The sequence below is a fragment of the Mus musculus genome, chromosome Y (assembly GCF_000001635.26).
Source record: "Mus musculus strain C57BL/6J chromosome Y, GRCm38.p6 C57BL/6J".
Taxonomy (NCBI): Eukaryota; Metazoa; Chordata; class Mammalia; order Rodentia; family Muridae; genus Mus; species Mus musculus.
The window spans coordinates 37,226,235-37,298,323 of record NC_000087.7 but is presented as its reverse complement, the minus strand read 5'-3'; the positions used below and the strand labels follow the sequence as shown (position 1 = coordinate 37,298,323).

The following is a 72,089-nucleotide window of genomic DNA, read 5'->3' as shown; positions in this document are numbered from 1 at the left end:
TGGAGAGCAGGTACGTACTGCAAGCAATCTCGTGCATGCCACCAGTAATCTCTGAGGAGAGCTGTGTGTGCCGCGAGCATATAAGATGGCGCAGGCCTCCGCTGTGGCTAACTAGTAAAGAAGCCTTGTACGAAGGTGCGAGAGTGAATTCACTCCTAGTCACTCCCATTCTCGGGGTGAAATATTCAGGTGATGGGCAAGCAATGAATCAGGAGCTGTCATGCCATATCAGGTGCTGAAATGTCACGCTGCAGGTTATAAAAGCAGCGCCATTTTCCCGGTTCGGGATCTTCCTGATAAGCAAGCAATAAAGCTCTTACTGTGGAAGATTCTAGTTTGTTGTATCTTTCTTGCCGGTCGAGCGGGACGCAATAGTGAATAGCTTTTACCTCCCTGCTGTTGCTCTCCTAGTACTGACCAGAAACTGAGGTGCCATTTCCAGCAGACTGTGCTAGGACATAGTCATAGAACACATCTTCCTTCGAAAGCAGCTTCTAGGCTTCATTGGAAAACCTTAAATCTGTGAATATTGGGAACAGAGTCTGTACATAGCTCAGTTGACAGAGTGACTGCCTAGCATTTAGGATGCCTAGGACTCAGTGATTAGTGCTGTCTTTACTTTATTGCCTTTTTGGGTCTACTTATTATATTGTAATACACTTGGGATCATAGAAAGGGATATCATGATGACCTAAGACCAAGACTGTCAATGATGTTGGTTAGAGTCTTCTCTTGTATCCTCAGGCTAAAGAGACCTGATACCAGAGTGACTCACATTACTGAGAAACTCAAGTTTCTATTTCATTTCTTTTTAAGGCCTCTTAATTCAAAGAGTCATTGCCATTACAAGGTGTAACCATCACACACTTTATCTCTTTTATCTAGGTGATTTCCCAGTGTTCTTTACTTGGTTCATCAGCTCTAGGATTCAATGCAAAATAGCAACCAATAGTATTAAAATCTTGGATAGAACAGATATATAACAGTAATTACTTTGCCTGAATATATTAGTACAAAATCTGACATAACTGAACAAATGGAAACTAGGCTTGTGTCATGGATTAGAGGGCCTAGATATTTTTCACAGCAGGTTATGCACCCTTTAGGATCCTCTGTAGAAACAATGAGGTACAATGGTCACTTATCATTCTTAACAGAGAGGCCCTTCTCTACAGGTAACAGATTCCTAGATCCACATTAAGTTGATTCCTGCTAAGACGGTCTATAGTGTATGACCATGTTAAATTCATGCAGGAAGCTACTGAAAAACAAAGCATTGTTCCAATCAGCAACAGACAGGACACAGAGCTCTGATTATACAGCCAAGGGGAAATTTAAGTCATAGGGCTTAGGCTAATATCCTCTGATCTAAATTGTTCTGATCATGTCTTAATAGCTATGTATCTTAGTACCTGAAAACTATTTCCCTACATTCATTTGCTTATTCATGATTGGAATATATATTGTACGCTTTCTCATTTCGTGGTATGTTAAATTTGGAACTTGGTATAAAACTGTTAATAATCCGAATGTGCAGTATTCAATTGCATTATATATGCCTTAAACACCATGAGAAGGAAGGAAATGAATATAATAAATCTTTTTTTTTTTTTGCCATGTAATACAAACTTATTCAGAAAACCTACTGAAAGACCCCCATGGGGAGTCCCTTCTCGGCAAGCGCGCACCCAGTAGGACACTGAGACCGAACTCACTGTAATTATACAAGGCTTTAATGGCATACAAACACACAAACAACAAAGGTTCACTCAAGCCAGAATGCTGAGGACGAAACTCATGCACCGCGCAGGGGGCAGGGGAGTTCAACCCCAGCCCAAACTTTTTACAGGCTTATAAAGGCAAAAACCACAAACCAAAAACAGGGGAGCCAAAAGAATTTGCGCCATTACACATAATTGGCTTATTTAAATGGCGGCAGGATGATTACAAATTAGCAGGGTAATATGTACCTGCTAAAATGGAGAAAGACACAAGGGCTTGGGACTTCTCGAGGTCAGCAGGACACCTGGTCAATGTATGATTTATGGGGTCTATAGGGAGGTGCCATCCTGCCAGATGGCCATTTGGTCCGCCCTGATAGCAGTGGCTAGTTCCTGCATTCTCTTTTTAATCTTTTATGGCCGGAAATTCTTAGCTACAGGGTGAGTATGGCTGTGCCTGGACCCGCCTGGGTCTATTCTTCAGCCCTGAATTTCTTGAACTTACATACCACAATGCTATAAGACCCAAAATTATAAGTTTTTGCTGTTCATTACCCACTTCTTTTAGTGGATAGCTCTAATCTTAGAACGACCTTTCTTCTTGTTGATATTGCTGTCTGAGGACCATGACTTGTATGGTGTTTATTTTATCTTTAACAAAAGCAACCAGCTTATTTAAAATACATGGCCCAAAAGAAAGCAGGAGGAAAAAAATAATCAGAGGGCCTGCCAGGGTGGAATCAGTGTCGTAAAACAGGGAGACCTGTTAAACCAATTTTCATACCATCCTTAATACGCTTCTCTTTCTTTGCTTCATTTTTCTAACCTTTCTCTGAGCTTAGCCATGGAGTCCCTGATAAGACCAGAATGGTCTACATAAAAACAACACTCTTCTTTTAGTGCGGCACAAAGTCCACCTTCTTTGAGAAAAAGTAGATCTAGCCCCCTCCTGTTCTGTAGCGAGGTCAATGATTCTTCAAGTTTGGTGATGGACTGCTCTAGTGCTCCTAGGTCTGCATCCATAGCGGTTGTGCAATTCATGAAAATAGTGGGGGGTCTGTATCAAGGCAGTTGTGCCTGTGCCGACCCCAGCTGCTGTTCCTAGACCCAAAAGCACTGCTAAGGTCATGGTAATGGGTTCCCTTTTATACCGGGTCCAGTGGTTGAATCCATTGACAAAAAACTGTCATCATGATACAGAAGCCTAGGAACCCTCTGAACTAAACGACAATAATCTTTAGAAGTATTAAAAACAGAAGTAAATACACATGGAGTGAGTCCAGTGTTGCAAGCCCATACTGTGACTAAGGGAGGGACTAAGTACTGACCTCTATTACTGGAAGACTGGAGATGATGAGTCTGATTACAGAGTTACCGTTTGTCATGAGGGACTTGTTCCAGGCAAAGTCCATTTCCCGAGACAGCTGCTAATGTTAGTTTTCTGTTTTCTCCCCAAGGACACTGAGAATTGTCCTCAGCCTTATTGTATGTCTTGACTTGAGCAACTCCCTCATAATATGGGGGATTGGAGGCATAACACAGCCAACAAGACTTAGTGATGTTGGGATTGGTACAATTGCGTACCAAAAAGCCCCCTGTACCATACTAAACAGACGGTTTTCAGTATCTGGGGGAGTAGGGGCAATGTAAGTTTCAGGTCTGAGGAAGGGGTATAGACTTCTGTTGGAATAGCTGGACCAACTAGGGTATGTCCGGGAAAAGTAGGTCTGGGAAGGGGCATTGGAGGTTTTTTAACAAGAACGGGGGTAGGTCCTACTGCCTGGGTTGGGGGACACTTCATCTTTAGCCGTATCTTAAATGTGAATCCAGGGCCCGTCCCTGTCACATAAAATGTTAGGCCCCACAGTCTTCCCTTTATCCAATCTTTTTTGTCTCTTTTGCTTTTTGAGTAAAAGTGATGTTTAAGGAATCATGGCCCTTATTTCATCTGGATACTATAATAATATCAAGCTAGAGGAAGGGTCCCAATGAGTGGTACCAGTGGTTTCACATCTCCACTGACTACAGAAGTTGCCCTCTATTCCCCCACACCAGCGAGCCTCTTTTTTATTTGCCCTATCCCTGGGACAGACATAAAAGGGCTCCTGACAAAGTCTCCTCTGTTGAGACCTGCTACTACAGCCTGGTATATCTGCAATGTACTTTCCTTGGGAACTTAACCCCTGGTGATATGGCTGCTTGTGATAGATTACCTCATCTTGGGGCACCGTTTCATGTGACTCTTCAGGGATATCCCAGGCATCTAATCCATCTATCAGGGCACAGATTTCAGGAAACAGAGGGGGACACCATGTATAAGGGGGGGGGGCTTTGAAGTACTCCATACAGTATCTCCAGCTTGAGAGATGGCCTCCCATGTCAGGGTCATAAGAGTGTGAGGATTATTACCCAAGGTTGGTGTACAGCGAAGGCACAGTTTAAGAGAATTATCAGTAGCGGCCACTGTCCAATTTTCTCTGAGGTCGTCTTCATCCTGGTTGGATGCCTTTTTTTTATGTGGGATGCGTGGATCCAGGCAGCGATCCTGTCTACCTTTGCTACCTTGGCGCTGGTCAGCAGCACTAGATAAGGTCCCTTCCACCATGGCTCAAGCATGCCAGCTCGATGTTGTCAGACCAGAACTGAGTCCCCGACCTGGAACCTGTGGGGCACTGCACTGCTCCCTGGTGTGTAGGCTTCTTTAATCTGGTCCCAGATCTGTGTTCTGACAACTTCTACGGCCTTTAAATGGGTAAACAGAGAAGAGGGTGAGGAAGAGTCAACACTGGAATTCAATATCCCATCAGACTCGGTCAAGGGGGGTGGTCCCCCATGTAGAATTTCATAAGGAGTAATGCCGAAACACCCAGGTGTGTTTCGGGCCCTAAGGAGCACAAAGGGAAGGAGGGTCACCCAGTCTTTACCACTGGTCTCAAAAGCTAATTTAGTTAGGGTTTCTTTTAGAGTCCTGTTCATTCCTTCTACCTCTACTGATCTCTGGGGTTTATAAGCACAATATAACTTCCAATTGTTCCCCAAATGTGTGGCTAATTCCTGACTTACCTGGGCAACAAATGCAGGCCCATTATCCAAGCATATTACACTGGGGATCCCAAACCAGGGTAGGATCTCTTCAACGATCTTCTTGGTCACCACCTGAGCAGTTTCAGACTTGGTGGGGAAGGCTTCTACCCATCCTGAGAAAGTGTCTATGAAAACTAGTAACTATTTATTACCATATTTTCCTGGTTTGATCTCAGTGAAGTCTACTTCCCAGTAAACTCCAGGTCTATCCCCCAGTTGTCGTTTTCCTTGTTCATTAAAGGGGCGTGCAGCATTAATTAGGGAACACACTTGCAGGATTTAGTTACTTGTTCGTCTAGTAGCCTGAGCACATAATAGTTTGAGGACTGGATTTAATCACACAATTTCTTTGCTCCCAGATGTGTCAGGGGATGGATGAGTTTTACATATGCCTTTCCTTCTCTATAGGGCAAAATAATTTTTCCTTCTTTTGTTCTTGCTATCCCATGGTAGCTAAATCCTTTGGACTTCCCTTGTTCTTCAAGATCTTCATTCATCTCATAATCTTTGGAGGTGTATTCAAAACTGATCTCTGGGGTCCCTTTTGGTTCTTCTATACTCTCTACAGGCAGCGCAGGGATGCCTTGTACCACCTGTTTGGCCACCCAACCTGCCATCTGATTTCCCTGGGCTACAGCACCTTGCCCCTTTTGATGGCCAAGGCAGAGGATGATGGCCACTTTCTTGGGCATGTGTATAGCCTCTAGGAGGGCCAAGATTTCTTCTTTATTTTTAATTTCCTTGCCTGCCGAAGTAAGTAGCCCCCTTTGTCTATAGATGGCCCCATGAATGTGGGCTGTGGCAAAAGCATAGTGGCTGTCAGTGTAAATATTGATTGCCTTACCTTCTGCCAGCCGCAGAGCTTTAGTTAGCGTCAGGAGCTCAGCCTTCTGAGCCGAAGTTCCTTCTGGAAGTTAACTTGCCCAAATTACATATTTTCTGTCAACCACTGCCTCTCCTGCTCTTTATTTTCCCTCCACCACAAAGCTTCTACCATCTGTGTACCAGTCAGGCACACCTGGCCAAGTTCGGTCAGTCAGATCCTTTCTCGATCCAGTTTCTTCAGCCAGGATATCAGCACATTGGTGTACCCAGGTAGAGGCATCCGTCTTGGGGAGGAGGGTGGTAGGATTGTGGATGGCAGGTAGGGCAAAAGTCACTCGGTCATTTAGCAACAGGCTCTGGTAGTGGGTCATCCGGGCATTTGTCATCCAATGGTCAGGGGGCTGTCATACAATACTCTTTAACGCATGGGGAGTGATTACACTCACATGCTGACCCAGAGTAAGCTTGCCAGTATCTTTAACAAGTAGGGCTACTGCAGCGATGGCTTTTAGGCAGGAGGGCCATTCACTGGCAACTGGGTCCAATTTTTTAGACAGGTAGGCCACTGGCCTCTTCCAGGGCCCCAGAGTCTGAGTCAGGACTCTGCGGGCTACTCCAGCTGGCTCATCAACGTATATGGTGAAAGGCTTAGTCAAATCTGGCAGGGCCAAAGCCTGGGCTGCAAGCAGAGCAGCCTTTGTGCTGTTAAAGGCTTTTTGGTGTTCCTCTGTCCAGGTGAACGGGACTTTTTCTTTAGTGAGTGGGTACAGAGGTGCCGCCAACATTGTGGACCCTGGTATTCAGAGTCTACAAAAGCCTGCCGTTCCCAGAAACTCACGTACTTGTCAAAGAGTGGTGGGGGTTGGGATCTGCATCACAGTCTTCTTTCGAGCTTCGGAGAACCACTGCTTTCCTTCTCGGAGGGAGTATCCTAGGTAGGTCAAGTCCATATGGCATAGCTGAGCTTTCTTAGGAGTACACCAATTCACTTTTTTCATTTAGAAGCTTCTTGATCCTGTCAAGGCACAGTTCCTGGGTTGAAGCTGCAAGGATTAAATCATCTCCATACTCCAGGAGAGAAATTTGGAGGTTCTGTTCCCTAAAGGGCATAAGGTTGTGGTGGACCACTTCATCAAAAAAAGTGGGTGAATTTTTGAACCTCTGTCGCAGCCTAGTCAAAATTAGCTGACCCGTATATCCTCCTTCAGGGACTCGCCACTCAAAAGCACACAGAAGTTGACTGTTCAGGTGTAATCTGAGACAGAAAAAGGCATCTTTCAAATCCAGGACAGTGTACCAGGACCGTTCAGGTGGTAAGGAACTCAGCAAGTTGTGAGGGTTGGGCACAGTTGAGTGAATGTCCTGTACCCGCTTATTGACTTTTCTTAAGTCCTGGACAGGCACATAGTCATTTGTCCCAGGTTTACACACTGGCAGGAAGGGGGTATTCCAATGGGACTGTCACGGCACCAATATACCCTGTTATAGCAGTCTCTGGATATGTGGTCGAATGCTGTTTTTAGCCCCTTGACTCATGGGGTATTGCCTGACTGAAATGGGTTTGGCAACCATTTTTAGCTCGACTATGTTGGGTGGCACTTGCCTAGCTAATTCCATCCCAGCCTGCTCTGCCCAAACCTCTGGAAAACCTGTCAATCGTTCTTTAAAGGGTAAAGTCTCAGACTTCTGTTCGTGGAGGTGATATTCTTCTTCTAAATTTAAAACTAAGCATGCCACTGGATTCTTCTTCCATGATACCTCAGGTCCATCAGAAGTAAACTGGACTTGTGCTTTCAATTTTTTACAAAGGTCCCAGCCTAGCAGGGGTGCTGGGCACTCAGGTATCACAAGAAAAGAATGCGTCACTTTATTTTTTCCTATGTCTAAAATCCTTTTGGTTGTCCAGGGATAAAGCTTGCTACCAGTGTCTCCCATAACTAAAATCTTCTTTGATCCTAATTGTCCTAAAGGTTCAGTCAAGACTGAATATTCAGCTCCTGTGTCTATTAGAAAATTAACGGGGGTCCCCTCCACAGAGTGAGTTACCCTAGGCTTGGGGAGGGGGACCGAGCCCCGACTTCCCTTGTCTTCTTCAAGGGCAGATACTTTGGGGCCCCTCTGCTTCTTTTTTGGGCAGTCTCTGGCCCAATATTCTTTTTTCTTGCAGTATGTGCAGTGGTCTTTCTCAAGTAGAGGTCTCTGTTCTCCTGGGGGTCTTCTTGCCCTGTTGCGCAGGTACCCTGACTGACCCTTCTCTGAACTTTCTCCACCTACCACTGCGGCCAAAATCTTAGTCAAGTTTCTATCCTGCTGGCGTTCATGCCGGTTTTCTCTTTCCTCTACCTCTTTCTCTTCTCTCTCTTGCTTTTCTTCCTCAGTCTCTCTCTTGTGGTACACTTTCTCAGCTTCTTTTACTAAATCTTGCAGAGTATAATCTTGGAGACCCTCTAACCTCTGTAACTTTCTCATAATATCAGAGTCAGACTGACCAATGACATCTATGGCTACAGCTGCATGCTGTCCCTCCTAAGAGGGATCAAATGGGGCTATCTCCTATAAGACTCCATTAGTTGTGCTAAGAAAACGGAGGGCAGCTCCATTGAACCCTGAAGGACTTCTCTTACCTTGGCCAAATTGGTGGGTCACCATGCACCTGCTCTATCCCTGCCACTAGAGTCCATCAGTAGACTGTGAGACGCTCCCTATCTTTCACAGTATTGAACTCTAAGGCAGAACGGGCCAAGGGGAAAGCTGCATTTATAAGGTTGGGGAGATTAGTGGGGGTCCCATCTGGTCCTGGGACGTTTTTTTCTGGCTTCTAGCAGGATCCTCTCTCTCTCTTCAGTTCCAAAGGGGACCTGCAAAAGTTGCTGGCAGTCATCCCAAGTGGGCTGGTAGGAGAACATTAGGAACTCAAGGAGTCCTGTTAAGCCTGAGGGATTCTATGAGAAAGAGGAGTGATTAGTTATACATATCTGTTATACATATCTGCCAACATATCTATCAATGAAAATGGCCAGTACTGCAATGGGACTAACTGCCCCGGGGCATGGGCAGGTCCTCCTACATAAGCTCTTAAAGGCAAAGCAACAGTGGAATCTGGTTTAGATTCACTTCCCTCTGAACTATGGACTTCCCAGCTAGGAGTCCCTCCCAACGGTCCTGTCACAGAGGCCACCCTGGGGTCTGCTGGGGTGGGCAGCTGTGAGGGATCAGGATTAGAAGTTCTTTGGGGGTAAGGGGGTGGGAAGGAGTCAATGAAAAAGGCATCATCAATTTCAGGATAGATCCTCAGGGGGGCCGATGGAACGTGCTCTGGCAGACCCGCATGCATCATTTTCGGTTTCATGGCTACTGCCACCATCGCTGCCTCAGCTCCGGAAGTCCAGGAACCCAGTCAGTGTGGCAGATTTTGTACCAGATCCTGCTACACAATTATATAAGGTACCGGATCAGGATGCCCTCCTGCAGTCTGAAAAATAACTTGACACCTAGAATAACAGGCAGGCTAAAATTTCCCTGCGAAGGCCAGCCCACACAAAAAGCTGGCCATTTAGAGGAGCAAAAAGTTTGCCAAGGTCCCTTCTTGACATCAAAGAAAAGATTGTTGGCCCTAGTCATAACGTCTGTTCAATGGTTCTGAGTAAGTGTTAGTGGGGTCGTCACAGTCTTTCCCATGTTAAGCTCTGTCACACACATGTTAAAAACGATTACAAAGGCTACAAGACTCAAAAGCAAAACCAGTCGCCTACTCTGTGTCAACCAGAGTTCCTGAAAAGAATCAGACGGCCTAGGAACAGGTCTCAGAAACAGATCGTCAAGGAGAAAATTTATCCCTGACTTTTCCCGAGGAGGTTCACTAGGCATCCCTGGCCCTCCCCCTGACTTCCCTGAAAGTCTCCCAGGGCGAACAAATGGTGGACACCTAGACACATCTGTCCTTATCCACTTTGCTCTCCCTTCGAAGCACTGTCTCATAAGAGAGTTTGCAAAACTGAAACTGTGATCTCACAAGATTTCAGACAGAATATAGAGACAAAACCAAGACAAGATAGAGGGCCTTACGTCCAAGTGGGTCTAGGACCCCTGGGTGGTCACACATCTCCCAGCCGATCCACCACATGAAAGAACCCTTCAGTGTGTCCCTCTTCAGGGAGGTGCGCACCCAGTAGGACACTGAGGCGGAACTCGCTGTAACTATACAAGCTTTAATCTCACACAAACACACAAACAAAAAAGGAGCGCCCAAGCCAGCATGCTGGGGTCGAATCTCATGCACTGCGCAGGGGGCAGGAAAGTTCAACCCCGGCCCAAACTTTTTACAGGCATATAAAGGCAAAAACCACAAACCAAAAACAGGAAAGCCAAAAGAATTTGGGCCATTACACATGATAAGCTTATTTAAATGTTGGCGGGATGATTACAAATTAACAGGGTAATATGTGCATGCTAAGGTGTAGGGAGGCACAAGGGCTTGGGACTTCTCGAGGTCAGCAGGACACCTGGTCAATGTATGATTTATGGGGATCTATAGGGAGGTGCCATCCTGCCAGATGGCCATTTGGTCCGCCCTGATAGCAGTGGCTAGTTCCTGCATTCTCTTTTTTATCTTTTATGGCTGGACATTCTTAGCTACAGGGTGGGTTTGGCTGTGCCTGGACCCACCTTGGTCTATTCTTCAGCCCTGAATTTCTTGAACTTACATACCACAATGCTATGAGGCGCAAAATTATAAGTTTTTGCTCTTCACTACAACATCCAAGATTTTACCTCTTAATCAGATCTCTAACTTTTTAGCTCCAAGTTACTTTGGGTTTTGCAATTTTCACAGGGTGTCTGACAATGTCAAACACTACAGCCTGCTGCTGTTCTTCAACAATTTTCTGACTGGCAACCAAGCTCCTGCTGTTTCTATCAAAGTATGTCCCACCCATTCCTCTTGTTCAAAAGTGCGGCTGGACAGGCACTCTCAGGCCAAGGAGACCTCAGTAAACTTTATCTGAACATTCAGGTGCTCTCAGGCACTCCTTTGTTGAAGCATGCCCAGGCTTTGAAAAAAAAACAGCCCAGTGGATAAAATCATTTCATTTGTACCTGGCTGTCCACTTTGAACAAATGAGCAATAATTATGTTTTTGTGAAATATAACAGGTAATGAATATTTTAGTTTCAGTCAGTGGAAACTAACGGCTGTTCCCATTAACTCTTTCACACCAATTAACATTTTTCTTCACGGTTCCTTTAACATTTTCGATTTCCACAGTATTCACACCAGGATGAATACTGAGACATTAAGACCAGGGACATCATTAGAACAAAGGTAAACAAATCTCTCTCAACATATGTCCTTTCACAATGGAAACAGACCAGAGACCATGGGGATGCACAACTCTGAATAGTTTATAAAGGGCCCTGTAGATATCTGATATTGTATATTGAGGGGTGTGTTTAAGTGGAAAAAACTTACAGCTGTCATTTGAGAATAACACATATAAACCTCAAGTGTTTTTTTTTTTTTTTTAATGAGAAATGTTGACAATTACGGTTCTTATACATAGGGAATATCTGGATTAAGAACTAGTCCTTACCCAGACTTCACACTTCCTCTGACCCTGACTCTGTACCTTCCAGGCTAAGAATAATCTTGATGGCCTGATTTCCCCAGTAACAGGCTATCCAGCAGAAAAGAACAACAAACTTCTCAAGATTCAACCAGTATACTAAGACATGGTTCATGTCTAATTGTTTACACAGACAGGCAGAATACAGTACCACTACCAAGATTTGGGAATAAGAAGCCAGTGTCTATGATAATCAAAGAAACCTTCTGCAGCATCATGATCAGGAGCAGTGGAAACTGCAAGCTTTGTGGCTGCAGTGGTGAATAATTCCTCACCTGACAGCTCATCCCAGATTTATCACACTAACCTCACAGGCCACTGTGAAGAATACAAACACTTTGGATGTGGACAGCTTAAGGCAGAATGCTACCCAACAGGATGCCTTACATAGGCTCTATATGGTAAGGTTGCTACAGAAAGTTAGAAGTGTCTGAAGGCATTACTTGGGAACTGTGATGAGGACATCTTCTAAAGAAGTATTGTGAGACAGAAAATTAAAAAAAATGTTGATGTCTGCTTAGAAAGGGGTTTAATCTCAGGATTTGGTGATAAAATCCAGTAGATTTGAATTCAGGACTGAACTGCACAAGAAGGCCCAGAATTGCTAGGACTATACAGAAAAATCCATTTCCGGATAAGTTAAACAGAAAAAAAGGAGAGGAATGAAATGAAAAAGAAGAATGTCAGTGTCCTGATGTTAAATCCTGTATTCGTTAGCAATAATCAACAAACTTTGAAAGGAATAATGCAACAATGTGAAAAAAAATGGACACACCATTTGAAATATCTTACATAAATCAGTAAAAAAAACATTAAAAATATCTCACTAAAAATGGCAATATTTGCAGGGTGTTGGTGGTGCACAGCTTTAATCCCAGCACTTGGGAGGCAGACTTAGGCAGATTTCTGAGTACAAGGCCAGCATGGTCTACAGAGTGAGTTCCAGGACAGCCAGGGGCATATAGAGAATTCCTGTCTCGAAAAAATCCAAAAATCAGACCATACACACAAATAAGAAAACAAACAAACAAACAAACAAAAACAAAAAACAAAACACACACACAACACACACAAAACAGAAATACAACAACATAAGGCAATATTCCCTTTCCGTTTTGTCTTGTGGTTTTCTTTTTTAAATGTGTTATTGCATCTCAGAGATGCCTCCTCCTTTATAAATACTGACATCACAAACACATCATAGATATGAACTTGCATCATCGCCACAGGTGTTTTACAACTCCTACTTCAGTGACACAAGGGACTCCACACACATACTCCTTCCATAGAGTAAATGTATCCAATATCATACAGATTATTCAAAACAATGGAAATATCTTCAAATTATCTCAACACTTATGCCCAGTGATCGGGTGTCTCAGCTTGAGGCTCCCAATGATCAATTGTTTATAAGTACTAGCTAGTAAAACTGTAAATGAGTTGTCTATCTGGAACCCTTTATAAGATCCTGTCCTCAGCAAGGATCCTGTTCAAAGCCATTAGCCACTTTTTTTTTAATGTGCACATTTAATGGGATAAAGTAATGAGACTTTTCCTAATTGTAGAAACGACCTCGTCTCTTTATTTTCCCACACATTTTTTATTACATATGTTCTTCTTTTACCTTTCAAATGCTATCCCAAAAGTCCCCTATACCTCCTGCCCCCTGCTCACCTACCCACTCACTCCCACTTCTTGGCCTTGGCATTCCCCTGAACTGTGGAATATAAATTTTGCTAGACCAAGGGCCTCTCTTCCCAATGATAGCCGACTAGGCAATCTTCTGCTACATATGCAGCTAGAGGAACAAGTTCTGTGGGTACTGGTTAGTTCATATTGTTGTTCAGCCTATAGGGTTGCAGACCCCTTCAGTTTTTGGGTACTTTCTTTAGCTCCTATATTGGGGGCCCTGTATTCCATCCTATAGATGACTGTGAGCACTCACTTCAGTATTTGCAAGGCACACTATTTCATACACCAGCAAGATTTTACTTAAGGGACGCTGATATAGTTGTCTCCTGTGGTGTTTTGCCCTCAGTCACTTCTATGCTTCATAAGAAAGAAAGCTCTAGTTGTGTGCCATGCAGATCGTGTAGAGGGCTGTCAATATCCCCTCTCCTCCAGCAAAGCCTCACAAACAGTCACAACGATTGTCTTCCAGGACAACTTTGAGTGCCTAAGATAAGGATCAAAGCACCTCTGCTTGCTCCAATGTCTAAATGTCACTGTAGATTAAGAAATTCCCTAGCAAGACCCTAAGATTCACAGTCCAGGACCATTTCAGCAACCCATTACTTTTCTAGGGTCCAAACTTGTTGCAATTCTACAGACCTATACATTGTAGCCTTAGAGCCCTTCTCAAGAGCAGGCAGCAACTGCTCCAACTGCTTTCTCCAAATGCAGCTAAACAGAAACAACCTGCAGAGGCAGGTGATTTGCTCCTGGTTCGACCAAGGTGACTTTGCCTTTGTGTGGGGTGGTGGTGGGAGTTTACCTGCTGTGAGACCCTTTTCCTATAATTGTGCTCATCCACCAAAGCACTTGGAAAGACAAGGAAAGTGTTCCTCATTCAAAATCCCTCCTCCTGACTGTGGTGTTTGTGTTTCTAAGGAGTGGTAAATTGGATCTATTTGGGGGGTTCTTTGTGTCTTTGTGAGTCCACACACAGTGATTCCTCTCTCCTATACTACCTTTCCCAGAAAAAATTATTATCATAGTCTACACATCATTTCTTTTATTTTATAAACTTTGATGCTGGGTATGGTTGTTTGTGTACATGCCATTTTGCTTGGACACTTCATGTGTAAAATACCTGCAGAGGCAAGAAGACTGCTGCTGGAAATGGAGGAAGTGAGAAAGAGAAAGGAAGAGGGGGACTATTAATACATTTTAAAGCTTTCTAGTTAAATCCGCTCTTCAAGATAAACAATTGAAAGTGTAATTAGTCGCTGGCCTTGTTATATTAATACTGACTATAACAGTAAAGCATTTGAAATGTTTTGTAAACAATTTATTAATTTATCTAATACAGGGTAATGTGGAACTTTAAAAAACTCTTCTTTTTAAAAAAACAAAGGACAAGATAAATTATATCCCCATGCACATTATTTAAATCACACTTTAAGAACTTTGAAATTTGGATGTCAAAGAACTTAAAAATGCCTGATAATATCTTAAATAGGAGACATAATCATGTCTAGGTCAAATGAAAAAAATCTACTTATTGGTATATGGCTTGATCCTAAGTAGCTACTTTATTGGGAAAGGGACAAGAATAGGTTCTCTTCACAGAATGCTGCAGATATATGAAGGCTAATTTTTGTGACACACTAACAGGTGTGTTTGCTTAGTGCCCTAACTGTAGTGACAAGAAAGCTGAATTGGGTATATGTTTTTGACCTACCTTTGTTTATCATTTTCCCAGTTTGGACAAGCTAAGATGCTTTACTTCAAGGTTTTTAAGAATTATGGGATATAGAACAGTAGAGACTGTGTAATCTGATTTAGAAAGATTAGTCTCAAGATAGAGTTATAGTGATTCATCTTCTAACTTCACTGTGACCAGGTATCCTAATTCAATATTGGACTGGTCTATTAATAATTCCAGTATTAGAAGAATTAGGGAAGATAGCTAAAATCTTAATTAGCTAGCAAATTTAATTTGGAGCACAGCCTCCACTCCCAGAGAGGCTGCAGCCTTTCTGCAATTCTCAAAGCCACCTCCCCACACCAGAATCTCTAAGACTAAGCTTGATCATTGCTAATTTGCAACTGAATGGGGTACCTGGACTTCTCCAAAGAAACCTTCATACTCTTGCTTATCACTGTCCCAACTTTGTTTCTCAAGCAGGTCATCCAAGTCCTTCAGCCTGACTGTAGCAGATGTACAGCCTTGCCTCCAACAGTGAAGGTGGCAGTTATTGATCTTCATTCTAGTACATATTATGACTTTGGTCTGAATTGGGAATAAGGTGTGATAATGAGGACTGGACATTCAATGACAGACATCCAGATCTCAGAACCATACCAATCTAAAACAGAGGTACATGCCAAAATCCATGACTGTTGATAACACAACACAGAGCCATGTTTTGTGTGATATATAACACAAACTAGTTGCACGTAGCATCCATAATGGAATTTGATGCTTCAGGAAGATCTAAGATTTCCTAAGGGAGGTGTGGACTGCAGTCACCATAACTCCCAGGCAAGACTATAGAGCATAAATACATTTTATACCTCAGTTTAGCACTTTTTAAAATATTATTAACGGGGGGGAGTATAACCTCCTCCAACCTATGCAGGTTCAGACCTTATGCCATTGAGGCAGGGCCACCTGCAGTGCAGCTCCTCAGCTAGTTTCCTTTGATGTGAAACTACCTGCCATCTGCCATGAGGCCAAATTGGTTCTCCAAGATTTTCTGTAGTTAACTGCAATCTGTGAATTTGGTGACTTAGTGCTAAAAGGCTGTGCTGACAACTTGGTATCAGGAAAGCAAGAAACTTGGCATGGCAGAGAATGGGTTTCCCCCTTTATAAGTGAAAACTTTTATTAAATATTTGAGCCTAGATCAGAAAATTATCTTGGCTCCATTTTTCTCTCACCTATATAGTTCCCCTCTCTTTTCAGCCTCTGTTTGCCTCCCAGGTGAAACACAGTTCAAGTTAGGTAAGGCCTGGTTTCTAACAGTTTTGGTCCTGATCTTTATCACATTGAACACAAGACAGAATTTTACACTAACACTAAAGATATCTGCCTGTGCTTAAAATTCTGATTACAAAACACTTCCTTTAGAAGAGTGGAGTGGTTGATGAACACCAGACACTTACTTAGCAATAGTTGGCCTATGAATTTTGAATAAATTTCTTATTATGTGGAAGATTCAAATTGAATTAAATAGCTTTACAACAATCTAGGAAGGAAGTAGACATGAAGGAAAAAAAAATTCTAGAGTAGATCAGTACTAAAACTGAACTAATCTGAGGGTTATCTGTGTGCTAGTGGGGAGGCTAGAGGGAGAGGGAGCTGGAGAGGGAGAGGGACAGGGACAGGGAGAGGGAGAGGGAGAGGGAGAGGGAGAGGGACAGGGAGAGGGACAGGGACAGGGACAGGGACAGGGAGAGAGACAGGGACATGGAGATGGACTGGGACAGGGACAGGGACATGGACAAGGAAAGGGGGAAGAAGGAGGAGGCAGAGGTAGAGCAGAGGCAGAAATGGAGGTGGAGGTGGAGGCAGTGGCAGACTGAGGACCTAGAATTGCAAGCCACAGAAAGGAGTGTAATTGAGGCATTGTCTCCATAACAACTGAAAGCAACATAACCTAAGGGCATCTGTCAATTTCCTGGACAACTATTCACAAAGCTAATCTTTCAAATTCCAACCAAAATTTTCATAGAATGAGAGGATTGGGATTTCGAAATTAGGTGAACATATTTCTTATTATTCATTAGTATTTTTTACTTAAACTAGCAAAATATATGTATTTATTTTTTTAATTTCTAATGTTTTTCATTATTATTATTATTATTATTATTATCATTATTTTTGTTATTTTTATTACTAAAAATCAGTTTTTCAGTACAGTTCTTATTTTCCTCCTGGTTCAATTTGGTTAGAATAGTCTCTAATTTTCTCTCATTGATTAAATAGGTTGTAACTTCTTTTGCTTTTATGTTGTGAATATAAGTTATGATTGTTAAAAGCCTGTTAAATATACATGATATTTTCTAAAGCAAAAATTCATATATGTTAAAACGGTATTTAAAATCTATTTGTAATATTAACCATGGTAGAAGCAAAAAATAATCTCAAACAAAGTCCTGTATGAAAGGAAGAAGTGACCAGTTCCTCATTAGGCAGTGACCATTCCATCTCCACAGGAGAATATGCAGTGTAACTGTGGCTTCATAGAATGAATTCGGTATTGTTCCTTCTGTTTCTAATTTGTGGAACACTTTCATGAGAATTGGTATTAGTTCTTCTTTGATGGTCTGATAGAATTCTGCACTACAGCCATCTAGTCCCAGGGTTGTTTTGGTGGGAGATTATCATGATTGGTTCTATTTCTTAAGGTGTTAAGGTGCTGTTTAGATGGTTTATCTTATGGATTTGGTATATGTCTAGATAATTGCATATTTCACTCATCTTTCGCAGCGTTTTTTTTTTTAATTATTCATTACTTAACTATGAAGTTTATTCATTTCAAGTTTTTTTTTTTTCCTGGCTGCATTCCATGGAATATCTTTGGCTGAACTGGAATTTGCTCTATAGACGAGACTGACAAGGAATTTAGAGATTTTCCTGCCTCAGCATAATAAGTCCTGGGATTAAATGTGTGTTTGCCCCCATTCCCTGGCACCTAGGAATTAATTTTGAAGACTACTTACATACCTTCATATAGTTCAAACCTTATAATATTACAAAATGGAAGCGTATCACAGTGATTCCTGCTTTTAACCAGATGACTATGGGTCTTATATCATATCTCTTTTGACTTCTAAGAAAGCCATACATACATAGCCAATTTGAGGCCAGCCAGTGCTAATCAATACAATTTGGCCAAAATGGAAAGAAAAAAAAAACACAAAGTGAAAGTGCCTTTCTTATTTTAAGAATGGGCTACATTATAATAACACACACACTCAATCACATTCAGACTCACAGAAACAGACAGACACACACAGAAACACACACAGACACAATCAGACAGAAACAGAGAGTGAGACAGAAAGAGAGAGAGAGAGAGAGAGAGAGAGAGAGAGAGAGAGAGAGAGAGAGAGAGAGAGAGAGAGAGAGAGAGAGAGAGAGATCCACAGTGTTGGTGTTGGGAATCATAGCCACCTCCTATTTGGTAGCAGCAACTTTGTGTAACAGATAAGTCATCTTTTTAGATATTGGCTCTAATTTTGAATTGGCCAAGAAAAACCTGATACTATGCAGTCTGGAGCTGACATTTGGATTTCATAGGATCCCTGAAAATGGTTTCTGAGCAAGAGAACATAAAGTTTAATCATTCCTGGTGCATCTCACATATCTTCTGCCCAGTCTCCAAATGAGACACACAGAATTTACTGTTGGGGATTTGATAAAGGGGGTTTATTTTTGACAAGAAGCCCCTGAAGGATTACACAAATACAGTTGAAACAACCTTAGCACTTGTCAGAGTGTGGTACCTCCCTTCTTTATGCTTCTCAGTGCAGCTTCATTTAGTGTGTTCATTTAGTCCTGGTCAGAACACACAACAGAGCAGAAACAAACATTCTTTTCAATTTTTACACAACTTCTAATTTTTTCTTGTTTTTGTTGTGTATCTTGACAGACCCTTGCAAGCATTAATTTATTCTTAGATGAATTTGGACATTTTGAGTAATGTTCTCTTCCTACACCTTCCTTCTCTCTCCAGAAATGTGGAGATCTTTACATGACTCAGAGTATAAGATCATTGGCTGCTCTTGCAGAGGGTCTGGGATTCAATTCCCAGTGATCATCCTGTGTGTCACAGCCACATGTAAGTCCTGTTCCAGGGGATCTGATACAAGCTAACTTAGGACCTCCATGTAGTCCAGGAATGTTCACATCCAACAAATACACTCCTTCAGGTAAAAATGTCCATCCAATAGAAATAATGAAAAGTATGCTGTTTACCAATTGCCATGTAGAACTTGATTTCCAAATGAATACAAATATTATCAAGAGCAGACTTTAAAGTATGCATGTAGGTCAACCATTGTGATATGTTTGGTACTTATTTTTTCTTTCTTTTCTGTTTTGCATCCCCTAGGACCTCGCATACCTATGACTTGGAGGAAAGTAATCCAGAGTTCTTCCATAATCTCTGCTTCAGTTTCTCCCTCTACTTACCAGCTCTGAATCAAGTTCTGTCCTGACTTTCCTAGATCATGCAATTTACAAGCTGAGACTTGTAAACAGAAAGAACCCATTACCTCCTTTTGTAGTTTTGGGTCCCGATCTTTATCACATTGAAATCAAGACAGGCTTGCATACTTACACTTATGCTATCTGCCTGTGCTTAAACTACTGGTTACAATCAGTTTGTTCAGAACAGTGGAGTGACTGTTCAATGCCAGACAGTTACCTAGACATTGTTGCCCTATGAATTTGGGTTACATCTCTCTGGGTAACATCATTCTGTCTAATTGGCCACCCAGACATTTATATACTTATAGGAGTACTTATAAAAGGAGAGATTCCAAGATAATGGCTTTCTTTCTACTGATAAGCTTGCCTCCCCGAGTCTCAGCATAAACGTTAATTATGATTCATTAGAAAAGAGCACACACAAGACTGCAGAATCTCAGCCAATACTATTGAGAACACTTTTTTTTTTTAAATCACAAAGCCCTCACACAACATTTTAAAAATCCTTTACTGGATTCATCTTCTAAGTATACACTATATGTTATATTTAGTGTATCATAAAATACTAAAGAGGAGTATCTACTTATGCACACTGAAAGTGTACTTCAAACAGAAAGCATTAATACTGTTACTCCATAGATGAAACATGTTTATGAAGTAACACTAAGGGAGATTTACACACAATATTTGCATTTCATATGAGGTCCCCAGATGAAACTTAATTGCATCAAAACACATGGCACAGCATGGAATAGGTATGACTAATATTAAAATAGTGAACAGCTGAATGCAGGAAGTATGGAATACAGAGTTACTAAGTTTGGTGGAATACTATATTTACATACAACATACATTAGTGAAAAACTCCTGCTGCATTAACTTTGCACAAGATTGAGTGTCAAAGCTAGTACATTTTGTCTGGTGTTTGGTGGTTGGTTACGCAAGTTGGTTGTGGTTTTTTCATATCCATAGTTAAAGAAGAAGCACTACGAAAAAAATTAGATTCAGAGATTTTCTAATTCCTCTCTCTACCTTTATTTCTGTCCTATCTAGTGTTTTGGAGTATAAAAAGAAGAACCTAGAAAATATCAAACACAAGCTATAAAAATGAATCTTCCTTGCCCTCCACCAGAAATCATCAATTGTGAAGAAATACACTTCATCTTCTTTATCATAAATTTTAAAGGACTCTCTTCAATAGCTTCTTGACTGGACTGTTTCTTTTTACTTTTGTGTGTGTGTGTGTGTGTGTGTGTGTGTGTGTGTGTGTGTGTGTGTGTGTGCCTTGCTGTGCATAATTCCTTCCTGTGTTGCTATCCATTCAAGTTTGTGGATTTACTCACAACAAAGCAGATACAGTGCATTGGAGTATCTTTTGCTTTTTTTGCTTGTTTGTTTGTTTGTTTGTTTTTGTTTTGTTTTGTATTGTTTTGTTTTTTTAATTTTCTGGTGGTGGGGAGTGCATCTATGCTTTTTGTTGGGAGCTATTACTGCAACGCTATTGTCCTGATCTCTGAATTGGGTCCCCCCCCCCGATAAGAAAAGAGGGTTAAAAGCAGGCCACAGACTCACTGCTCCGAGAACAACTACAGATTGTTCCAACCCTAAGTCAGTGCTGGATGTCCTGACCTAAAGATGTACCCTGATAACACCAAGTTCCTGCTTCCACCAATAGTCGCCAAAAGAAAAATTTCCGCTGCCCCTTCCTTTCTGCTGAGAAGTACTTCCTCTCCCCCCCCCACCCTGCTGCCCCATCCCTCCTGCTGAGGTGCATTGCCTCTGCCCCATTTCTCCTGCTGAAAGGCACTTCCCCTTTTGCTTGTGCATTTAAACCTTGGTCATGGCTAATACATTGGGGTCCTGATGTAATTCAGAACATTTCCATATCTTTGTTCGCACAATATCCTCATCTCTCTCTACACCCCATTTATTTCTTAGGAGAAAGTCCTCTCGAGACCCTCGAATAACTGGACCTGCTGGACGGGTCAGCTTTTGAAGTTACAAATCAAATACTACCATTGAGTGACAAATCTACCTTAGACAGGGTTTTGAATACTTTAACAGAAAGTGTTTCTCTCTTTATTACTAAGAAATTATAATCTTGTTTTTCTTGTACTCCTGAACTGTTACAGAACTTTTAGGTCCATTTATACCAATTTTATGCAGACACTAAGCAATGTCAACCCATTGCTGACAATTTTTTATTGATAATGCAATTTGATCAATACATGAGTTCTTGTTTCTGCCTTGTGTCTGATTGTGTTTTCTTGAAGACTTGTATCTTATGGGCTATAACAAAAACTTGTAATGCTTGTAATGTACAGTTGAGGAGGGTGGTCTGGAGACTCGGGGGGTATTTCTGTGTATAGAATGAATGCCAAGTGCCTGGTGTTAAATCAGGGAAATGTTGCTCCTTAGGCTACATGCTCACCGTTTTGTGTTCATACATTTGGGGACAATATTTTTCAGTACCACAGAGCAAACATTACAGGTACTTATTTTTAAACTGTCAGTAATCACCAAATCTGAAATCTGGGCCTTGGACCACGCTGTTCTCTCAAAGCTAGTCAGAAAATGCTTAGCCATATGAGCCCAATCCTTGCTTTTTATCCTTAGAGTGGAGGAAAACTGGTCTTTCCTGTAAGGGTTTTGCAATTAGAGATTCTGGTGTCAGCAGAGCTTACATGACCCCTATTGAGGTTGATCATTTGTAATAGCAAGGGAAATGTGGGAGGATCATTACCCTGATGGCTCAAAATAAGTCTAGAACACACTGCATTCTTCCCCCTTGTGGGTGCCATCCCTGTCACATTTTGAAGAGAAACAGTGCTCCTCCAGGAAGCTGGAGGAAATTGGCCTGTATTCCTTTGGATGCTGTTAGACCCAGCCTCCAGGTCTGGACTGACTATCATTAAGGCCCCTGTCCCTGCTGTTCTCTCAGTTCTCCACAAAACAAGAGACTCTCTTTAGCTTTTGTGCTGAGTGATGTCAGCCCTGCTTCTCATATACTGATTAACTAGGCTATTTGGGCCTTAGAAGAATGTCTTTTTCTCAACTATCTATTTACCAGGTAAACTGTCAGTGAGAATGGTGAGACATCTATTCTTGGCAAGGTTACCATAATTAAGGGCAGGGAATATGAAGATAATGCAGACTTATTGATATATTCCCAAAGTCTAGATTTAATTGACACTCTAATGACTTGCACAAGAAACATGAGATTGTGGGTTGACTTCAAAGTGTAACATATGAGGTCCATATAGAAAATCAGGAGATGACTGTTGAGAACAGCCCTGGGCTTTAAAGAATTTGTTCTACCATGACTTTCCCAATATTTCACCATCTTAATAAGTATGTTGTGAAGGCAGGAGATGGTGTAAGAGTGTTCTCATCAGCATCTAGGTCCCATGGATGCTTGTACACTCTGTCACTTCAAGATATCTATGGCACAGTGGTACCTGATTAACAAAGAAGCCTTTGTAGTGCCACAGAGCAGCAAATAGTGGCCTAGAAGCAGGAAGTAGGAAGGTTGACCATGGCCCTCCTTTCAGGATTTACACTTTAAAGCTGAGACACACTGTAAAACACACATGTTTCTGACATTTAGCCCATGGAATGTACAGAGAATATCTCGGTCGATTGGTGTGATGGTTTTAGACATGACTGAAAATGCGTTTATGTTAATCTGAGTGTGCTAGTAATCTTATGCCAACTTGTGAAAATCTAGAGTCACCTATGAAGAGGAAACATCAAATAGGATCTCCCTACATTAGATGGGTCTATAGGCATGCTCTTTGGATTAATAAAAGTATATATTAATTTAATTTTTTTCATGTAATATGGGTTGAACAAATTCTTTCCCTACTTTATATCCCTACCACTCAACTCAGAGACACTGTGAAACTTATAGAAGTCATGGACCAAATGGATTTAACAGATACATGTGGAACATCTCTCCCTAAGACAAGAACACACATGGTATGCACTCACTGCTACGTGGATATTAGACAAAGAACACGGAATACCCATGATATTATACAGTAAATATCTGCACCGAAGCTGTACCCATACTGTATTCATATCATCACGAATCAGTATGCACAGTTCTCAGTACTGTGCATCTCCTAAAGGAGTATTGCCAACAGCAGATTTAGCAAGGCCTCAACAAGAATTATACCACTGGTAACATCACAATTTGTGGCTTTTAGGCTATATTAGGAGCTGGAGGTCATCCTCCTCATCTCTGTTATTCCCACAGCCTGAGGAAATTAGGGGAGCTTGCAATAACAGCAAGGATGGAGAACCAGAGACCAGCAAAGGGACTAAGACCATCTATCAGAATAAAAACCAATCTCTTCTAATATTTGAAATATCTGCCTTCCTAGCCCTTCTAATAAACCTATTTTTCAAATCAGACCTAAAGCCAAAATGCATGGTAGAATGTCCTTAGAATGAAAATAGCAGTTGCCACCTTAAGCCTTTGTTTGCAGGGATGCACTCCCCCTGCAGTCTGATTGGAGGATGTTGATTGACCTGCTTAAGAAAAAGAGACCCAGACAATGAGAAAGTAGCAATGCAAAGCTTCTTTTGGGGAAGTCCAGATACTTTATTCAGTTGCAAATTGCAAAGCTCTGAGAGTAGCAAGAAAACAGCTTTTCTGGGAGGATGAGTCCCCAACTAAATTCTATGCAAAAGAGGAATTTTAGTTCTCAGAGTGATAATTATAAGAAGATTCAGGATCTGTGTTCAGCTAACAAATTAATCTCTTGGGCAGCCTCTGTGCTCCATCTTCACATGAAAAAACGCAAACCGAGCTCCTTCCCCAGATTCGAATCGGATCTGGACCCTTACATTCCTTAGTTAGTGTGTCCTTTCATTTTATCAATGCATAAGAATTAGAAGTAACTGGATGCCAGTGGTGATCTGCTGCAGACTGACCTTTAATATCAGTTTGCAAAAAATTTAGATCAAATAAAGTAAAGGCAAGATGCGCCTTTGGTGACCTTAGGGGATATAACTGCCACTGTTTTGTCATAAAAGGCCAATTCTTTAAGGTCTGATGAGCACATTGAACTATTCCGTTTGCCATGGGCTTATAAGGAATTCAAGTTTTATGTTTGATTCCAAATTCCTTACAGAATGAAATAAAATTTTTACTAGAATAGGATGGCCCATTATCTGTTTTGATATGTTTAGGCAATCCTATTGCATTAAATGCTTGTGGGCAATGATCAATTACGTTTTTAGAAACCTTTCCTTTATGGAGAGAAGCAGAAAAAAGCAAAAAGAAATCCTGAACAAGTATCGATACAAACATGTTCATATTTTAGTTTTCCAAATTCTGCATAATGGGTTATATCCATTTGCCAAATATGATTAGACATAAGGCCTCTAGAATTGACTTATAAATGTGGCACTGGAGATAATGAAATACATTTAGGACATTGCTTTACAATCATTTCGCTTGTTCTTTAGTGATCTTATGTCTTGTGTGTGTGTGTGTGTGTGTGTGTGTGTGTGTGTGTGTGTTTGTGGGTATGTTATTAAAATAAAAGTTAAAAAAAAGCTTTCAAATTTTGTAAGAAAAAAAGCTGAGAAAACTGTGCTGAGAAAGCAATCCAATAAGCAGCCTTTCTCCATGTACCCTGCCTATACTCCTACATGTGTCCTGTCTTGATTTCACTCAGTGATGGAGTGCAATATAGAAATATAATACAAACTAAGCCTTTTTTCAAAGGGAAGGGAGGAGATGGTGGATGGGTTGGGGATTTGTTGAATGGAAAATGGGAAAGGAGCTATCATTTAAAATGTAAATAAATCCCAAAATTAATGAAAGACAATATGTCCTATGCAGAAATCCAAAATGACAACATGAAACTGCTCACATACTATCTCCTAAGCTCAAATGTGTAAGGCTGGGACATGCATGACTTCCATCTGTGCCTGCAGGCCACTGAAATCCGCATCAACTATGTGGATATCTACCCTGACTTCCTGGCACAGATGCTCCCCAAAATGAAGTGGGCAGTGATTATGCAGGGAGCAGTCACCTCAATCTTGGCTGAGGTACTTAAAGATCCAACTGAAAGCTATTAACAGGACGACACGTTTTTTAGGAAGATGTACCACATGTGGCTTGAGATTGATGTATTGGATGGTACCCTGCAGTTCTCAGAATCTGGACATCTTTTCCCTATAAGCTGCAGGATCCCCAATATGGTGTTGAATGATAAGGATACAGAGATATAAACTTGTTAGCCACCACACTGTGAGGTGGGAGAGGGTGCACAGGTGAAGGAACACCCTCATTGAAGCAGGGGGACAGGGGATGTGATAGGGGGTTTCTGGAGGAGTGGGAAACTGGGAAAGAATACAACATTTGAAATATAAGTTAAAATATATGTAACTAAAAAAAAAAGACCAACCAAATAATGCAAAGTGAGGGGCCCATCGCTGCCACCGAATATGTAGCAAATGATGGCCTAGTTGGACACAGTGAGAGGAGGGGATCCTGGTCCTGAGAGACTCTATACCTCAGTGTAAGGGAATGGCAGGACAGGGAAGCAGGAGTGCTTAGGTTGGTCAGTAGGGGGAGGAGGGACATGTTATTGGGTTTTTAGAGGGGAAAACTTGAAATGGGATAACATTTAAAATGTAAATATAGAAAATATCTAATAAAATAAAAAACCTTGGGAACAATAAGTTAATAGCAGAATAAAAAAAAATCAAAGAAGCTGGGTGTGGTGTTGCAAGCCTTTATTCCCTGGACTTGGTAGGCAGAGGCAGGCAAATTTATGAGTTCAAGGCCAACCAGGTTTTCAGAATGAGTTCTACAACAGCCAGGCCTACACAGAGAAAACCTGCCTCAAAAAAAAATAAAATAAAATAAGAAAGAAAGATAGTAAGAAAGAAAGAAAGAAAGAAAGAAAGAAAGAAAGAAAGAAAGAAAGAAAGAAAGAAAGAAAGAAAGAAAGAAAGAAAGAAAGAAAGAAAGAAAGAAAGAAAGAAAGAAAGAGCAAAGCACCAAAGAACTCATGTGCATGCACTGGTTCCAAAGACAGCCCTTTCCAAATGATACAACAGCACATGTTTTCACAAAATGGATTCTGAACATGTCTTCAGATTTGTCCTTTGACTATACTATCTAGGTTATTCCCCTCATGGTGACAAGAAACAAAAGGAAGCAAGATATTAGTCTGAAGCAGATATCAGACTGATGCCAAGACCAGCCTATGACTCCATTATGCTTTCTGTTTTCAAGCATCCAGAGAGTGGTTCTCAACCTTTCTAATTCTACAGTTCCTTCATATATATTCTTCCTCATGTTTGGTGAGCCCTTACATAGAATTATTTTTTTCCTACTTCATAACTATAATTTCCTACTGTTATAAATCCTAACATAAATACCTGACATAAAGATAGTCCTAGACAACTCCCATGAAAGTGTCACAAGGACTTAGAACTTATAGGTTGCCATTCACAGTGCCAGGAAATACTAGTAAGACTAGCCAGCTCCTTGATTTTTACACTTTCTGCCTTCCAGAACTGTACTAGGATAGATGTGATCTATTTTAGTTGTCTAATCATGTGATCATCTGGAGTTGTCTAAGACTATCTTTATGTCAGGTATGTATGTTAGGATTTATAACAGTAGGAAAATATAGTTATGAGGTAGGAAAAAATAATTTAATGTAGGGGTTCACCAAGCATAAGGAAGAATATATATGAAGGAACTTGGAAACACACATACCCAAGTGGATGATGGAGTCTATTTTTCCTGTCCTGGAATCTTGGCAGGGATGAGTCAGCTCTAATGAAATAGATGAGAAAGGTTACTGGATGAATTCCTACTCAAAGTCATTGGAGACAACAGCAAATCTGTTTTGTCCGAATGGAGAATGGATGAGGATTTGTGCTCCATTAAAAAGGTCAATAAATTGACTAATTTGATTCCTGCCTGTATATTTGTGTGTGCTTTGTACTTTTTTCTGCTTTGTGTTGTGCTCTGTGTTCTTGATTATTACCTCTAGGGTCCTTACCATACTTGCAAAATGAAACATTTCTCAGTTGGAAAAGCTCTCATTTTTTTCCTCTGTATACAATATGATTCTTTAAAAAATAAGTTTTTGATTCCTTTGTACTAATAGTAAGATCAAAATTTCTGGGAAGACACTTTTCATTGAAAATACAGTTTTTCATTCAATAGATTCAGATTACTGTCCCCCCAAATCCTTCTACAACCTCTCCACTTCTCGACCCACCCAAATTCACACTTTTTCTTTCTCCCTTTATTAAAATACAAACAGGCATCTAAATAATAATGATACTATTAATGATACTAATAACAATAATAATGAAGATTAAGATACAAAATAAACAAATGAACCAGAACAGAACAAAGCAAACATAATAAAAAAGAGGCAAAGAAAAAGCACAAGAAATATACATGTAGACACAGAGACATATATGTTCACAAACACTCAGAAATCCCATAAAAACAAAAAAAAACTGCAAACCATAATATATAAACAAAGGACCCTTAAGGTATTCTTTAAAGAACCCTGCCAATACCTTATTATATAAAGGACCTCCAAGATTATTATCCAGTTTGATTTTCATTTGCCAGGCAATGCTGAACTAGAGACTTAGATTTAAGCATGGTTTGCATACCCAGTGATACCCTAGTGGAAATTTGAATGTTTTCCTTTCCAAGCTACAAACTAGAAATAACTTCTGAGATAAAGATAGTGGCATGCACGCCCTTCCCTCTCATTGCTTGGGCTCTTTCTATCTCAGACCTTGCAGGCGCTGTGCATACAGATACTGCTACAGACACTTTTAGTTCAATGCAACTGATATTAGAAGGCCTTGGGTGAGAGTTTTAACCACTTCGACCTATGGGAGTGATAGGATGATAAGAAATATCAATGGCTCATTTAAACTTTGGTTGCTTCATTTTCTATACTCATGCTGGTTTGCAGCATGACCACCTTCATAGTCTCTGTGGGTTTTGACATGATGAATGAACAGGCAATCTTCAGAGGATGTAAAGAATTAAAGCTCAAGGAATGTATGAGGTGGCCCACTAGCCACTCAAGTAAGGTTCAAGTAAGGTTACTAGCCACTCAAGACCGTGTACCTGAACTTCATCTCTGAAATAATATACATGGTAGAAGAAGAGGATTGTCTCTTCCACACTGTCCTGCAATCTCTACACATGTGCAGTGGTTTGTGCACAGTTACACACATATGTACTTAATCAAACACATGTACCCATAGTGTAAGTACATTAAAATGTATAAAATCATATAAAAACAAGCAGACCTCCTACTGGAAGTTTCAGAGAGACTACATTTATAGGATTTGGAGCTTGTTTGTTTCCTACAAACCTCCCATGCAGAAGGGAGGTTTTACATCTACTTTCGCTCGACTAAGACTTCGCTTGAAGCACTTGCCTGGGATTCCTGTAGATTTGGTTTTTCTCGCCACATATGAAGAAATCTCTGTGTATTCTGAGTGCCCTAGATGCTGCTGAACTGAAAAATGCACATGCAACACAGACTTCCCACAATTGCTGAAGGCAGGCCCTCCTTTCTTTCTTTTACTGTAGAAGTAACTTTTCCATTTTCTAAACAACAGACAGTAGTAGTTTCCTTCCTAACACAAATGTCTCTGGTTTAGTTAAATAGATTTATTAGCTTCAAATCAGACAATACCATGCAAGTTCATTTTCAGAAGGGTTAAGTGGAAATGAATTTGTGTTGTGTATTACTAACTGAGAGGCCAATTTATAACCACAGAGCACTTTGAGTTGAGTGGAAATAATATTTTTACAATTATAAAATGCATAAAATTCCGTACCAAATTTTTATCAAACTTGCTTTATATGTAAGATAAACCAAAAATTAACAGACAACTACCAAACAGTTAAAGCATACAACATGGCAATAAATTAAACGAAAATGCTTATTTAGAAGTGGGAGAAGATAAGCTTTTATGGAATCTGTTTAATTGTATAAGAAAGAGAAACATCACTTTTCTTCACATGCTCAGAATATAAGAGGGGGAAAAGATCCATGTGATAATCCAGTTCTATGTACACAAAATTAAGCAAGATCCTCATAATTAATGTGTGAGTACACAATGCCTGACTCAAATTCTATCATAGACACTCAAGTCCTGTCACTGAAGGCTCATCAGTCTCACTGTATTATTGTTTATTATTATTATTATTATTATTATTATTATTATTATTATTATTATTTATTAATTGCTGTTGTTTTTCTTTTTGTTATAATTACATAATTTAAATTTAAAATTTATTCAATTTCAGTAAATGATATTCAAGAAATGTTTAAAACTTTTAATATTGACCAGGGGCAAATAACTCTGCACTAAAAAACTAGATCTCATTCCCCATATTATTATCTGTTAACAGTGTGCACAAGAAGACCTGAGACCTAACAAAGTTGTCCTTTAGTTCCTCATTTTGCTCACATCAGCATCTGTAAACCATTGCCAAGTTCAGAGGCTAAGAATCTGCATAGTATCTTTCACAGACCAAGTCCTCATCGATGACAGAAACTGTGGCTATGTACTGTGTTTATACTTTATTCCTCATGATGAAGGAACAGCTGAAAGCAAGAAACTGATGCTCTAAAGGGCTTACCAAGAAACTTCCCTGGACAATATTGGTATGAATTAATACAATTTGACTAAAAGAGCACTTTGTCCACCAGGCTTGGAAGATGTAGAAAATGTAAAAATATTAAAGAGAAAAATGTAAAGCTGTACTTGTAATATAGTTAACAAAACACCCATGGAAGGAGTTACAGAGACAAAATTTGGAGCTGTGACGAAAAGATGGAGCATCTAGTGATTGCCATATCCAGGGATACATCCCATAATTAGCTTCCAAACGCTGACACCATTGCATACACTAGCAAGATTTTGCTGAAAGGATCCAGATATAGCTGTCTCTTGTGAGACTATGCCGAGGCCTAGCAAACACAGAAGTGGATGCTCACAGTTACCTATTGGAATGGGTCAAACGGCCCCCAATGCAGGAGCTAGAGAAAGTACCCAAGGGGCTAAAGGGAACTGCAACCCTATAGGTGGAACAACAATATGAACTAATCAGTACCCCAGAGCTCTTGTCTCTAGCTGCATATGTATCAAAAGATGGCCTAGTGAGCCATCACAGGAAAGAGAGGCCCTTTGGACTTGCAAACTTTATATGCTCCAGTACAGGGGGATGCCAGGGCCAAAAAGGGGGAGTGGGTGGGTAGGGGAGTGGGGGGATGGTATGGGCAACTTTTGGGATAGCATTGGAAATGTAAACGAGGAAAATACCTAATTAATAAAAAGAGAAATAAAAAAGACTTTATGGTTAATGAGAGTAAATTTTTGTTAAGATTTGTTCACATAGCCTGTCTTCCACTTAGCTCTATTTCCATAGCCAATGGAATGAAATTCTGCCAGGCCTTGTCTATCATCAACTACAATAGCCAAAACTAGAAGTTATCATGGAAGATCTCTTTTCTGAAGAAAAATTGAGGAAGAGTGGATTGGGTTAGCAGGAGTGGAGGAGAAGTCAGGGAGCAGAGAAGAGAAGGAATACTAGGTTTGGGATGTTGATTGATTAACTAATTTAAAAAATCAGCTCCAGGACAGATTATTTTCTGGTGTTAGAGAAAACTCATCTCAACAATTATTATTAAGGAGAATTTTATTATCTGAGATCCTACAGTGAATTCGTATTGGTGTTTGTGTCTGTGTCTGTGTGTCTTGGTGTGTGAACCTACTATGTTGCTTAAAGTAGCTAGCAAAATATAATTTGTCTTTCATGAACTCACAAGCCAGGATTCACTTCTCTGACTACACGGCCATCTTAAGAAGTATCCTCCTGACCAAGCAGTTGTTATTTCAACATAAACCTGGGATTCAATCTACCCTGCTTCTAATTGGGACCAAATGTATAAGCCACATGTGTTTCTCTGCCAGACTACTAGTGGATGAGACCCTCGAGTATCAGATGCATACCATGTTGGAGAGGGTACAGAAGCTCCCATGCACTGACCTTATCAATAAATTAATGCTCAAACTTTTCTATAGAGAAAACTGCTATACTCATTTAAAATTAAGAAATCACAAATTGTACATCCCTTTAGGCACAGGAGTGGTATGCAATCATTTAAAAATTCCAATGTGTGTAATAAAAGCCAAAATAATCAAAGTCACTTTACTGCTCTCTTTTACTTCCACAGAGATGGATAACTAGTATGGACAGTGAGATCTGTAAGTGGACTTCAAATGCTTACAACTTTCTTAGGTTTGTGCTGGCTTTCAGGTCTTCTTGTGTTCCCCAAGCTTCCTTGAAAATAGACAATGTCAAGGGAGAAACTGAGGTGACAACTACCATGCTTACACTGAAGGAAGACACAGTCTTATCATCTTGTTCATAAATTTACCTGAATCTTTGTTTTGGTATTCTATGATGGTCAACATTATAGCCACTGAAACTATGCCATGAATATTAATTCTTTCTGACTACAAGGGCCATAATAGCATTTTACATCTCTTCTGAGAAAAGTGAAGAATTAAATCATAGTCCATGGTACCTGAAACCAGAGGATAGTGTCTAAGAAAACATTGCTATGGACACAGATGTCTAACAAAAACATAGGTATGGATACAAATGTCAAACAAATACTCATTTCTTTTATTACTAATACAAAAAAAATGTGTGGATAACACAGATAATGAAAGACAGTGGGAAACAACGTAGAATTCTATTGTATCTTTTTTTATGATATGAAACATAACTCTCCCAAATTTTCTAGATTTTAAACCTTCTTTACATTCTGTCCCTGCAATATGCTAATTTTCCTTAGCTTGGCCATTCTGTCTGAGTTTTCTGACTAAGTACATTCTGGTGTCTGAGAAGCCTTGATCATCTGTTAAACATTTTCTCACACAGGTTACATGTATAGGGATGGTCAGCAATGTGGGTCAGCTGGTGCTTAATGAGGTGACATTTTTGAAGGAATGGTCTCCCACATTCAATACAGTTAAACAGGATTCTCTCCTGTATAAAATCATTCATGTTCAACTAAATTTGTATTATGATTAAAGGTTTTCTGGCAACAGGAACACAGATGTAGTTTTATTTCTTAGTGAGTCAGATAATGTATTTTAAAATCTGAACGTTGTTTTTCTGTGTGTGAGGGTGCATGTGTGTGTGTGTGTGTGTGTGTGTGATATGTATTCAGAATCCAAAGAGACCAGAAGACTTAGAGACACAAGTAGGTTTTTATTCTTGTTTTTTTTTTTGTTCTTTTGTTTTGTTTTGTTTTGTTTTGTTTTCTAGACAAAGTTTGTTTGTTTACCCCTGGCTTTCCAAAAACTCACTCTGTAGACCAAGGTGGCCTCAAACTCAGAAATTCGCCTGCCTATGCCCCCACCCCCCAAACGCTGGGATTGAAGACCTGTTCCCACACTGCCTGACATTAGACAGTTTTTTTGTTAAACTATATTTGGTGCTATAAACAGAACGGGAAGTTTAACATGTACTGTTTAAGAATTGAGCCATCTCTTTCTTCACAATGCAAAGAATAACAAGAATGAATAAAATAGAAAAATATTGTATAATAGATATGAGGGCTTATCTATAATTGTTTAAGAGTTAAATAATAACAACAAAAAGTCAATCAGCTCAGTCTGGACATATGTATACAAATTGCCAAGTAACTTTTAACAAAACACACAAGCAATTCAATGAAGGAAGGCTATAAATGTCAATAAATGATGGGGAGCAAATTGGACAATGTGATGAGTGTTCTTGGGTTTGAACTTTACTGCATCAAAAATTAACTAAAATCCAAATGACTGGGCAAGACATTAATGGATTTTTTTCTTAGTAATTTGAGATGGCAAGATCCATTTTGAATCTGAATCTTTCAAGTGGGAAAAGTCACTTTAAACCTGGCACACACTTATATAAATGTTCTGCAACCTATATGAAAGACATGGAAGAAGAAACTTTGTTTTCTTTGCCTGTTTGCCCTCATTGGGAAGCCCATTTCTTCACTGTCAATACAGGCCATTTTCAGTATTCCATAATACACTGGAGACTACCTGAGACAATCCACCTCATTGACTGAATAACTATGAGGTTCTTAGAATATCAGTTGGTAGACAGCTATTGTTGGATCACACCCTGTAATTCACTTTAAAGTATATTTAAACTACATTTACAGTATATTATATAACAAAATATTATAAATGATAAAATATATTACATATAAAATAAATTATATATAATATATACACCATAGTTTTATAAAATTATGCATATATATAATTTGTGCTGTATGTTTTGTTTCACCCGAGAGCAGTGACACATAATAGGTAAAAGAGTCAGCCTCACACTCAATCTCAACTTCATACTGTATGTAAAATAATTCACAAGGGCAGGTAAGAACAAAAAAAATTTAGGAAAATTGGAGTATATGTATGATTAAGAGAGTTAAGAGTGCTAGATTTCATGGAAGAAATATTCATTCTAAGAGAAATAATTGATCCTCACTAAAATTAAGAACTTTCACGCTGAGCTGGATGGTGGTGGTGTGTGTTTTAAACCCAGAACTTGGGACACAAAAGCAGGTGAGTTTGTGGTAAACCTGCTGTACAGATTGATCTTGAGGACAGCCAGGGTTATGCAGAGAAATTGTATGTTAAAAAAAAAAAGAAAACAAACAACCCCAAAACAAAAAATAACATAGAAAATATTTTATTTTTCTGTAGCAGTTCCTGATTCAACAGTGAAGAAGCAATCTAAATCAATTATAATCCAAAAGGCAATATCGCCCAGAGTATATTTTTCACTGTTACAGTCCAGGTTACACAATGTATACACAAAGGAAAGGAGTTATAGTTAACCAGTTAAACTAGTCAGGTGGTTAGCTTGTAGATGGCCAGCATTACAACACTGTAGAGTGTCTTCTTCCATGGGTTAGCATAGCCCATTCTACCTCAGATAAATAAATTTGTATATCGTCAAATATTAACATTCCTGAAGAAGAGAAAGGACTTGAATTTAATACTGAGTCAGAAGCAGTTGTTGTACCTGTCTGTGAATCATGGCAGGCTGCATACTGAGGAAATTATCAGTAACGAATTTAGGTGGAGAAACTGGGATAACCAGAGGTAGGCAAGTGGACCAGATAATTGGTTGTAAAATATCCAGTTTCCACTCTGATCCTGACAAGTCTAGTCGCCTGGAGATCAGTAAGGTTGAATATACCAGAGAACACTAGTGGTCTTAGCAGCAGGAAAAATCTAAAATGAGACTGCCTGAATTCAAAAGGGAAATGTTAAAATAAAATAAAACAATAACAAAAAGCAATCTGACTTTCTCCAGCCCCTCTATGGTCCAGTAGCCTCCATGGCTTTTTAACACCAACAAACCACTAGTAAACACTACTGTTGGGCAGATTTGTGTGTTGCTATAAAGCTGCCTTGATCATTTGCTTTCTTGGGTGTTATCCTTCATGAAGTTATTTCTCTCTTTTCCTTCTCTGTAAAATATATAAGACTTAACTTAAAAGCATTTTCTGAAGCGATACATGAGTCCCACCCTCTCTATATAAGATCTGGTTACCATGAGTCAGCCAAAATAAACTCTGCCTGACATTCTTAGGTTGGATTCTGAAAGAGGTGGTTTCTGTTGTCACTGGGGTGTCACTTATTTCCCCATTCACTAGCAGCACCTAGAACATGGCACTAGGGTACAAAGGCCAGTGGAAGTCCTCCTCTCTCAACTCATGGATGTATTTTCATAAAAAAGATATTAATCCCAGCATCTATTCCACCTCTAGAGAACATGAATGCCAGCCTAGGCTCCTATACCTAACAAAACTCTCAATCACCATAGACGGAGAAAACAATATATACAACGACAAAGCCAATTTTACACATAATCTTTCCTTAAATCCAGCCCTACAAAGAATAATAGGTGGAATACAACACAAGGAGTGAAACTACACCATAGAAGAAACAAGAAAGTAATCTTACAACAAATCCACAAAAACATGCTTCCACCTCTAAGAATAAAACTAATAGAAAGTAACAATCACTTTACCTTAATATCTATTAATATGAAAATTAATATTACCATCATAACCTAATTGAATGAAATTCAAAAATATGAGGAATTAGAAATTGTCCGTTTTTCATTATGTTGTTCCTAATTTGGTAAATAGGATTAATAAGTCCAATATTGTATAATCCATATATTCTTTCTTCTTGTTTATACATAACACTGTATTGCTGTGTGCCACATAATGGCCTTGAAAACATGGTTCCCCTATCTCAGCCTCTGTATTAGTAGGATTGTTTATTTGATATTTTTACACTATACTATGGTTTTCAGAACAGCTTAAATTTTTCAAAACTCTTTATAAACCAAAATAAATGTAGACAATTAATTTGGGAGGTGGCTTATAAGAGAACAGCAAAGAGTGAGACTAAAGGCTTTACTTGATATTTATTATTATTGTATAAATTCTGAAGAGGACTTTATAAGTTACTATTATTCTAAGGTGAATGCTTTTGAAAAAACATCACATCCAATAAAACTGAATTCTATCATCAACTAACTTCTGTGACACTCTCCAAGCAGAACAATTCTTCATTGAAACAGTTGATCAATGACTTCATGGATAGACCATCTTAATAAACACCCATTCCATAAGTGAATGTACCCTGTTACATGTGGCCTGAGAATGACAACAATCACTCAAATCAAATAGCTTTGAATATAGCAGGAAATTAGTATCCAAAAATCATGCCTACAGTTCATTCCTTGCCACAGCAGATATATCAACTCTACCCTTAGTACTATGGAGGTAAAATACTTTGGTGATGTGAGGGACATTCAAGTACAGCCTTATTACAATGAAATCCAGTGTCCATAAATTGTTCTTCTTTTTTTCTTTTCTTTTTTTTTTGTATCACAGTAAGCCAAGATTTTTTTTTAATTTTACAATTATTATATACTTTCTTCGTTTACATTCCAAAAGTCCCCTCCCGCCTCCCCCCTTACCTCTCCTTGATCCCCAACATACCTACTCCCACCTACATTCCCTAGCAGTACCCTGAGCTGAGGCATATAACCTTCACAAAACCATAGGCCTCTCTCCGCACAGATGGCCTACCAGGCCATCTCCTGCTACACATTCAACTAGAGACATGAGCTCTGGAGGTACTGGTTAGTTAATATTGTTGTTCTTATTTAGGGTTTCAAACCATCTCAGTTCCTTGGGTACTTTCTCTAGCTCCTCCATTGGGAGTCCTGTGTTCCATCCAATAGATGATTGTGAGCATCCACTTCTGTATTTGCCAGTCACTGGACTAGCCTCACACAAGACAACTTCAGGGTCCTGTTAGCATAATCTGTAAGTCAAGAATTTTAAGATCTCCTAAAAACACAACAAACAAACAAACAAACAAACAAACAACAAACAAACCAAAAGACTATTTATGTTCACCAAAAAAACTAATAGTGATATATTATTTTAATATATCATACAGTTAATATATTTGCAGTTATTTAAAATTTATGAGAAAAAAGAATTTTCAGTATTGCTGCAGACAAATATATAAATTGATTGTTGTTTCTATCAAACAACATTTTTAATATTCATTTTTATTGTTACAATATTTTATAAATATTAAGGAACATGATAAAAAATGGAAGGTTGATAGGTTTTGAGTGGGCATCAGCTGGAAGAGTTGGGGTACAAAATAAAAAGAAGAATGTGATGTAAGTCTGTTTACTCAAAATATGTTTTTAGATGTTAACAAATTCAGATAAATTGAAATTATGTATATTTTCTTATCATAATGCAATAAAAATTAAATCAAAATATATTTCTAGAACTGGTGGGATTGCTCAGCAGTTATGAGAACCGGCTATTATTTTACAGTTCCTGAGTTCAATTCCCAGCAACAACATGGTGGCTTACTACCATATATAAAGTGATCTGATGACCCCTTCTTTCATGAAGGTGAACCCATAAAAAGAGGACTCATACATTTTAAAAATGATAGACTTAAACACATTAAAATGTTTCTATTATTATTATTATTATTATTATTATTATTATTATTATTATTATTATTATTATAGTGTCTAACTACTTCCTTTCATTTCTTTCCACCAAACCAGCCTTGGAAATCTAATGCACAAGTAGGAAAACACTGCAAGTTAATGGGCGGAATGCTCTTGGGTACATGAAATACACACTAGACTAGTTGAAAAAATGGAAAAACTAGCTGTTAAGGGCAACTTTTGGTTAGGCAGTGGTGGTTCATGCCTTCAATCACAGCACTTGGGAGGCAGAGGACAAGGATTTTTGAGTTCAAAATCAGCCTGGTGTAAGTTCCAGGACAGACAGTGCTACACTGAAAAACCGTCTTGAAATTTAATAATAATAATAATAATAATAATAATAATAATAATAATAATAATAATAATAATAATAATAAAAGCACCTATTCTATGCAGAGGACCAGGCACAAAGCACCCACATTGTGGCTCATAACATATGCACAATCACAGTTTCAGAGAAACAGTGCTCTCTTGCAGCGTCTGTAGGCAACAGAGGCATAAGTGAGAGAGAGGGGCTGCTCAGCCTAGCACATAAGTGAGAGAGGGGACCTGGGCAGCCCAGCATATAAGTGAGAGAGAGGCCCTGCCCAGCCTAGCACATAAGTGAAAAAGAGGGCCTGCAAGGACTAACATCTAAGTGAGAGGGAGGTCCTGGGAAGCCTAGCACATAAGAGAGAGAAGGGCCCTGGGCAGTCTAGCACATAAGAGAGAGAGAGGACATGTGAAGCCTAGCACCTAAGAGAGAGAGAGAGAGAGAGAGAGAGAGAGAGAGAGAGAGAGAGAGAGAGAGAGGACCTGCCCAGCCTAACTCCTAAGTGAGAGAGTGGGCCTGAGTGGCCAAGCACATAAGTGAGAGAGAGAGGGCCTGCACTGCCTAGCACACTCTTCTATCAAGCTGAGGATTAGGAAAGTAGAGAAAGGAGAGTACCAGGGGTTGTAGGAAATCTGCATGTTCCCTTCTGAACTCTTAGGACAGCATAGACTCTTCTGGTGTGCGTGTGTACATGCAGAAGTCCACATTATTAAATGTTTATGCACATAAATAAATAAAAAACCAAAAATGCTTACAAGAGCCTCTATAGCTGAAATTAAGTAGAGCCATTTGCTGTATTTCATATGTTACATATTTGTTCTGGATTTTCAAGTTTGTAAGCACTTGTCAACCAACAAACTGGAAATCATTTGTCTTAAAGCCAGTAGATTACTCCCACCTTCTAAAATCTCCCTTCAAAGTACTTGGTATTCCGTGAACGCATGCGCAGGGTGTATTCAGCCAATCAGCACAGTCCTTTGGTGAGACCTATTTGCTCCAGCTGGCATCACAAAGGATCCTCTGAGTCTTCTGTCTGGGTGTGGCCCCTGACAACGGTTTTTTTTTTTTTTTTTTTTTTTTTTTTTGCCATTGAGGAGCTAAGCACAGAAGGGTGCGGTTTGGAAGGTGTTCTCCTCTTAGATGAGCTGTAAGTGATAGTCTGCCCTGATCAGGGTTGTTGGACAGTTAATCGAGGTGTGACAGGGTGGGGAATCTCAGGCCCAGGAGCCCACTATGTGAGGAAAAGCCTCCTGATCGCCATTTTCTGTGGAATCTGAGGGTGAATGGAAGGTGGAGGACCATATTCATGGAAGAGGATCGAACAGGTCAGGGCCATAGAGAATTGGGAACCCTTGGAAGAGAAAAGCTTGGGGCCTGGGGATAGGATCAGAGAACCAGCTGCAGGACTGTGGGTCAGGGAACAGGGAGCCATTGGTGAGATGCCTTGGCGATTGTCCTGTGTGATATTCAGGATCCCTTAGAAACACACTGAGGATTCCTCCCTCCTCATTGTCTTCTCTATGGTGTGTTCCTTTAGTATAGACTGTATGAACATTGCAGACAGTAGAATGGCATAGGAAGATGAATGAAAAGAAGAAGAGGAGATAATTGTAAGAGATTCATAAGTCATTGGGGATGGATTCTGACCACAGATCTTTCTGTCTCAGTCTCCCATGTATTGGGATTAAAGACTTGCACCACCAAGTTCAGCTTTTTCTCTCAGTTTAGTTTCTGTAGGATGGGATCTATCTTTGTAGTTTCAGCTGGCCCGGCTTGGCCTGGCCTTGAACTTACAATCTTCAGATGTTTGAAATCCTCGGCTGCCCCAAATCCCTAATTTCTCCAATATAAGGTCTTTCTGTGTGGGTGGTGGTGGTAGTTCATGTTTTTTTGTAGACTTAGTGGTGGATCTTTTTGATATGAATATACAGTTACCATGTTCTTTATCTTTCTGGATAGAACTGTGAGTTTACGTTAGACTGAGATAAACTGGTAAACAGAATTGCTGATGTTTTGTTTAAAAATATTCTGTGGGAGATAGGACCAAAATTCAGATACCTCAAAGGTTAAAGGATGTTGCTCATCGTTTTTTGGGAGGAGGGGAGGACTCATATGTTGAAGGTTGGCCAGTTTTTGTCTCTTTTTAAACTGAGAAATGGCAGACTAATAATTTAGGTTCTAAAGGAGGTTTTTAAAGAAGTGAGTTAAAGAAGTTTTTAAAACAAGTTGTGAGGGAGAGGGACATGATAAATGGGATACACGGAGGAAATGGTACGGGTAAGTGTATATATATATGCATCACCATATTGAATATGTACACAGAACTCTCTGATAAAGGCAATTGATTAAAAATATACATGTTAAGTAAAAAAAGAAATGATCTTTCATTGAGCTAAAATAATTATTTGATTTTTTGTTATTTTTAATTATTTAAATGATAATTTTTAATCAGGTAACTAAGTTCTTTTTTTTTCCTTTTTATTTTTATTGTTTTTTTTTTAAACTAAGAAGACTACTGAGTTCTTATGAGAAGAATGGCTCTTAAGAAATTGAAGGTGATACCAAAGGAAGGTTACTTATTACTTTTGGACTTTGATGATGAGGACGATGACATAAAAGTTTCAGAGGAGGCTCTTTCGGAAGGTATCGCATTTCCAGTATTAATTGTGTCCTGCAGTTCATTAGACTTTACCTAGTCACCTGAAATGGAAGAAGTCTTTGTTAAGAGTTTACATATACTTCATTTCTAATTTTACCTATATCTCTCTATTCCTATATACAAGGTTTTGCAGCACATAAACCTACTCTTGGAACTATATCAGCATATGTTGAGAGAGAAGAACTTTCTTGATTTCACCTCAAGAAAAGACATGAACATTGTTCATGTAATATGTTTGCCAAACATGAATTTATTTCATAAAACTTGCAAATAAATTATTTCCTTTCTTTTTCTATTATAACTTTTCCTTATTTACATTTCAAATATTATCCCCGTTTCTAGTTTCCACTCCAAAAAATCTCCTGTCCTCTCCCCTCTCCCCCATCTCCCCAACACATCATCTACCAATTCCTAACCCAGGTATTCCCCCATACTGGGGCATAGGATCTTTACAGGAACAAGTGTCTCTCCTCCCATTGATGCCTGACTAGTCCATCCTCTGCTACATAAGAAGCTGGAATCATATATCCCATTATTTGTTTTCATTGATTGGTGGTTTAATCCCATGGAATTGTGGGGTACTTGTTAGTTCATGTTGTTTTTTCTTCTAGGGGCCTGCAAACTCCTTAAGCTCCTTAGGTATTTTCTCCAGCTCCATAATTGGGGACCCTGTGCTAAGTCCAAAGGATGTCTGTGAACATCCACTTTTTTATTTGTCAGGCATTAGCAGATCCTCTCAGGAGACAACTATATCATTCTCCTGCACCCAATCCCTTGTTGGCATCTTCAGTAGATTTGGTGGTTGTATATGGGATGGATCCCCAAGTGAGGCAGTCTCTGTATTCTTTTATTCTCAGCTCCAATCTTTGTCTCTGTAACTCCCTCCATGATTATTTGGTTCCCCATTCTAAGAAGGAACGGCATATCCACAATTTGGTCTTCCTTCTTCAGTTTCATGGGTTTTGCACATTTTACCTTGGTTATACTGAGCTTCAGGGATAATATCCACTCATCAATGTGTGAATATCATGTGTGTTTTTTGTGATTGCGTTAACTCTCTTAGGAAGATATCATCCAGATCCATCCATTTGTATAAAAATTTCATGAATTCATTGTTTTTAATAGCTGTGTAGTAATTCATTAAGTAAATGTGCCATATTTTCTATATACATTCCTCTAAAGAGAGTCATCTGGGTTCATTTCAGCTTCTTGTTATTATACAAAAGGCTGCTATGGACAAAGTGAAGCATGTTTCCTTATTACAAGTTTGAACTTCTGGGTATAACCTTATCAGTTTTATGAGGTCCCATTTGTCCATTTTTAATCTTATAGCACAAGACATTGGTAGTATTTTTTTTCAAGAATATCCCCCCTTTGCCCATGTATTCCAGGCTATTCCCCACTTTCTCCTCTATAAGTTTCAGTGTCTCTGGTTTTATGTGCAGTCCCTTGATCGACTTAGACTTGAGCATTGCACAGGGGATGAGAATAGATCAATTTACATTCTCCTGCATGCTAACTGCCAATTGAGCCAACACCATTTGTTGAAAATGCTGTCTCCTTTCCACTAGATGGTTTTAGCTCCTTTGTCAAAGATCAAGTGACTAAAGGTTTATTTCTCTGACTTCAGTTCTATTTCATTTATCTACCTGTCTACCACTATACCTGTACCATGTAGTGTTTATCACAATTGCTTTGTAGTGCACTTTGAGGTCAGGCATGGTGATTCCACAAGAGGTTCTTTTATTGTTGGGAATAGTTTTTCCTATACCAGGTTTTTGTTTTTTGTTGTTGTTGTTGTTGTTGGTTTTTTGTTGTTGTTGTTGTTGTTGCTTGTTTGTTTTTTTCAAATTCCAGGAGAATTTGTAAATTGCCCTTTCTAACTCAGTAAAGAATTGAGTTGGAATTTTGATGGGGATTATATTGAATCTATAAACTACTTTTGGCAGAACAGCCATTTTTACTATATTAATCCTTCCAATCCATGAGCATGGGAGTTCTTTCCATGTTCTGAGATCTTGTTTCATTTCTTTCTTCAGAGACATGAAGTTTTTATCATATATATCTTTCACTTTCTAAGTTAGAGTCACACCAAGCTATTTTATATTATTTGTGAGTATTGTGAAGGGTGAGTTTTCCCAAATTTCTTTCTCATCCTCTTTTTCCTTTGAGTAGAGAAAGGCCACTGATATGTTTGAGTTAATTTTATATTCACCTACTGCACTGAAGTCATATATATGGTTACGATTTCTCTGGTGCATTTTTGGGTCACTGATACATGCTATCATATATTCTGGAAATAGTGATATTTTGACTTCTTCCTTTCCAATTTGTATTCATTTGTTTTCCTTTTGTTGTCTAATTGCTCTGGTTAGGACTTCAACTACTATATTCAATAGGTATGAAGAAAGTGGGCAGCCTTGTATAGTCCCTGATTTTAATGAGAATGTTTCATTTAGTTTAATGTTTCCTACTCGTTTGCTGTCTATTGTATTTTTTTTTTTATGTTTAGATATGGGCCTTGAATTCCTGACCTTTCCTGGACTTTTATTATGAATGGGTGTTGTGTTTTGTCAAATGCTTTCTCAGCATCTAATGAGGTGATCATGTTGTTTTCGTCTTTGAGTTTGTTTCTATAGTGGATTAAGTTGACAAATTTCCATATATTAAACCATCCCTGCATTACAGGGATGAAGTCTACTTGACCATGATGGATGATCGTTTTGATGTATTCTTTTATTTGGTTTGCAGTGATTTTATTGAGTATTTTTGCTTCGAAATTCATAAGGGAAAATGGTCTGAAGTTTCCTTTCTTCATTGTGTTTTTGTATGGTTTGAATATAATTGTAATCTGGCTTCATAGAACAAATTCAATAGTGTTCCTTCTCTTTTGATTTTGCATATTAGTTTGAAGAATTTTGGTCTTAGGTCTCCATGTGTAAGACCCCGAAGATGGACCTCCTCTCAAGTCCAGTAAAGTCCCGGGATGAGCTGGACAGCACCCCAATGACTTGAGAGAAATCCACACCTGATGCAAACTGCAAGAGTTTTTATTATCAGCTAGCTAAGGACAAACTCCTTCCACTGTGCAGGGCAGGGGCGTATGACTCTGAGATGTGACAGAAGAAGGTTTTTATTAGCTAGCTGAGGAATTGGGATGAGTTGGGAGGAGAGTTTGGAGGAGTTGGGAAGAGATGGGAGGAGTGTTCTTCTCTGCCCAGATGTCCTTGTCAAAACTCCAATTTTGAATCTCTAGCTGTAAGGCTCAGAAACCAAAAGGATTTTTGGTGGCTGTAGAGAACATAGAGTCTCTTTCTGGCTGTATTTTTATAAATCAGGGAAAACAATCTTGGAGAATGTCCAGGTGCTTTACCTTCCAGGGAGAAACGCTCTAAGTTGTGGTCTCACATTTCCCACTCCTTCTAGTACATAGTTCTGATCTTATAAGTTAGAAAATTAAACCTCTGGCCCAGCTGCCAAACAAAGCCAACATGAGGTCACAGCTTTAGGATATGTAAGGTTGAGAACCTCAGAAGCCCATTGAATGAGACAAAAGAGCCTCTTGCCATTGGGAGGAGGGAGGGAGGGAGGTTCCTGTGCAGTGCCCACTGTGTGTGAGCAGTGCCAGGCCAGTGGGCCATGGCAGGCTGGATGCCAGAACTGGGTACATGCTGGAGGTGTGGCAGCAGGGCTTGTGAGAATCATCAGGGAAAGTCCTTTTGATCTGAGTTCAAGTTTGCCAGAATGGTGGCACCAGACCAGGACAGGTACTCCTGTTTGAAATTTATGTGGCACCAAGATGGTTTCTGGTTCGTATGTTTTTTGTTTTTTTGTTTTTGTTTAAGTTTTTTATAGTGTTTCAACATTTCCAAGGCATCTTTTCTGACCAGTTGTAGGTCCTTCAAGTGAGCTAGTGGGAGTTCTGAAAAAGAAACATGAGGGTCAAACATTCCACCTGCTTCTGTTAAAGGGGGGGGGTCCCCAGTTGAGGAGTTCGAATGGTGTAAGTTTAAATTTCCCTGTGGTGTTCCATACTCAGAACAAGGTGAAGGGAAAAAGAGCTGCATAATCTTTTCTGCAGGTCTCTAAAACCAATTTAGTCAAGGTTTCTTTTAATGCTCTATTCATGTGTGTTTTTGAGCTTTACTAAAGTTTCTTTTATGAGTGTGGATGACATTGCATTTGGCGTATAAATGTTCAGAATTGGGAATTCATTTTGGCAAATTTTAACATTGATGAATATGAAGTGTCCCTCCTCTTTTTTTTTTTGATAACTTTGGGTTGAAAGTCGAATTTATTTGATATTAGAATGGCTACTCCAACTTGTTTCTTTGTAACATTTCCTTGGATAATTGTTTTCCAGCCTTTTACTCTAAGGTAATATCTGTATTTGTCCCTGAGATTTGTATCTAGTATGCTTGGTCTTGCTTAAACATCCTGTCTGTTATTCTATGTATTTTTATTGGTGAACTGTGTCCGCTGATATTATAAGATATTAAGGAAAAGTAGTTGTTGCTTCCTGTTATTTTTGTTGTTAGAGTTGGAATGTGATTCATGTAGCTTTCTTCTTTTAGGTTTGCTTCAAGATCAATTTCTTGGTTTTTCTAGAGTGTAATTTCCCTCCTTATGTTGGAGTTTTCCCATTATTACCCACTTGATGGGCTGGATTTGTTCGAGCATATTGTGTAGATATCATTTTTTTTCACAGAATACCTTGTTTTCTCAATCTATTGTAAAATTTTTTGATGCATCTAGTAGCCTTGTCTGGCATTTCTTTTCCCTTAGGGTCTGTATGACATCTGCCCTGGATATTATGGCTTTCATAATCTCTGGGGATAAGTTAGGTATAGTTTTGATAGGATTTCCTTTATAAGTCACTTGACCATTTTCCCTTAGTGCTTTTAATATTCTTCTTTTTCTTTTCTTTTTTTTTTATTATGCATTTGGAGTTTTGATTTCTATATGATGGAAGAAATTTCTCTTGTGGTCCAAACTATTTGGAGTTTTGTAGGCTACTTGTATATTCATAGGCAACTCTTTCTTTAGGTTAGGGAAGTTTTCTTCTATAATTTTGTTGAATGTATTCACTGTCCCTAAATTTGAAAAACTTACTTGTCATTGATACCTATTATCCTTAAGTTTTGTCATCTCCTTGTGTCCTGGATTTTCTCGGTGTAAATATTTCCTTTCTAAAATCTCTTCCAAAAATTTACATGGAGAGTTTTTCCAGATAAATTCAAATCGATAGTACTTTATTAACTATTACTTATATAGAATCCTTTCAAATGTTTCTGTTTTCTATTGTTAATACAGTAAAGAGCCCAGCATTTGATAAAAATGAGAATATATCGCCTCAAGCAGAAGCAGATGAAGATATGGGGTAACATTTTCAATATTTTTTGCCAGCTCAATAGATTACTTCATAAGTAGTGTTTGTATTACCTTCACTGGAGAAGTAGATTCAGGAAGATAGCAATACAAATCAGACACTGCTATATGTTGAGTTCAAGCCCAGCTTGAGGTCCTTCAGACCTTGTGATAACAAACACATAGCAACTAGTATAATATGACCACCTGCCTGAGATCTTCCAAGATATACACACAAAGAAAAGGAGAAAAATCATGAAAATAAGAGGGGGACCATCTGGCAAGAAGAAGGGTCTCAGCAAGAGTGGGAGAGTAATGAATAAACTACTGTGGGTGTAAATGTATGAATTGGTAAAAGTAAAGGATACAAGATCACTTTGATACTCCACCATGTAATATATACATATATACATACATACATACATACATACATATATATATATATATACACATACATATACATATGTATATATATATGTATATATATATATATGACATTTGTTCTTAACCAAACATTATATATTTATTATAAATAATTAAAAGAAAGTTCTTTTTAAAGTTTTGTGTGGGTAAGAAAAATGCCTACCAGTCCACTATATTTCTTGCATTAATGTTTTTATTTTCCTTTCTTCACAGAGATGAAGTAGACAGTATGTTGGATAAATCTGAAGGTATGTGTTTTTGGAGGTATTTGCCTGTTTTTTAAAGAGGTCAGAAGAGGGCATCAGATTTCTAGACTGTATAGCAAAAGGGGATAATTTTGGGTTCACAGTAATTGTAGTTTCCTTTAAAACACATATGAGATAACTTCTCAGCAAACATTCAGAATGCAAGATTAGCTGAAGATGTAGCTCAGTGGTAAATCACCATTTAAAAGTGATGAGTTTCATCTTCAGTGGCAAAAATAAACAAACAAAAACAAACAAAGAAACAAAACAAAACAATAACAATAAAAACCCCAAAGAAACCAACAAATGCACCAAATTAACAAAAATCCTACCAAACAAGCAAAACACAGTTATAAGTCTTGCAAATGAAATGTTAGGTTGTCCAGTTTGCCAAATTAACTGCAAATTGTAAAATGAGCAAGAAACCCAGTTTGCTCTTGTAAGGAAACAAGCAAAACCAGCAATAAGCATTTTAGGAGCCTAAACTTAGGCATGATTAGAGAATAAAAAAAAATATACAGTGGCTACCACAAGAGAACAAACCTCTCAGAGGGGCTAGAGAGATGGCTGTTTTGGTAATGTGCTTTATTTGAAAGTATATAAATTAAGGAGGGGGTCTTAAATCGGCTTTAAAAATGCAGGCTGCAACCCAGTGAAAAGTAGTTGGAGACAGCTTGCTGGCTAGCCAGGCTAGTGGCATTGGTGAGCTGCAGATTCAGAGAGAACCTGTCTCATGTTTTAAATTTGGGCAGTCAGAGGTGGTTCATGCCATAATCCCAGCAGTTGGTAACCAGGGTGAGGTCCAGGACTACAACCCTGCCTTGAAAAAAAAAAAAAAGGAAGTTGGAATGTGATTGAGAATGCAGCAAATGTCTATTTGTCGCCCTCTTATGCATACTTATACTGGAATGTATATACATCAGTTTTTTACAATACTCTTTATCTGATTTACACAATCCATTAAAATGATGGTTTTTGTCTTTTTGTTTTTTCTCTATGAGCAAATTGTCAATATTAAGAAAGTGTTATAATTTTGTAATCTCCACTGTATAGTACAAATAAACATCTTTCAAGAAAAATGATCAGCACACCTTAAAAGACACAAAGGACAGGGATGGAAAGATGGCTTAGAAATTAAGAGCACTTGTTGTTCTTGGACAGAACCAAGTTTTAGTTCCTAGGACCCACACAATGGCTCAAAACCATTTTTAATTCTATATCCATGGGTTTTGGAATTCTCTTCTAGTTTCTATGTGCACCACACATGCATGTTTATAAACACAAACATGCAAAAACAAATTACTTAAATAAATAAAACAATTGAAAATTACAAACAACAGCACCTTCATCTGAAACAAAGTAGGAGAGTCTTGTTTGGGGTCCGTTTTATTTTAGCTTTCAAGTTAGTATTGTAAACTTGGAAAATGGAAAGCCTCTGGGTAGTAGTGGCAGCTAAAATACTACCTCCTTTTTGCTCTTCAATGACAGACGACTGATTGAGCCTTTCTCACCCTTAGTACACATGTGCAAACACTGCCAATCAGCAAGGGCCTTGGCTGAGATTGTTTTCCCGCTATCCAAACCCTGTTACCCAGTATGCTTTGTGATAGTCATCAAGCCGAGTTCTTGTGGAAGCATGGTAGGGAGAAGTCTCAGTAGAGGTAGTCAATTGTCTGTTGAAAGATGATTAATACTGTTTGAGCTGGGGGCCTGTGTGGGGAAGAAGGTGGAGGGGTGGAGGTGTTACTTTAGGAGTAAGGAGAGGAGGTGACCCTCACTGGACTCAGGAAGGTACTGCTTCCAGGCTCACAATCAACTTTTCCCACTTAGTTCTCTGCTGAGAAAAACAGAGAACTTCGCTAAGGGCAGGGGTTTGAACAGAATTATCTTCTAACAGAAAGCAGGAAGGCCAGGGAATTGGAGACCCTGGAAGTCTTCTTGGGGCTTGGGGAGGTGAGGAGTGAGTAAATTGGAAGTCAGTTAGTGGAGCCAACAGACTAAAACCTTCTTTTAGCTGCTGCTGCCTGCCAGGAATTCATTAAAAACGAACTGAAAACCAGTCTTCATTTACCTCTACCTGTTGTTAAAATGGCAGATTCCCGAAATTTCTATGTATAGGCTCCAATTGCCTCAAAATACAGAGGCTCCTCTCAGCCTCAGAAGTGCTGGGACTTCAGACATAATTCAGGCCAGGTTGTTGTTATTTATTTGTTGTTTTGGTTTAGGACAGTAAGCTCTAACTCTATATCTCAGGATTGTCTGAAACCTCACCTGCAGCTTTGACTGGCCTTGAAACTGAAGTCCCCAGCCTTACAAATGTACCTGGGCCTGAGGAAATATGTGTTCTTTATTTTTATATTTAAATTTTTGTTTGTTTGTTTGTTTGTTTGTTTGTTTTTTATTCCTTTTTTCCTTGTTGAAGATTGAAACCAGAGCTTCTTGCTGTAGCAGTAAAATATTTGTCCAGCCAGAAAAACTTTATATTTTAGATCTGCTTTAGATTTGTATTATGATGAAAAAAATTGAGGAGCTTGGTTATGATAAAAGCAACCATGATTTCATTTGGAGATTGAGATGCAAACACATTTACTCTAATTTATCAAAACCCTAGCAACAATGGGACCAAAATTTAGATCATCCTGTGATTGCATATAAACCCACTTGAAGTCACAGTTAAAGCCATCATATTAGGTGTGTGTGTGTGTGTGTGTGTGTGTGTGTGTGTGTGTGTGTGTGTGTGTTTATTTACATTTCAAATATTAGTCATTTCCTGGTTTCACCCCAGAAATTCCCTTTACCATTCCACCCTCCCTCTGCTGCTATGAGCATGTTCCCCCACCCACCAACACCCATGTCCCTGCTCTGGTATTTGCCTACACTGGGACACCAAACTTCACATGACCAAGGACCTCTCCTCTCACTGATGTTTGACAAGGACATCCTCTGCTATGTATTTAGCTGGAGCCATGGTCCCCCTCTTTGTTTGCTGGCTTCGTCCCTGAGTGCTCTGGGGGGAGGGGGGCGGTCTGCTTGGTTCATATTATTGTTCTTCCTGTAAGATTACAAACCCCTTCAGCTCCTTCAGTCCTTCCTCTAACTCCTCCACTGTGGACCCCATAATCAGTCTGATTGTTGGCTGTGAGCATGAGCCTCTGTTTTTGCCAACCTCTGGCAGAGCCCCTAAGGGCACAGCCTTATTAGGCTCCTTTCAGCAATCATTTGTTGGTATCCACAATAGTGACAGGGTCTGGTGTTTATATACGGGATGGATCCACAGGTGGGGCAGATTCTGAATGGTCGTTCCTTCAGTCTCTGGCCTGCACTTTGTCTCCATATTTCCTCCCAGTAGTATTTTGTTCCCCATTCTGAGAAGGACGGAAACATGCACACTTTTTTCTTCCTTCTTAAGGTTTATGTGGTCTGTGAAATACATTTTGGGTATTCTGAACTTTTAGGATAATATCGACTTATCAGTGAGTGCATACCATATTTTTTCCTTTGGGATTGTGTTACCTCATACAGGATGATATACTTTAGACCTATCCGTTTGCGTGTGAACTTCCTGAAGTCATTTTTTCTTTATGGTCACTATACATTTTTATCACTATTTCTCTATAATACAGCTTGAGGTCAGGGATGATTCCCCCTGAAGTTCTTTTATTGTTGTGAATAGTTTTACAATATCCTGGATTTTCGTTATTCTAAATGATTTTGCATATTGCTCTTTCTATCTTTATAAAGAATTAAGTTTGAATATTGATGGAGAGGGCATGGAATCAGAGCTTACTTATGGCAAGATAGACATTTTTACTAAATTATTTGGGACACCAATCTATGGCCATGGGAGATCTTTCCATCTTCTGAGAATTTCAATTCTATCTTCAGAGACATGAAGTTCTTGTCCTACAGAACTTTGACTTGCTTTTTTCGTGTCACACCAAGTTATTAAAATATGAGACTATTGTGAAGAGTGTTGCTTCCATAACTTCCTTTTCAGCCTGTTTATCCTTTGAGTAGAGGAAGGCTACTGATCTATTTGAGTTAATTGTATATCCAATCACTTTGCTAAAGTTGTTTCTCAGGCTTAAGGGTTCTTTAGAGGATTTTTTTGGGGTCACTAAATATACTATCTTATTACCTATTAATAGTGATATTTTCATTTGTTCTTTTCCAATTTTTAACTTTTTGACCTCTTTTTGTTGTCTATTTAATCTGGCTAGAACTTCTAGTACTATAGTGAATAGGTAGGGAGAGAGTGGGAAGCCTTGTCATATATTAGTGGGATTGCATCGAGTTTCTCTCCATTTATTTTGATGTTGGATCCTGGTTTGCTACTATGTTTAGTTATGGGCCTTGCTTTCTGAATCTATCCAAGACTTCATCATGAAGGTGTGTTGATTTTTTTTAAATGATTCCTCAGCGTCTAATGAGATAATACTGTGTTTTTTTCCTTGAGATTCTTTACATATTGGATTACATTGATGGATTCCCATATATTGAACCATTCCTGTATCCCTGGGATGAAGCCGCTTGATCATGAAGGATGATCATTTTGATGTGTTCTTGGATTGTGTTTAACAGGATGTTATTGAGTACTTTTGCATCAATATTTATAAGTTAAATTGGTCTGAAGTATCCTGTCTTCATTGGGTTTTTGTATGGTTTGGGTATAAGAGTAAATGTGGCTTCATAGAACAAATTAAGTAGTGTTCATTTTCTTTTGTTTTTGCATAATAGATTGAAGATTGTTGGTATTGGTGTTTCATTGAAAGCCTGATAGAAATCTGTACTAAACCCATCAGATACGGGGCTTTTTTTTTTTTTTTTTTTTTTTTTTTTTTTTTTTGACGGGGGAGCTCTTAATGACTGCTTCTATTTCTTTGGGGATTATGGGAGAGTTTACAGGGTTTATCTCAACCTGATTGAAATTTAGTACCTGACATCTGTCTAGATAATTGTCCAATTCATCCAGATTTTCCACTTTTGCTAAGTTACAGGCTTATATAGTAGGATCTGATGATTTTTTTGGATTTACTAAGTATCTGTTGTTATGTCTCCCTTTTCATTACTGGTTTTGTTAATGTTGATATTTTCCCTGTGCCCTGTAATTAGTCTGGCTTATGTTTTATCTATCTTGTTGACTTTCTCAAAGGTCCAGCTCCTAGTTTGTTTGATTTTATGTTATAGTTCCTTTGTTTCCACTTGTTTGATTTCAGCCCTGAGTGTGATTAGTTCCTGCCTTCAACTCCTCTTGGGTGAATTTCCTTCCTGTTATTCAAGGGGTTTTAGGTGTGCTGTCAACCTACTACTGTATCTTCTCTCCAGTTTCTATTTAGAGGCATTCAGAGCTATGAGATTCCCTTTAACACTGCTTTAGTTGTGTTCCACAACTTTCGGTATGTAGTAACTTCATTTTTTTTTAAACTCTAAAAAGTCTTACATTTATTTTTTTTTTTTATTTCTTCCCTACCTGATTTATCACTGACTGGATTTTTGTTCACCTTCTACGTGTACATGGGTTTTCAATTATTTATATTATTATTTCAGATCAGCCTTAGTCCTTGGTGATTAGATAGGATGTATGAGATTATTTGGATATTTTTATATCTGTTGAGGCATGTTTTGTGACTGATTATATTGTTAATTTTGGAAAAGGCGTCATGAGGTGCTGAGCAGAATGGACAATTTTTGTTCTAGAATAAAATGTTCTATAGATATCAACTAATGTATTTGTTTCATAACTTCTGTTAGTTTAACTGTGTCTTTTTTTAATTTTTCTTTCCAGGATCTTTCCATTGATGAGGAGGGTTGTTGAAGTCTTCTGCTATTATTGTGTGTGGTGCAATGTGCATTTTGAGCTGTACTAAAGTTTCTTATATGAATATGGATGCCATTGCATTTGGACTATAAATGTTTAGAATTGAAAATTCATCTTGGTAAATTTTAACTTTGATGAATATGAAGTGCCACTCCTTGTCTTTTTTGATAACTTTGGGTTGAAAGTCAAATTTATTTGATATTAGAATGGCTACTCCAAATTTGTTTCTTTGGAACATTTGCTTAGAAAATTGTTTTCCAGCCTTTTACTGTGAGGAAATGTCTGTCTTTGTCCCTGAGGTTTGTTTCTGGTATGCTGGGTCTTGCTTACACATCCAGTCTGTTTGTCTATTTCTTTCTAATTGGTGAATAGAATATGGTGATATTAAGAGATACTAAGACAAAGTCTTTGTTTCTTCCTGTTATTTTTGTTGGAATTTTGTTCATGTAGCTATCTTCTTTTAGGTTTACTTCAAGATTAATATCTTGCTTTTGCTAGCATGTGATTTCCCTCCTTATATTGGAGTTTTCCCTTTATTATCCCTTGAAGGGTTTGGTTTGTTCAAAGATATTGTGTAAATATTGTTTTTTCATGGAATACCTTGTTTTCTCAATCTATGGTAAAATAGTTTTACTGCATATTATAGCTTTGGCTCTTATTTCTGCTCTCTTAGTGTCTGTATGATATCTACCGTGGATCTTATGGCTTTCATAGTCTCTGGGGAGAAGTTAGGTGTAATTCTGATAGGAATTCCTGTATATGTTACTTGACCATTTTACCTTACTGCTTGTAATATTCTTTCTTTGTTTTGTTCATTTGGTGCTTTGATTAATATATGATGGCAGGGATTTTTGTTTTTGTTGTTGTTTTTCTGGTCCAAACTATTTGGAGTTCTGCATGCTTCTTGTATGTTCATGGACATCTCTTTCATTAGGTTAGGAAAGGTTTCTTTTATAGTTTTGTTGAAGATATTCACTGGCCCTATAATTTGGAAATCTTACTTCTCATCTATACCTGTTATCCTTATTTTTTTCTTCTCCTTGTGTCCTAGATTTCCTGGATGTACTTAATTTTACTTAATTTTTAAAATCTGTTTCAAAAACTCAAAATGGGCAGTTTTTCCAAAGAAATTCAAATTGATAGTACTTTATTAACTATTACTAATATTGCATACTTTCAAATGTTTACATTTTCTATTGTCAATACAGTAAATAATCCAGCAATTGGTAAAGATGAAAATATATCGCCTCAAGTAAAAGGAGATGAAGACATGGGGTAATATTTTCAATTCTTTTTCTTTTTTTCTCTTTTTTTTTTCTTTCTTTTTTTTTTGCCAGTTCAATAGAGTACTTCAAAAGTAGTGTTTGTGTTACCTTCACTGGAAAACTAGATTCAGGAAGATCAGCATTTCAATGTCAGATGCTGATATATGTTAAGTTCAAGCCCAGCTTGGGATCCTTTAGACTTTGTGATCACAAACACATAGGAACTCATACAATAGGACCACCTGCATGTGATCTTTGACACACTCAAAGAAAAGGAGAAACATCATAAAAATAAGTAGGGGACTATCTGGGGGAAAAAAGGGTCTTGGCAATTGTGGGAGAGTTATGAATAAACTCCTTGTGGGGTGTAAACGTATGAATTGTTAAAAGTAAATAATTCAAGTTCAAGTTGGTAGTCCACCATATATTTTATATGCATATGACTTTTGTTCCAAATCAAACATTATATATTTATTATAAAAAATTAAAGAATGTTCTGTGTAAAGTTTTGTGTGTGGTAAAAAAAAATGGCCTACCAGTCTACTATATTTCTTGCTTTAATTTTTTATTGTTCTGTCTTCACAGACATGAAGTAGGCAGTATGTTGGATAAATCTGGAGGTATGTGTTTTAGAAATATTTCCCTGCTTCTTGAAGAGGCCAAACGAGGGAAACAGATCTCTATAGAACCTATAGCATAGGGGGATAATTGTAGGCTTCACAGAAATTATAGTTTTCGTTAAAAAATACACACAGATAACTTCTCATCCAACATTCAAAACTAAAGATTAACTAAAGATGTAGCTCAGTGGTAAAGCACCATTAAAAGTTATAAATTTCATCTTCAGTGGTGAAAACAAAAACAAAAACAAAAAACCAGCAAAAAAAAACAAACCCAGCAAATTAAAAAAAAAAAAAAAAAAGCACCAAAGAAACAAAACACAGCAATAAGACTAGTAAATGAAATGTCAGTTCGTCCAGTGTGCCAAATTAGCTGCAAATTGTAAAGTGAGCAAGAAAACCAATTTGCTGTTGTAAGGAAACAAGCAAAACCACCACTAAGCATTTTAGGAGCCTAAACTTAGGCATGATTAGAGAAATAGAAAAAGAAACCAAACAAACAAAAAACAAACAAACAAAAAATTGCAGTGTCTATAGCAATAGAACAAACCTTGAAGAGTGGCTAGAGAGATGGCTGTTTTAGTAAAATGTTTTTCTTGAAAATAAAAGTGGGGGCCTAGAATCCACTTCTAAAATGCAGGCTGCCAACCAGTGCTGAGTAGGTGGAGACAGCTTGCTGGCTAGCCGAGGTAGTGGCATTGGTTAGCTGCATATTCAGAGAGAACCTATCTCAAGTTTTAAGTTGGGTCAGTCAGTGGTGGCACATGCCTTAATCCCAGACGTTGGGAGGCAGAGGCAGGGAGATTTTTGATTTTGATGCCACCCTGGTATACAGGGTGAGTTCCTGGTTAACCAGAGCTATACAGATAAACCCTGACTTGAAAAAAAAACTGAAAATGAAAAAGAAATTTGGAATATAATTGAGAATAAAACAAATGTCTATATCTGGCCTCCTTATGCACCCATATACTGAAATGTATACACTCCATTTTTATCCTGAAACTATTTATGATTTACACAATCCATTAAAATTATGGTTTTTTTGTTGCTGTTTTGTTTGTTTGTTTGTTTTTCTGTTTCTGGAAATAGACAACATTAACAAAGTCATTTTTTATACTCTCCATTATATAGTAAAATTAAACATCTATCGTGAGAAATGGTCCAGCACACCTTAAAACACACACAGGATAGGAATGGAAAGATGGCTTAGAAATTAAGAACACTTGTTGCTTTTGTACAGAACCAAGGTTTAGTTCCTAGAACCCACATAATTCTCAAAATCATTTTTAATTCTAGATCCAGGGATTTTGGCATCCTATTCTAGTTTCTAGGGGAACTAGTCATACATGTTATATAAATACAAACATGCAAAAACACTTTAGTTTTAAAAAAAAAAAACCAAAAAAAAAGAAACAAAAAAAACAAAACAAAAAAACAAACAAACAAAAAAAAACAATTTAGAGTTACACAGAACAGTCCCTTCATCTGAAACAAAGTAGGAGAGTCGTCTTTGGAGTTCATTTTATTTTAACTTTCAAGTTAGTATTGCAAACTTAGAAAATGGAAAGCCTCTGGGTAGTAGTGGAAGTTAAAATACTACCCGCTTTTTGAAGCTTTAATCACAGATGACTGAAAGAGCCTCTCTTACCCTTAGTACTCATGTGCAAACACAGCCAATCAGCAATGGGCTTGGCTGAGATTATTTTCCTGCTGTTCAAACCCTGTTACCCAGTATGGTGGCTACAAAGAGTTCTTGAGGAAGCAAAATTCTTGAGGAATCATGGTAGGATGAAGTCTCAGTGGAGGTAGTCAATTGTCTGTTGGTTAATCCTGGTTCAGCTAGGGGTCTGGGTGGGGATGAAGGTGGAGTTTTGGAGGTGTTTCTTCAGGAGTAATGAGATTAGGTGACCCTCACTGGACTCAGGAAGTTGCTACTTCCAGGTTCACAATCGACCTTTCCCACTTAGGCCTCTGCTGAGAAAAACTGAGAACTTCACTGTAAGTGCAAGAGTTTGAACAGACTAGCTCCTAGCAGAAATCAGGAAGGCCAAGGAAATGGAGACCCTGAAAGTATTCTTGGGGACTGGGGATGTGAGGTGTGAGTAAACTGGACTTCACTTAGTGGATGAAACAGACAAAACCCTCTTCTGTGCAACTGCTTCCCACCAGGAATTTATTAAAAAGAAACTGAAGACCAGTCTACATTTTAACGTGTTGTGAAAATGCCACATTGCCGAAATTTCTATATATAGGTTCCAAACTGCCTCAAATACTAGAGGCTTCTCTCAGCCTCAGAAGTGCTGGGAATTCAGACATAATTCAGACCAGGCTGTCTTTATTTATTTGTTGTTTTGGTTTAGGAAAGTAACCTCTAGCTCTATATCTCAGGATTGTCTGAAACCTCAATTGCAGCCTGGACTGGCCTTGTACCTGAAGTCCTCAGCCTCAGAAATGTAATGGGGCCCGAGGAATCATGCCTTCTTTATTTTTTATATCTAAATTTTGGGGGTTTTTATTTTTCATTCCTGAAGATTGAAACCAGAGCTTCTTGCTGTAGCAGTAAAATATTTGTCCAGCCAGGAAGAATTTTATATTTAAGATTTGTCTTAGATTTGTATTGTGATGAAAAAGGTTGAGGAGCTTGGTTGTGATAAGAGCAACTATGATTTTATTTGGAGATTGAGATGCAGACACATTTACTCTAATTTATCAAAAAACTAGCAGGAATGGGAAAAATTTAGATCATCCTGTGATTAGATGTAAACCCACCTGAAGACACAGTTAAAGCCATCTGTGTGTGTGTGTGTGTGTGTGTGTGTGTGTGTGTGTGTGTGTGTGTGTGAGTGTGTATTTATTTACATTTCAAATATCAGCCATTTCCTGGTTTAATCCCAGGAAATCCCTATTCCATTTGACACTTGCTTTGTTTCTATGAGCCTGTTCCCTCACCCACATACTCCACCTCCCTACCCTGGCATTTGCCTACACTGGGGCATGGAGCTTTCACAGGACCAAGGACCTCTCCTCCCACTGATGTCTGACAATACCATCCTCTGCTCTATATGCCGCTAGAGTCATGGGTGCCCCTCTTTGTTTGGTGGCTTAGTCCCTGAGTGCTCTGGTCTGTCTGCTCGGTTCATATTGTTGTTCTTCCTGTAAGGTTGCAAACCCCTTCAGCTCCTTCAGTTCTTCCTCTAACTGCTCCCCTGGGGACCCCATGATCAGTCTGATTGTTGGCTGTGAGCATCAGCCTCTGTTCTTGCCAAGCCCTGGCAGAGCCTCTCAGGAGACAGTCATATTATGCTCCTATCAGCAAGCACTTGTTGGTATCCACAATAGTGACTGTGCCTGGTTTCTGTATATGGGATGGATCCAAAGGTTGGACAGAATCTGGATGGTCATTCCTTAAGTCTCTGCCCTGATCTCCACATTTCCTATCAGGAATATTATGTTCCCCATTCTAAGAAGGACTGAAACACCTACACTTTTGTCTTCCTTCTTCTTCAGCTTCATGTGGTCTGTGAATTACATTTTGGGTATTCTGAGCTTTTAGGGTAATATCCACTTATCAGTGAGTGCATACCATGTTTTTTTTCCTTTGAGATCACACAGGATGATATATTTTAGATCTCTCCATTTCATGAAGGCATTGTCTCTGTACCATTACCATACATTTTTTTATCACTATTTCTGCATAATACAGCTTAAGGTCAGGGATGATTCCCCCTGAAGTTCTTTTATTGTTGAGAATAGTTTTGGGATATTCTGGAGTTTTGATATTCCGAATGGTTTTGCATATTGCTCTTTCTGTCTCTACGAAGAATTGAGTTTAAATTTTGATGGAGAGTGCATGGAATCTGCAGATTGCTTTTGGGAAGACAGCCATTTTTACTAACTTAATCTATGACCATGGGAGACCTTTCCATCTTCTGAGATTTTTCAGTTTCTTTCTTCAGAGACTTGAAGTTCTTGTCATAGAAATCTTTCACCTGCTTGGTTTGAGTCACATCAAGGAACTATAATTTGTGACTTTTGAAAGGTGTTGTTTCCATAATTGCCTTTCATCCTGTTTATCTTTTGAGTAGAAGAAAGGTACTGTTTTGTTTGAGTTAATTGTATATCTAGCCACTTTGCTGAAGTTGTTTTTCAGGTTTATGGGTTCTCTGATGGAATTTTTGTGGTCACTTAAGTATACTATTTTATTATCTGCTAATAGTGATATTTTGATTTATTCCTTTCCAATTTTTATTCCTTTGACCAATTTTGTTTTCTAGTTGCTCTGTCTAGAACTTGTAGTACTATAGTGAATTGGTAGGGAAAGAGTAAGAAGCCTTGTCTAGTCCTGTCTTGTCTTATTTTAGTGGGATTGCATCAAGTTTCTTTCCATTTAATTTGATGTTGGCTTCTGGTTTGCTTCTATATTTAGGTATGTGCTTAAAATTCTTAATCTATCCAAGACTATTATCATGAAGGTTTGTTGATTTTTTTTCAAATAATTTCTCTTCATCTAGTGAGAACTGTGTGTGAATTTGCTTCAATATATGTGTGCATGTTTGGATGTGTGTGTCTGTGTGTGTGTGACAGATACATATATATGTATCTGATGAATCCGATAGTTTCATAACTTCTCATTAGTTTCACAGTGTCTCTTTTTCATTTCTTTTTTTCCAGGACCTCTGCGTTGCTCAGAGTGGGGTGTTGAAGTTTCTCACTATTATTATATGGGGTACAATATGTACTTTGAGTTCTAGTAAAATTTCTTTATGAATTTGGTTGCCCTTGTATTTGGAGCATAGATATTCAGAATTGTGAGTTCATCTTTGATGAATTATCCTTTGATAAGCATGAAGTAACATTACTTACCTTAAAAAACAAAAAAAAAAGTACTTTGTGAACCTCCTCTTTTCACAGTAGGCCCTCTTGACTACTGAGGCTTTTTTGTAACAGCTTTGAAAGAATTTTAAAAGGAAAAAAAATAGATGTAAACAATTTCACAGTTACATGTACTCATAGCTAAGTGATATGTATACAAAATTCTGTACATGAAACATATTTTCATTGATCCAGTGCTAATTTTATATTAAGTCAGTTTCTTTTCTAGGAGTCTTCTGTGCTTCCTTCTTTATATGGCACAGTGCAAAACTGAATTCTTTAATGTAACCCTTATAACTTATTTTTAAATTTTATGTTATGGTTATTGTTTTTTTTTTCTTTCACGTGTGTATGTGCACAACTAGTGTGTCTTGTACCTGAGGAAGCCAGATGAAGGCCTTGAATCCCCTGAAACTGAAGTTATAGGTAGTGAGCCACCTTGTGGGTTTTGGTACTCCAATCTCAGAAAGCTGGAAGGGAACCAGTGCTCTTAACTGCTGAATCATCTCTCCAATCCCTTCATTGTTTTTTTTTTCTTTTTATGAAATGAATTATGTAACTGTAAGTGGAAGACAACTTACTAAACAATGAGAGAATGATACTCAGATTCTAAAGTATCTGTTTTAAATTATATGTAACTGAATGCTAAGTGAGCTTTCTCAGAAGACAGTAACTTGTCTTTGAGATATGGTGTCATTATGTAGTTCAGGCTGGCCTGCATTTTCCTATTTAACCTATGCAGTCTTTACACTGGAAATCTCCTGCTTAAGCTTCCAATACTAGGATCATACACACACAAAAAAACATCTTTACATGGCTTACTAAACAATGCTCCTAATACCTATTTTTGGACTTATTTATGTGTATTAGTGTTTTGCTTACAGTTATATATGTGCACCACATGTGTACCTGTTGTTCAGATATCAGTTGATTAATTCAGATACCTGGAACTGGAGTCAGATAGTTGTGAGCCACCATATGAGTGCTAGACACCAAACCTATGTCCTTTGCAAAGAACAGGAAATACTCTTAACTGCTGAGCCATATCTCTACCCCCATGAAACAATATTATATTTTTTAAAAATAATATTTTGCGTCTTTCAAGTTACCCATTTTACCAAATTATTTTTTTTCAACTGAAGGATTTGCTCTATTTAGAGGAGGCAGAATAATCATTTAATAATCTGATTTTGTCTAGTACTATGTATGGTGAGAATATTAAACATGTACACTGAAATATAGCTTCATCCTAGTTACTGAAAGCTAACTGTGCATGCTAGAAAGGTACTAAACATTTTCTGAAGCATTACAATTTTCATGAACTGCAGCAGTTACTGATCAAAAGTTCCTACCATAATTTTCTTCAAGTGTTTTTTTAAAGCATATGTTCTGAAATATAATTACCAATTCACTTTAGAAATAATTTTATTTTGATTAAAAAAAAAACTTGGAGATCATTGTTTTAAACATAGATTTTAACATTTTTATCTATTTTTATTTATATAGGTATTTTGCCTATAACTATGTCTGTGAGTCATATACATATGTACCTGGTGAATGCAGAATTTAGAACAGGGCATCACATCCCCTGGAACTGGAGTTGGAGATATTTGTGCACATTATGTAGGTGCTAGGAATCAAACGCAGGTTTGATTCTGACAGGGTCTCATTTGTAGCTCTGTCTGTCCTGGAACTCAGTATGTTGACCAGGTTAACCTGGAACACACAAATATCTCTCTGCCTTTTCCTCCAGAATACTAGGATTAACATGGGAACCAATATGACCGGTTGCCCTCTTATTTTAATTGAATATTTTAAACAATGGGTCTAACAGTTCCACAGTCAAGTTTGTTCTTTCAGTTGCATCATCTTTTTTAGATTTGGAAAAGAATTAGCCTTTATTAAAAGTGTTTCCTTATGAAGAATTAAGTATACTTTTGATCCTTTGTTTTGTGCATTTGTTCTTTTGAAAACTGTTCTTGAAGCTCAAAATTATTTTCCTTACAGAAATTAAAATTCAGATAAGATTAGATATTTCTTATCCAAAATACATGGACTGTTTTTTTCTATGTTGTGGAACATTTCTGTAGACTTTACAGGTTGAACATCCTTCATCTGAACATACCAAACCCTAAGTATTCTAAAGTATGAAGCATGTTTGTGATATCTATCATTTAATTTTAAGTTTCCATAGCATTATTGAATGAAATTTATCTATATCTATTTTTACTTGAATACATGGAATCATCTAATTTTTCTTCAAAATGACTCTTTATTTTTAATATAGATGACATTTATAAGACGCTTCACATAAAGAGAAAATGGATGGAAACTTATGTCAAAGAATCTTTCAAAGGCAGCAACCAGAAATTAGAAAGATTTTGCAAAACGAACGAACGAGAGAGGTAGAGTTGTTATATTTGTAGGGTCAAATGTGTATCATTTTAAAAATTATATGTGGCTGAAGTTTAAAAAAAATTATATCATGTCTGATTCTTTAGTAAAAATGTGTGGCTTTGATTTTGTCTAAACAGTTAACCCTATAACATCATGCCTTCAAGCAAACTAAATCTAATTCATAGAAATCTATGAAAATTTTATTTTCTGCTTTAAGTCAATGTTAATGAGATTTAAATTTTAATTTACATTCATTGTGGAAATACAGAAGTCTTGCACATAGTCTTAGGAATGTAATTTATGGATTATTATGTTTAACAATATTCAAAAGGAACAAATACAATTACATATGCAGACAATTTGTATATTTTAGTTGACATGTTTTGCACTGTCTTTACTAAGGCAATGTATGAAAAATAAATTAGAACTTATATTTGGTAGAAAATAATGAAAAAAAAACCACATTGAAATATAATTAAATTTTGTACATGTATATATATATATATATATATATATATATATATGTGTGTGTGTGTGTGTGTGTGTGTGTGTGTGTGTGTGTTACGTGTGTGTTGTGTGTGTTTATATTTCTTTAATTTTGAAAAGCTAAAACGTAAATGAAAACCTCTCTGATAATATGTTAGCGGAAAAATCTATAATGATTTCCCATTAGATATTTTATACTGCTATTTTTCTTTTTATAGTATGAAATGTTCAATTGAATTTGTTCTGAGTGTTCATTTTCATATTGGTATGAAATGTGCCTGCTTTTGTTACTGTGCTTTACAGGAAGAACATCAACAACAAATTTTGTGAGCAGTATATAACTACATTTCAGAAGTCTGATATGGATGTACAGAAATTCAATGAAGAAAAAGAAAAATCAGTGGTTGGTACCATAAAAAAAAACTTAATATTTAACCTAGTATTACTAAGTAGGAATGGAACAACTAGCCTTGAGTTGAGCATATGAAACTAAATTAAGTTCCATTATCTATCTATCCTTGCTTCTGTTCTAGTCTTACTGAGATATAAACTATTGATTGCATACTATATCAATGAAAACGACTAGGCATTTTATGGTATACCAGATCATAAATTTTCAAGAGGCAGACATTTGCAGAAAGATCAAGAGATGATTACCAGTGACTACAAAAAAAAAAAAAAAAAAAAAAACAAAAAAACAAAAAAACAAAAAAACCACAATATATCAGAGTTCAAAGAAGAGAGAAAGCTTATTTATTGGTTTCACCTGGACTCTGTTGTTTATATTAAAAAACCAACTCAATTTGGTAAATCAGTTCTTACAGTCCTAAATTTAGTAAAGATTTAGTAACAACAGAGGATGGAAACAAACAATCTCAACAGCCCTGGAAGAATTTTCCTGTGGAAGAATATCAGCAAACAATTTTAGATCACGTCTCCATTACTCTACCTGTAGAGTCATCACCTGGTTTCCAAGTAAGATCTGAGACAACGATAATCATATTAACTATTTTATTTTATTTACTGGTTAATAGTTTGGAAAGTATTCAATTTGAAAGGAACAGCAAATTCATTCTTGCCTCAGAAGGCATTGAGGAACCTGCCATTATGAGTCAGTTCTGGAAAGAGATAGGAACTAAAGATAAATAATAAATACTCCAATTGAAGACAGTTTTTAAACATTGGACTCTGGATGACATTTCAAGGGAAAGTGATCATCCCTGTAAATAAGGAGTCTAAAGACAGAACAGCAGGGTACTTCAAAATTTGTAATTCTGCATATGGCAGCTGGTGAGAGGGAGCCAGTAAAGGAAGAGAACCACTGGTAGAAAGAAAACTACCATGAGTGAAGGAAAGTTTTAAAGAAGAAAAGATCCCTAAATGTGTCATATGCTGCATGTGGGCCCAATAAGATTGATTTACAGGGCTGGAAGATGGTTTAATTGGTAATCTTTCTCCCGTGTAGGCATGGAGACCCCAGCTTATATTCCCTGCATTGGGATGAATGCCCACACCACCACCACCAACAACAAAATAAACAACAACAAACTAGCAACACTAAAAACAAACCACCACCACAACAACAAAAAAAAGTTGGTGTGGTTGTGAGCATTTTAAAACAACCAATCTCAGATTTAGTTCAGAGAAAAGAAGATCTCCAGATCTTTGTAGCCACCAGGTGTAGCATAAATGATGAGCTCTAGGTTTAGTGAGATTCTGTCTCTGAAACAGTACTGTGAAATCAAAGATGACACCCAATATTAACCCTTTGTCTACAAATGTATGCAGGTGCACTTTTTTTAAAGATAAGCATTGCAAATTAGAGGTAATTTTACTTAATTATGATGATTTGAGTGCAAATGTGAGGTAAAAAATTGATCACAGTGAATAAAGGGCAAAACAGGATTGTAGTAGCCCAAGGTGAAAAGGTGTAAAGGGCTTGTCTTAATTTTTTTAAATGCAAATTATCAAGGTTGTGCGCAACCCTAAAGAATTCAATGAGAACTTTATGTTACTACTTCTATATGTTGCTTGAGATTGGAATCTAGAGAAAACCAATCTAAGCTTCCAAGACTAGGATTTTACCGAGTTCATGTATACATGGTGCATGCCTATAAACATAAGAACTTGGGAGGCTAAGGCCAGTCTGTGCATTATGAAAAACTCTTTCACATTAAAAAAAATTTCTACCCCACAATTGGTAGCATAATGTTATTTCATATTATTGTAAATATATATATATATATTTAGTCAAAATAGTTGTTAAAATTTTAAATCAGTTGGAAAACTATTCCTTTTAACTTTCATATAGAATTATTTTTGCTCACATAAATGTTTTAGTATTAGATATACATTTAGTGTTTTATTGTTAGACTGCCATGCATGTTGCATGGCAGTAACAACAAAAATAAACAGAATTGTTATACTAATGTTTTCCTTTTACATTTGTAGAATAGTTGTCAAAAAGAACAACAAGCATTGAAACTGTCCAAATGTAGTCAGAACCAGACCCTGGAAGCAGTTAAAGAAATGCATGAGAAGTCCATGGAGGTATGTTGCACATGGTCCATAAAATGACCTTAGGAATCTAAATATGTTTTAATAATCATAAAGTTTTAACTACTTATTATTTTGAATTATTTCTTACTGAAATGACTGCTATTATCCATAAAATCCTAATGGCTTTGTATGAATTATTAAAGATATAAAATGATAAAATGGGAATTTGACCTCAGATGTACCTCATACTTTAATAACACTATAATTATCCTGCTTTATTAAACATAACCCTAACACTAACCCTAAACCTAATCCTGACCTTAACCTTTACCCTATACATCATCTGCACAGAATCTTTCATATTTGTATCCTTGGGAATTTATTTAATAAGAGGTACTTTTCTGTTTTAGGTTTTGATGAACTTGGGGACCAAGAACTAAGATATGCTTTTTGGTGTAGATGGTGAACTGAGAAAAAAAATGTCTATGTTTGAAAGAGCCATCATGGAGAATAATCTGAAGTACTCTTCTACTTTCCCATCTTCAGAAAAATGAAGCATGAAAAATTTTCACTTGCTGGTATATATATAAAACAAATAAAAAAAATCTCTAACTTTTTTGTTTCCTATGAAACAGAGTTTTAAAGTTTCTTTAATCCTTGTTATTCTGATGATTCTGAGAAGGAAGTTAATCCCAGTGATGTGATTACAAAGTTAACTAGCAGTTATACCTTTAGAGTTAAAATAGAACTTCTTTATTTTTAAATATCTTTAATCATTTTCTTGTTTAAGTGTAAGTGCATCTTTATATTAACTTCCAAAGGAAATCTAAATGAATATGTGAATGGTATATAGTCCCGTGGACTGAAATTCCACACACTAATATAGTTGAATTATTTAAAATTTATTCTTATACTTTTTTTAAAGTCGAGATTTTATTCTTCTCCTAGTTCCCCCTCTTACTGTTCCACACCCCATATCTCCTGCCTATATGCCCCCATGCTCCCAGGGCCCCAAACCCACAATCCCCATCTCCAAGAGTATGTCCCCACCATCCTGTCCCCTCTCCACCAGACCTCCCTGCTCCCTGGGGCCTGAAGTCCCTTGAGGATTAGATGGACCTCATCTGACTGAGTCCAGACCTGGCAGACCTTTTCTGTATATGTGTTGGTGGCTTTATATCATCTGGTGTATGAAGCCTGGTTGCTGGCTCAGTGTCTGAGACATCCTGGGAGGTCCAGGTTATTTGAGATTGTTGGTCCTCCTACCGGGTAGACCTCTTCCTCAGCTTCTTCCAGCTTTTCCCCAATTCATCCACAGGGGTTCCCAGCTTCTGTCTATTTGTTGCATATAAATTTGAGCATCTGACTCTTTCACCTGCTGGTTTGGTCTTTCAGAGAGCAGTCACCATTTTTTGTGAGCCCATTTTTTGTGAGCACAGAATAGCATCAGTAATAGTGTCAGGCCTTGATGCCTCTCCTTGAGCTTTATCACAATTTGGTCTTGTCACTGGATCTCCTTTTCTTTAGGCTTTTCTCCATGATTTTTCCTTGCAGTTCTTTCAGACAGGAACAATTCTGGGTTAGAGCTTTTTACTGTGGGATGGTAACTCAATCTTTCCACTTGATGTCCTGTCCCTCCACTGGAGGAGGACTCTACAAGTTCCCTCTCCCCACTGTAGGGCATTTCTTCTAAGGTCCCTCCCTTTGAGTCCTTAGGGTCTCTCACCTCCCAGGTCTCTGATATAACCGAGGGTTTTCTCACCTCCTACCTCAAAAAGTTGCCTGTTTCCATTCTTTTTGCTTTTCCTCAGCACTTCAGTTATGTTCCCCACACACATAATACCTGATCATGTTCACCTTCTTGTCCCATTTCCCACCCAGGCTCTTTCCTCCCCATCACTTTAGTGATTTTTTTAACCTTCTTAACATTTAAAATTGTTTTCATTCATACAGATAATTGAAATTTATTTATTTTTTGATTCATTATCTTATTAGTTTCCAAAGGTAAGAGATACAAATAAAGAAGGTACATTGGGTTGATTTTATTTCACTTCATTTCATTTTTGAAATAGGCACATAGTATGTTGTGTATTGTCCAAGAAGTTCTAGAATGTTTAGGTTCCAGGTGATCTCAGCATTCCATGTAGGTATTATTACAGGTATGTGACAACATACCTGGCTTATATTGTTCTTAAGAAAGTAGTCCCACAAAAATTTCCTATAAACACTTTAAAATTAACATTGCTCTCAGAGATGAAAATATTTCCTGTTAACTTACAAAATTCATAGAAAATATATTTCTTTCTTGAAAGAAACTAAACTGCTAACTTCAAGGCAGGATAAAAGGACTGATTAGCCCCCTCTCTCTGTTCTAGGCCCAACCTCTCTGTACCCATTGTTCTTGTTTCTATAGCTCTGTCTCTCTCTTTGTTTTCAGCTAGCCCTCTATCTGTTCTTTGCCCCACATTTTTCTGACCTAATGGTTTTGTTTCTGCCTCTATGCCTCTATACCTCCCCCATTTCCTCACTCCTCTACCCTCTCCCAATCATTCCCTTTATACCAGGTCTGTTCCGTGGTGTAATTTCTGAAGGTCACAACATGCATGGGTCCAGCAAATGTATTCCCTTGCCATGTAATATTTCATAACACTAACACATTAAAAGCAACTGACAAAATCTATAAATATTAGTTTGAGACATGGATTTTTGTATTCCCAAAAAGGAATCAAAACAACATTTCATTTGGCTTGGCCTTCAGATAAATTCAGATAACCTAACCTTACCTAATCACTAAGAATGCTAAATTATGCACTTGTTTTTCTCCTTGCAACAATGTATGTCCATCAGTGCCCTTTGACACAAATAAATCCACAAACTTGCTCCATTGACAAGAGCATTGCTCATTTAATCCTGTGATAACAAAAGCAGGTGCAGCAGGAGCAGCATCTGCCCTAGGTCCTCTCAGGAGCTCTTTCTTTTATTCACTCTCAAGAATCACTAGAATTTCAAACAAAAACTATCTGCAGCTGGGGACAGACATGAGATTAAAACAAAACAAAATAAAAAAAAAACTACACATATAACATTGCTGGGTTTTTATAGGAAGCAAAATTCTCATACATTTTTTCCTATAAGGAGGATGGAGGATCCTACAACTCAGAAGCAAATAAAACTTCCAAGTTTTAGGAAGCTCAGAAAGGGCTAGGTTTGCTGAGGCCCTCCCAAAGGCAAGAAAAGAGGAACACAATTGCTGGGGTGATGTTTCGCCTACCTCTTCCTGGTAAAGAGAATTCAACACAGTTGAATTCTTTTCAACAGCTTAAGAGCAGGAATGCCTCAATGCTACAGGAACCCCAGGAACCCAGGGAGGACTGCTTAAATACACCCCAGCACTGGGGAGGGCTATGCGTCCTGCTAGGGTTGGTCAGTCTGCAGACATGTTAATTTGCATGCACCCACTCAGGAGGGGTTGGTGCCAGATTTGGTCTAGCACCTACTCAGTGGTGTTGTTTACTGCGATGGTGTACCGGAGACCAGCACCATCTTTTAGGTGCTGGCTGCCTACAGCATGAACAGATTTTTTTTTTAACTACTTGCTTGGACTGATCTTCCCCTGCTTTGTGGGCCCAGCCTGCTAATTCTGTTATCTACTGTATTTGTCTGACTCATTTGGGATAAGGATTTACTTGGACCCAGCTTCATTTGTCACATCCACTTTTCAAGTATAAAAAAAATCACATACTCCATCTACCAACATGGGAGACATTATTTTTTGATATGCAGTTTTCCCCAACAGTGGAATGACAAGACGACCAGAGCCATCCCTTAGGACAGGGACAAATGATCCAAAAGTTACTATTCTCTAACCTAGGACAACCAGTGTCAATAATTTTATATGTCTCTGCAAACCTAGATTATGGCTGATCAACTTCATTGAGTCAGTGGTAGCACTCAGAGTGGGCATACAGGCTAAATGATAACTATATATGTGAACATCCTTCAACTCTGGCCAGATGTACCCCTAAAGCCCATTTTTACATTTCCTACTGGAAGCACATCTTATGAACAACCTGGCACTACAAGTGCAAAAATGGTGCTCCTTCAAAAGGAGCCTTCTGCATCAGACTGTCAACTAGGGACCTGGAAACATTCTAATTTCAATATCACTAACTTAAGAAACCCCTGACAGAATACTGGCTGGCAGATTGGAAAGGGCACGATCACAGGGTCTGTGTTAAATGTCAAGAGAGTTTCTATCATGCATTAAGTGACATCCAGATCTTCCATTCTTTTCATGAGGAAATAAAAATTAGCCCATTTCTCATTGCTCCCATAGCAAGAAATCTGTTTTTGGTCCTGTTGCCACAGACCCTCTGGGTCCCTCTTTCTGCATGGAAAGAGTCACTAGTCCGAGATGGGCAAAGAGTCTGCGAATGACAGAAAGATGAACACGTGAGATTGTGTACTATCTGAATGTCATTTGTCAAATTGAGCATCAAACTTTTTATACACAAGAAAATAGGGAAGTTAGGTGACACATTGGCAAAGTACAAATGAGGTTACTGGGTGCTTAATGGCTCTTACACAAAACAGAGGAATGTAAACACAAAGACAGGCAGGAACTGGTCAATAAAACAACTGAGACAAAGTCAGCCCTATCTAAGGTCACCTAAAGTCTTAGAAGCCAGGTGTGAGGTCTCACACTCCTAAGGCAATGGCTTTCACACCCAAGACATATTTCTAATTAGGGAGTTTGGCTCTAGCTAACCATCTCATTACCCTAAAACCACAGCCAGATCTACTGCCTAAACCATTGTAAATTCCTGTATGTGGGAGTGATTTGGCTTTTATTCTAAGTGATAGTGTAATACCAAAGGCAATTCTGAATGTCACTGAATAAGCAACATTGAATTCCAAACCCATGGTCAGCTCAAGGACTTTCTAGGACATTGGAACACTGGCAAATGCTTAGCTATGTCAGAAATCAATCTTAAAAGGCACTTATAATAAGATATTACTAAAAGAGAGCACATGGATCTGTACACCAGACTAACAAGGGGATAGGGTATGAATATGTGGGTTATGAGAATGCCAAAGCTCCAGGAGTTGAGTTCATTTTGAAACTCTTTGACTCATGAGTGCTTCCAGGGCTCTTGGACTGCCAAGCAGACTTCACTACAGTGTGCATGTGCGGCATCCTGGTAGACACTAGAGTCCAGTAGCTAAGGGTGTATTTTGGCCATGCATGTGAAAAAACTAACATGGAAGAACTATGGCCTGGATAGATAAAAAAAAAAAAAAAAAAAGAACTGGATTCCTGTAATCCTTTGTATGAGACAAGGTTCCCCGGTCCTGCTACAAATCTTGACTCACTAAAACTTCAATTATTGGGACTAGGAGTGGTAATAGCACATGTGTTTAAACCTAAGCACTCCAGAGTCAGAATCCTCTGTGATTTTGAGGCTAGCCTGGTTTACACAGTGTGTTCCAGATTACTCTGACCTACATAATGAGATCCTGGACAAAACCAAAACCAAAATTGAACTAATACTTAAGTTGTTGGGGAAAACTGACCTACCTAATGGAAGGGTGATTTAAACTTCAGCTGGAAGCCCCACATGCCTGGGCCAAACATTCTTTAATGCAGTCCCTTGGGAAATTCAATGGTGTGGATTCCCAAACCACTTTGAACAAAACATCTATTCCTTGTCTAGTTTCTCTAATCTCTGACAGGACCGAAAAAAAATGTCAATGCAGGTATCAGGTACCATGCCCTTTGTGGGCTATACTGGATATGTTGGGTACACAGCCTCGATTATACTTTTTCTCACCTAGTCAGGATTGTGTGTTTTGGGGACTAGCTGTACAATTTTCTTCCTGTTCCAACTTACCAGAGGGGACCATTTAGAAATCTAAAGTACTAGCCAGGTGGTGGTGGCACTCGACTTTAATCCCAGCACTTTGGAGGCAGAGGCAGGCAGATTTTTGAGTTCGAGGCCAGGCTGCTGTTCAAAGTGTGTTTCAGGACAGCTGGGGGTATACACAGAAACCCTGTCATGAAAATAAAAAAAAAAAATCTAAAGTACTGGTAGTCGCAAAGTAAATGGTGTGCCCTTGAAATTGGCAACTAAAAATAAAATGAATGGCAATCTGAGTGTAAAATTGATTAACATGATCCAGCTACCTGGACAGAGTCCTGAGGCTACCAAACTCCCATGTATATGTGAAACCATATTAGCAGTATAAGACACAGTTTAAATAATTATTAGTATAATATTATTTTGTGACATAAAATTATTAACTGTACAATACAAGAAACATTGAATTTATTACTACTATAACTCCAAAAGCCCTTAATATACATTTGTATAATAGTATCCTCAGAGGATTGAAACCTTCCACCCTACAGGAAGCTCCTTAAGCAGAGAGATAAACAACTCAAAAGAAATCCAGGAAGCTCTTTAAGCAGGAAGGCAAACACCTTCAAAGAGCTTCAAGGAGTCCCTCAAACTGACAAAAGTCAGTAGGCTTCTCCCTGCCAGAGAAAGGAATAAAAGCTGAGAGTCCCTCTCATATGCAGAAAGATGAGGTACAAAAGAGAAATATGAGGCCAAGGCTTAGAGCATTTCTCCCTGGAAGGTAAAACCCTGGACAATCCCCAACCTTGTTTTCCCTAATCTCTAAAATACATTCAGAAAGAAGCTCTTTGTTCTCTATAGGCAGCAAAAAGCCTTTTTGTTTCTGTGCCTTACAGCCAGAGATATGATAATTGTAGGAAGACCTATAGGGATATGGAGATAGAGAGGATATGCAGACTACTCCCCACCCATAGCCAAGTTTACTCCCAACTCCTCCCAACTCTCCCCATCTCCTCCGAACTCTCCTCCCAACTCCTCCCAATTCTTCATCTAGCTGTTAAAACCCCCTGTTCTTACTGCTCAGGGTCAAACTCCCCTGCCCTGCAAGGCAGAAGGAGTTTGTCCTCAGCTAGATTTAGTAAAAACTCTTGAATTTGGCATCAGGGGGGGTTTTCTCTTGAGTCTTTGGGGTGCTGGCCAGCTCATCCTAGGACTTGAGTGGAGGCCCAGCTTTTGGTGGTCTTACATGTGGGTGCTCATTTGCTGAGATTTGTGGCCTACCCCAGTTCTCAGAAATCCCCGCTGAGAGGTAAGATCCTGCCTTTGTCTATGTCTTTGTCTATGTCTTTGTCTGCAGGCTTTTTTTGAATTTTGTATTCTTAGTTTACAGTAGCCTGTGCACATGAGAGCAACAAATTCCCTGTCTGGGATGGAGGGGAGTGTTACTGACAGACGTGTCAGGAGTAACTGTCTGCCAACCTGGGAGACATCCCAGAAGGTCTGAGGGAGCTCCAGGGATGCCTGGGTATTTCCCATCGGGGAGCCAATTGAGACTGTGCTCACTCACCCGTCTGTTTCTGTTACTAGGTGCTAATTGAGTGGTGCTCACTCAACCATCGGTTTCTGTTACTGTGTGCCAATTGAAAGGTGCTCACTCAGCAATCCATTTCTGTTACTGGGTGCCAAGTGAGAGTGTGCTCACTCAGTCATCTGTTTCTGTTACTGGGTGCAAAGTTAAGAGTGTGCTTACTCGGCTGTCTGATTGGGTACTGGTTGCAGTTATCGTAATTTATTGTGTGTATATCTTGTTTGTCTCCCTGAATGTGACTCTGACAATGAGACAGACTCTTAGCACTCCCCTCGTATGAGTCTTGTGATTTGGACTGAAATTAAGACTAGGATTCACAACCCGTCTGTAGATGTCAGAAAGAGATTTTGAAGAACTTTCTGCTCTAGGGAATGG

The 72,089-nt window shown here is 38.4% G+C and overlaps 1 protein-coding gene across 1 annotated transcript; it reads left to right on the top strand.

Annotated features, from left to right (window-relative positions):
* Positions 1-40,151: 40,151 nt before the first annotated feature.
* Gm20905 (predicted gene, 20905) lies at positions 40,152-64,708 on the top strand. The gene is made up of 7 exons (XM_030251592.1): positions 40,152-40,260; positions 45,590-45,656; positions 46,280-46,314; positions 61,174-61,291; positions 62,073-62,163; positions 64,221-64,319; positions 64,679-64,708. Exons 1-7 carry the CDS (start codon positions 40,152-40,154, stop codon positions 64,706-64,708), a joined length of 549 nt encoding a protein of 182 aa, XP_030107452.1.
* Positions 64,709-72,089: the final 7,381 nt, after the last annotated feature.

Coding starts and splice junctions, on each gene's coding strand:
- Gm20905 (XM_030251592.1), top strand. CDS start 40,152: ATGGCTCTTAAGAAATTGAAGGTGATACCAAAGGAAGGTTACTTATTA. Junction 40,261..45,589: donor AGAGGAGGCTCTTTCGGAAG/GTATCGCATTTC, acceptor TTGTTAATACAG/TAAAGAGCCCAGCATTTGAT. Junction 46,315..61,173: donor TATGTTGGATAAATCTGAAG/GTATGTGTTTTT, acceptor TTTTTAATATAG/ATGACATTTATAAGACGCTT.